Source organism: Mus caroli, unplaced genomic scaffold (genome assembly GCF_978045245.1).
Source record: "Mus caroli unplaced genomic scaffold, Mus_caroli_1 scaffold_18, whole genome shotgun sequence".
NCBI classification, from domain to species: Eukaryota; Metazoa; Chordata; class Mammalia; order Rodentia; family Muridae; genus Mus; species Mus caroli.
This window is the reverse complement of record NW_028227273.1, coordinates 53899702-53953927: the sequence shown is the minus strand read 5'-3', so window position 1 is coordinate 53953927 and position 54226 is coordinate 53899702. Positions and strand designations below refer to the sequence as shown.

Here is a 54226-nt window from a genome sequence, read left to right as displayed (position 1 = left end):
GTGATTGATAAACTCACTGACAAACCATTGGGGGAAAAATCTGATTTTTCTCTTTCCCAGAAGGTGTCAATTGGAGTTATCTTCATGGTTAGGTGTGAACTTTGTGCTCACTTCTCCCCAATGCTAGGATTTTGGGGTATTTTGGACCCATGCAGCTCTTACACATGCTGTGCATTCCTATTTCTGTCAGTCCTGTTGTAGATGGATGCTGCTGTCTCTTGAAGTCATTCACCACCTCCAGTTCTTACAAACTTTCTGTCTTCTCTTCTCCATAGATCCCTGAGCTTTGAAGGAAGATATTTGATGAAGACATCCCATTTAAGACTGAATGAAAGTTTGTGAAGCAAAGCAAGTGCTCCAGTGAACCATCTCCTGGCATCCCAAACTATGCTTTGTAAAAAACAAAAGAAAAAGCAAAAAGAGTTGGCAGTTTTAGACTCTAAGTGATCTATCAGACATTTGCATTTTTCTCCATATTTTGCATAGAAATTTTTGAAACTGGATTAAGAGACTAAATTTATCTAACTGTTATCTTTATGCTCTCAAAACATGAATATATTCTGCTAGGAGAAAAATCCCAGGTCAGAGGAAAAGTCGCCCATCCACATGGTAATTCGGGACTACATATCAATTGATTGATAACATTTGTCAAGATAGTAGAACAGCTATTTCTCTGATTAAATTCATTCTCTTCTATAATAAGGTGAAAATATGCATTCTAATACATTTTTTTGCATCTTATGTATTGACATTTGTGTAAATTAGTGTGTAGTGGTTTGAATAAGAATGGCCCACAATGGGCCCATATCTAAATGTTTGGTCCCCAGTTAGTGAAACCGTTTGGGAAGGGTTAGGAGGGGTTGCCTTGTTGATATATGCCTTATTGAAGGAGTTATGTCACTGGGGTGGGCTTTGAGATTGGAAAAGACTCAATGCTTCTCTCTCTACCTACAGTTTAGGATGTAAAACTGTCGGCTACTATTCCATTGGCATACCTATCTGCTTCCTAAAGCTCCCAATTAAATGCTTTATTTCATAAGGTTTACCTCGGTCATGATGTCCCTTCACAGCACAAGAACAGTGGCTAAGACACGTGTAAGTGTTGAAAAGTATCACCTGGCAAAGCTGGTTCTTAGTATGCTATATATTCTTGTAGCCAACGAGATAACCACCAGTATCTTCAGTGTTGTATGCATGACCCCTACTGACACGATCAATAATACATATTTATTCCCGGCCACCCCATTCTTCCCTTCCAATATCACTATTTTCCAAGTTTGCATAACAAACTGCCATACCCTTAATATACTGTGTTTTTCTAAGATGTAGCCTGTCCCATCTATGTTTTAGAGAAAAAGCCCATTGAGTTTCCATACCAATTCCGCTTTACAAGCTAGTGATCTTAGCTTAAGATAAAGTATATTAAAAGTTAAGTTATGCTTTGGTAGAATGTATTTTCTCTAATTACTTTAATAAACCATAGACAAAATACCATTAAATACAACAGTAGCATTTATAGTCTTCAATTTTTTATTTTATGTTTTATAAGACACATTATGTTAAATCAACACCTATACAGTTGTTAAATATTATATGTATTAGTCCAATAGAATCCCTTAGTATTTCCAATTCTGTTCATCACTCACTTACTATGATGAGAATTTTGAACTCTTCTGATCATCTTAAATATATAATATAAATATTCTTTCATCCCTTATTTGTTTTCATACAACCGCTTGCTTATATTTCTACTTTCTCAAATAAATTCTCAATTTTTTCAAGGAAACTGGTAAACACATTATATATTTTGTTCAAATCTGCATCTTTTATAGAGCCTAGTAGAATATTCAGTGCTTAATAAGCACTGACGAAGTGTCTATTGAATCTAAACACATATACCACATTCTACATTGTATGGGACATTAGCTTCTGCCAATCTACATAGTATATTCCTCAACATTCAAAATAATTATATTACAGAATCTAGTATTTCCATTGGGTGGAGCATTTTAACTCCCCGGGATGCTCTGAACTCTGTGTGTGCAACCTAATTCCACACAGAGAGAAGTCCTCTGCTCTTATCAACACTACACAGCTTGTGAAGCTCTCATTGCACCTCTGTCCTTTGCTGCAGTCATGAGGTTCAAATTCCCTCTCATGGCCATAAGCCTGGAAGTTGCTATGATTGTTTTATTTGGATTATTTGTTGAATATGAGACACCGCAGAATGCTTCCCAGAAGAATGCTTCCCACCAGAATGCTACCCAGCAGGGTAATACCTCAAGTTCAGCAAAAAAGGGCCAATTTTTTCAGTTGTATCCCTGTAAGTAAGCAATTTACTTCTTATACTCCTTTGGCTTCTTCGAAGTCTTTCTGTAAATATGTAAATATGATAATATGTATTATTACATTTTTGATGTACTGATAGAATTGCTGGTATTTAATAGTGTCATGGGTATTATATGTTCCCATTAGGACATTCTTGTTTTCTGTCTATTGTGAAAGTGTTTAAATAGAATCTGTGTTTGTTCAAATAACAGAATAATGAGCTCAAAATTCACATAATTTGTGTTGTTTTTACTTCATTGAATTCTTAACACTAAATAACTATCTTTGATTTTGGGGGTTTGTTTACACATTCTGTAAGAAATAAAGGTGTTGGTCACCATCCTCAAATAAAGGAACCAAAGGCAAATGCTGTATACTAAAGATAAAGGTAGAATGGAGTGAAGAAAGGGGAACCAGAATGTCACCTTGGATCCTGAATGAAAAAATACTTTAAGTAGCAAAAATGCAGTATAAAATTTATTCAAAGATAAAACAATTGCAATCTCATTTTAATGAGACACCACTATCTACTGCATATGGGATCAAGAGGATGCAAGACAGTATAAAGAACAAGCTGTCAAAAATATGCTCTAAGATTAATGTCATTAAAATAAAATTATATGAAAACCTTAAAAAGCTAATAACTTTCACATTTCAACTGGACACCTGAAAAGATATTTAGGCTGAAGAAGGAAGTTACTGGAGTTTTAATTTATGTATTCTGTGTTTTGTAATACTATGAAAGAAAGACAGTTTATTTAATTGGAAATGGTAACATTTAATTTAAAAAAAATAGAACACTTCATTGAGAATAGAAACTGAAGGAAAAGAACAATGGAGCTTCCAGTTTGGAAAATCAGATTATGGTAGGGTTAATATATACTAAGGACCACTTACTGAGGTATTATCGTGAGCCTGACACCATCATTAGCTCATCTTCCAAGAGAGATAATAATAGACCATTATTTCTATATTTTTAAATGAAGTTTAAACAACTTTAAAATTTTAAGGCATTTAAAATGTCAGTTGTTATTATTGTTTATGACACCTGTTTAAACATATTAAAACAATGCTCTCATGCCTATGTTTTTCAGGAGTGCATGTAGTGTAAGCTTTCTCATTTATGAATTATGACCAAGGATGACTTAGCAAAATTAAGGGCAGAGTTAGGATCATGGGCCACATTCTCAACCCAGATACCTTTATATTCTTAGATATTCAATAGTACATCTGATTAAATTTTATACTTTTCAATTTAGAGACAAATAAAAGAAATAGAATTATTTTAAGTTTTTTGGCAATATATTATATTTTTAGTCATTCACTCATTGAATAAATACTTTAAATAGCAAGAATGCATTATAAAAATCTATTCAAAGATAAAATAATTTCAACCTCATTATAGTGAAACACCACTGTCTATTGCACATGAAGAAAGTGGATGCAAGGCAGTATAAAGAACAAGCTGCCAAAATACTCTCCAAGATTAATGATATTATAATAAAATTATATAAAGATGTTGAGAACCTAATAACTTCCGCAACTGAAGCTGAAACATTAAACCTGGTGTCAAAGATTCTAAGCAAGCTTAAAATGAGGCAGAAGACAAGGTGGAGAAAGTAACAAATATGTTAATTATTCTCTAGCTTAATAATAGATGATTGATTTCTGGCTTTTAGTGTACAGACTGCCAATGGGAACTAATACTGTAATACTGTATCTTTGGGGGGGGGGTTGTTTTGTTTTGTTTTGTTTTGTTTTTTGAGACAGGGTTTCTCTGTATAGCCCTGGCTGTCCTGGAACTCACTTTGTAAACCAGGCTGGCCTCGAACTCAGCAATCTGCCTGCCTCTGCCTCCCAAGTGCTGGGATTAAAGGTGTACGCCACCACTGTCTGGCTAATACTGTATCTTATACTTACAGTTTTCTAAGCCCATGCATGTTAAATCTCACTACACACATATACATAACTAACTATGTAAAGGTAGTGGGTATGTTAATTTGACTTGATTTTCATGAACATGGAACCTAATACCCTAATACATATGTATTATTTTATATATAGTAATTATATCACAGAATGGTATTTTTAAAAGATATACTAACAATTACAACATTCATGTCATTTGCTAAGATCAGGGAATTTGTTAGTATTATAATATAGTAAGAAAATATTCATTATTCTTCTGATTTTGTAAAGAATTTTCTAGGCTGTAGGAAATAGGCAGTAAATAGTACAGATAAAATGGGCATAGTCTATGCCTTCACAAAGTATCTGTCTCAGTGGGAGAGTGTGTGTGTGTGTGTGTGTGTGTGTGTGTGTGTGTGTGTGTGTGTGTGTGTGTGTGTGTTTGTGTTAGATGCTAATAAAATGCCTAACTAAAATTATCTAAATTATCTTAGGGGTCAATCTTTGTACATTCCCTGTTCAACATGCAACATGGAATCTGCATTCTCTATGGATGATTCACATCCTAACAAATTCTAAGAGTTACATGACCCTTGTTGAAAAAAAAATCGTAGAGTAGTCTGAGACACTGCATGATTTGGGATATATAGTTTCTCTAGATTTCAAACAATTAACCCATAGAAAACTTATGCATAAGTACCACTCATTAGAAAAGAAATCATCAATGTTCCTTATGGCAAACAATATTCACATCAAATCAACAAACCTTTGGATGCCCACTTGGTATGATACACTATGCCATATGCTAGGATTTTAAGGCAGAGAAACCTGAATTTCTTTAGACCTATTAAGTACCTGTATAATTCTCAGTCAGAGTGCTGAAAACTTCTGAATTTCTCACAGACATGTGAAGTAAGGTGCCAACTTGCATTTGTTAGTAAAGTAAAGTGCGCAGATAGGGGTGGTATTTTCTTCTCCCCTGACTTGCACATTCTAGGACTTTTTAGTAATAGGATGTGATGTCACATAAACCTTGAATTTACACATATTCCTAGACATACCATAGAAGTGTTTTACACAGATGAAGTATCATGTTTTTGAGATGTTAGTTTGCAATACTGTATATTCTGTAGGTTTGGCTTCTAAGACACCTGAGCATCACTCTGCAAAGGGACATAAACTGATAAGTCAAACTTGGGAACAGAACAGTGAAAGCTTGATTTGAAAGACAAAGTCCTTTGTGGCTTGGTTAATTTATGTACCAACTCTAAAAATGTCAGGGCATTATTGCCTAATTGACACTGAAACCACACCAATGATCTTTTTGTAATTTTCTAAACTAATTTTTTTTTTTTACTTTCACTTTGACTGGATCAAGGACCCATGAGTAATTTTAAACATTCTGTATTTTTATACATTGTTCTCTTGAAATATGTAGTGACTCAATATATTACATAAATGTTGACATGCCTCACTGTAAAATATGTACTTATTTACTTCTTATTTATATCACCAACAATATTACTAAGAAGTTCTTGAGAAGTCACAGGTAATCAATAAGTTTAAAGTAATAGATACAAATTTCCAAATTTGTTTTTAGGATTCTAGTTTTCAAGAAACTTGGAAGATTTCCCAATAAAACAAAAAAGAAACTCAACTTTATTCATTGAAATGATAGTCATCATTTATTCATTTATAGAAAATTCATGCTAAGTACTGAAGGAAGAATTATAAGTCACAGGGCAGTCTCTTTTAATATAACACTTAGCTCCTACTTCAGTAAATGCTAGTTCAGCTCAGAGCTCAACAGTCACAGAAAGAACTATGTTTCTTCTGTCATTACACGTCAGGAGTGTGTTACACATATTTGCATCATACGGATTATCATACTTACAGAAAACATTAAAATGACATATAGGGAAAGTCATTAGTTTATGAAGTTAGTAACATTTACTGCTTCATTACAGAATTCTTCATGAATAATCTGACAACTTGGTAACTTTGCTTTCTTTCTGCTAAAGACACAGAAACTTGCATGCTAACACCTTTACCATATGTAGAAACATTGATGCAATGAAAGAAATAATCTTCAATTGTCATGAGAATAGTTTTACCTTCTCAGATTGTCTGAGCATGTATTGCAGGCACTCAAATGTCTATCTATCACCTATTTATCTATCTATCATCAATCAATTACAACCCCTCCTTTTGGTAAACACTGAAGGTATAAAGCTCCAAAGGATTTACACAACACTCATAATTATTTTGACTTTTCAGACAAGCAAACTATTTAAAACTGTGATTTATGTTTCAAATTGCCATGTCAGAATTTATTCCTATGTTTATTCAGAGACTATTCACTTTCCTGCAAGATCAGGACATAAGCAATGAACAAGGAGTAAGACAATACAGGAAACTGAAAGAGGACCAAATGAATAACTTGGAATTTTCAGTAAGAGGAAGACAGTGAATATTAACCTTACAGGAGAATTCTAACTAAATATGAAAAAGTGACATGGGGCAAGAGAGATAGCTCCATTTGATACACTACCTACCATAAGTTCTGACAACCGATTTCCATGGCCACATGGAAGAGAAATCTGACACTACACATTGTCTTCTGACATCTACTTGCATGCTTTGGCATGTACACACACACATACACAGAGGGGGGATAATTGATTGATGATAGATAGATAGATAGATAGATAGATAGATAGATAGATAGATAGATAGATAGATAAACAGGACTAGACAGACAGGGACAAAGAGAAAGAGAATATAAGATAAATTAAGACTTTAATTTTAAAAGGCATTAAGGATAGATATATAGAAAAATTATATTTTGGCATTACCTATGTGGTAGTATATGCAACCAAAGACATCAATCAATTGTGAAGCTACTGGATGAGGTTTGATGAAAAATATTCCATTCAAATAATCTGAAGGAATCATTACCAAGGCATACTCCTAGTCACAAGACAAAGGAACATTTATAGTGGAAAAATCTGGCAGTCTATGCTTAACCATGTGACCTAATTAATCATCACAAATGCTGCATCTCATGGATTCAATAGGCAGTGTATACAATACCTCATTATTATACCTCTGATAAAATGCTTATTATGATTTAATTATGGTCAACAACCAACTGCCTCCAAGTAGTAAAGTATGCTACATTAACAGCAAAATAAAACCACCAATAAAAGGTATGTGGGATGATGACTGGTCAAACTTCAAGTTAAAGAGATACAAATAACAAAAAAGCATGTGAACCTTGACTAGAACCAGATATAGAAACTCGTATGTAATTTCATGGGCTTTCTTAGACCAAGTTTTCAGCTCTTGGAGGCAAATATTTTGATATTGTGGTCATTTACCATGACTTAATCTCAGTATATTCATGCTGAAATTATTAATTACATAGCATAATATATTACATTACCTGCTTGTAACTAATTTTAAAGATTTTGAATATGGGTACATATACCCCTACTTGTAGGATGAGGAAAAAGCAAATCTAGAAAATGTTAATAACTGATCAATGTAGGTAAATGATGTATATAATCATCTTACCATTTGGAGGTGGTTGGAAAATAGTTGCCTAAGAATTCTATTCACTCAGAAAATATGAGTTCACAGAATGGCACAGATTCTTGTGCCTTCCTTGGGCTCTTTTCCTTCTGTTGATTTGCCTTGTCCAACTTTGAAGTGATAGTTTTTGTTTTATCTTATCATATTTTATTTTGTTATATTTTTATTAGATATTTTCTTTATTTACATTTCAAATGTTATCCCTTTTCCCCCTATCCCCTCTTGCCTCCCCCTGCCCACCAACCCACCCACTCCTGCTTCCTGGCCCTGCCATTTCAGTACACTGAGGCACAAAGCCTTCACAGGACCAAGGGCCTCTCATCCCTTTGATGACTGACAAGGCCATCCTCTGCTACATATGCAGTTGAAGACATGGGTCCCTCCATGTGTACTCCTTGATTGTTAGTTTAATCCCTGGGAGCTCTGGGGGTATTGGTTAATTCATATTGTTGTTCCTCCTATGGGGCTGCAAACCCCTTCAGCTCCTTGGGACCTTTCTCTAGTTCCTCCATGGGTACCCTGTACTCAGTCCAGTGGTTGGCTGAGAGCATCCACCTCTGTATTTGTCAGGCACTGGTATATCCCCTCAGGAGACAACTATATCAGGCTCCTGTCAGCAAGCACTTATTGGCATGCACACTAGTGTCTGCGTTTGGTGGTTGCTTATGGGATGGATCCCCAGGTGGGACAGGCCTCTGTACCTCATTCCATGGGTGTTTTGTTCCCCCTTCTAGGAAGAACTGAAGTAACCACACTTTGGTCAGTCTTCTTTGTGAGCTTCATGAGGTTTGTGAATTCTATCTTGAGTATTCGAGCTTCTCGGCTAATATCCACTTATCAGTGAGTGCATACCCTGTGTGTTCTTTTGTGATTGGATTACCTCGCTCAGGACGACTTTTTTTTATTAGATATTTTCATCATTTACATTTCAAATGCTATCTGGAAAGTCCCCTATACTCTCCTCCCACCCTACTCCCAAGCCCACCCACTCCCACTTCCTGGCCCTGGCATTCCCCTGTATGGTGCAAATAATCTTCTCAAGATCAAGGGCCTCTCCTGCCAATGATGGCCAACTAGGCCATCTTCTGCTACATATGCAGCTAGAGACACGAGCTCTGGGAGGTACTGGTTAGTTCATATTATTGTTCCTCCTATAGGGTTGCAGACCCCTTCAGCTCCTTGGGTACTTTCTCTAGCTCCTGTATTGGGGATCCTGTGTTCCATCCAATAAATGACTGTGAGCATCCACTTCTGTGTTTTCCAGGCACTGGCATAGCCTCACAAGTGACAGCTATATCAAGGTCCTGTCAGCAAAATCTTGCTGGCATATGCAATAGTGTCTGGATTTGGTGGCCGTTTATGGGATGGGTCCCCAGGTGGAGCAGTCTTTGGATGGTCTTTCCTTCCATCTCAGCTCTGAACTTTGTCTCTGTAACTCCCTCCATGTATATTTTGCTGCCCATTCTAAGGAGGAACAAAGTATCCACATGTTGGTCTTCCTCTTGAGTTTCATGTGTTTTGCAAATTGTATCTTGGGTATTCTAAGATTCTGGGTTAATATCCACTTATCAGTGAGTGCATATCATGTGAGTTCTTTTGTGATTGGCTTACCTCACTCAGGATGATATCCTCCAGATCCATCCATTTGCCTAAGAATTTCATAAATTTATTGTTTTTAATAGCTGAGTAGGACTTCATTGTGTGACTCTACCACATTTTCTGTATCCATTCTTCTGTTGAGGGACATCTGGGTTCTTTCCAGCTTCTGGCTATTATAAATAAGGGTGCTTTGAACATAGTGGAGCATATGTCCTTATTACAAGTAGGAACATCTTCTGGGCATATGCCCAGGAGAGGAATTGCTGGATCCTCTGGTAATACTATGTCCACTTTTCTGAGGAACGGCCAGACTGATTTCCAGAGTGGTTGTACCAACTTGCAATCCCACCAGCAATGGAGGAGTGTTCCTCTTTCACCACATCCTCACCAGCATCTGCTGTCACCTAAATTTTTGATCTTAGCCATTCTGACTGGTGTGAGGTGGAATCTCAGGGTTGATTTGATTTGCATTTCCCTGATGATTAAGGATGCTATTTTCTAGTTCCATCCATTTGCCTGAGAATCACATAAATTTATTTTTTTAATAGTTGAGTAGTACTCCATTGTGTAAATGTACCACATATTCTGTATTCATTTGTCTGGTGAAAGACATCTGGGTTCTTTCCAGCTTCTGGCTATTATAAATAAGGTTGCTATGAACATAGTGGAGCATGTGTCCTCATTACATGTTGGAGCATCTTCTGGGTTTATGCCCAGGAGTGGTATTGCTGGGTCCTCAGGTAGGACTATGCCCAATTATCTGAGGAACCACCAAACTGATTTCCAGAGTGGTTGTACCAACTTGCAATCCCACCAGCAATGGAGGAGTGTTCTTCTTTCTCTGAATCTTTGCCAGCATTTGCTGTCACCTGAGTTTTTGCTCTTAGCCATTCTTACTGGTGTGAGGTGGAATCTCAGGGTTGTTTTGATTTGCATTTCCCTGATGACTAAGGATGTTCAACATTTCTTTAGGTGCTTCTCAGCTATTCAGTATTTTTCAGTTGAGAATTCTTTCTTTAGCTCTGTACCCACATTTTTAAAGATAGGATTATTTGGCTCCCTGGAGTCTAATTTCTTGAGTTCTTTGTATATATTGGATATTAGCCATCTGTCAGATGTAGGGTGGGTAAAGGTCTTTTCCCAATCTGTTGGTTGCCGTTTTTCTTATTGACAGTGTCCTCTGCCTTACAGAAGCTTTACCATTTTTTTGTGATCCCATTTGGCAATACTTGATCTTAGAGCATAAGCTATTGGTGTTCTGTTCAGAAAATTTTCCCTTATGCCCATGTCCTCGAGGCTCTTCCCCCACTTTCTCTTCTATTAGTTTCAGTGTATCCAGTTTTATGTGGAGTTCTTTGATCCACTTGGACTTGAGCTTTGTACCAGGAGATAAAAATGGGTCAATTTGCATTCTTCTACATACTAACTGCCAATTGTGCCTGTACCATTTGTTGAAAATGCTGTCTTTTTTCCACTGGATGGTTTTAGCTCCTTTGTCAAAGATCACGTGACCATGGATGTGTGGGTTCATTTATGGGTCTTCAATACTATTCCACTGATCTACCTGTCTGTCACTGTACCAATACCACGCAGTTTTTATCACAATTGTTCTGTAGTACAGCCTGAGGTCAGGGATGGTGATTCCTTGAGATGGTCTTTTATTGTTGAGAATAGTTTTTGCTGTCCTAGGGTTTTTTGTTATTCCAGATGAACTTGCAAATTGCTCTATGAAAAATTGAGTTGGAATTTTGATTGTTATATTTTTTAAATAGTTGGATGAATGAAACTCTAGACACTAGAGTAAAAAGGTTAACAATTAAACTGTCATTTATACCTGCTGAAAAAGAAAAAAATCAGTTTGCTCCAATGGAGAGACACTGGGCATATCAACGACTCCAGGACACACATAACTCATGTTCAGGAGTAGTTGGCCAACAGGTAATGGCTGCCACAGGTGTGTGTGTGTGTGTGTGTGTGCGTGTGTGTGTGTGTGTGTGTGTGTGTGATTGATGTAGAAGGTTCTATTTATTTATTTATCCATGTTTATATACATACCTGTATGTGTGAGTCATTTGTGTATAATAAAAATTATCAAAGACAAAGAGACTCTCAATATGGTAGGGCATAGGATGGGCTAGATGGAAAACAGGGGAAAGGCAAGTGATATAACTATGTTTTACTTTATATGTAAAAAGAAAAAATAACAGAAAATAGTAAACATAAGACATAAACATAAAAATAGTAAAAATTAAAATTTCCTCTTAGAAAACTTTGGATTAAGAACAAGCCCAAATTTGAATTCTCTACTTCTTTCATTGTGACCTTTCTTGCACAGCCCATAACCTGTTTAGTGTGTGTGTGTGTGTGTGTGTGTGTGTGTGTGTGTGTGTGTGTGTGAAGTCTACCTGACCTTAAAAGAAGCTTTGCTATGTATTTATCAACCAGCATAGAAAGCATGGTATGAGAAAGGGGTGAGACATTGATTTTTACAGAAATCTTTAACAGGTTTTTACAAGCATCATCATTAGTGTTCTATTCCTATGAAGAAACACCATAAAAGAAAACACTTTGTTGGGGCCTTGATTACAGTTTCAGAGGTTTAGTCTATTATGATCGTAGTGGGGAGCATGGCAGGAGGCAGGTAAGCATGGCACTGGAGAAATGGCTCAGAGCTACATTCTGATCCAAAGGCTACAGAGGAGAGAGAGAGAGAGAGAGAGAGAGAGAGAGAGAGAGAGAGAGAGAGAGAGAGAGAGTGACTGGACTTTTAAAAAAGATTTATTTGTTTGTTTGTTTGTTTGTTTGTTTTTAATTATTTATTTTATATATATGAGTACACTTGTAGCTGTCTACAGACACACCAGAAGAGGGCATCGGATTCCATGACAGATGACTATGAGCCACCATGTTGTTGCCGAGAATGAACTCAGGACCTCTAGAAGAACAATCAATGCTCTTAACCACTGAGCCATCTCTCAAACCCCAAAACAGGACTTTGTAACTTCAGAGGTCCTGCCCAGCAACACTCCAACAAGGCCGTAACTCCTAATCTTTCCCAACAGTTCACCTACTGGGAACCAAGCATTCAAGTATATGAGACTGTAGGGACCATTTTCATTCAAACCATCACAACAACGGAAGAAGTAACCTTAAGGGCCCCACAATTCACCCAGAATATTACTAAAAACTCAGACAGATTTATCAACTTATATCCATGTGTTGCTTCTAACATTTATGGGATATCTGTTTTCTTTTAGGTTGCTCTCAAATTGTTGGCACTTTCAGCAAATTACCATAAGACATATACACGCAAACACACACACAAACACACACACACATATAGAGTACATCTGGTCAGTGGTATGGAACGGTATATATTTTTAAATTAAATCTATGCATTTAGGTTGTAAAAGCTGATTACATGAAAAATCCAGGATATAGTAAGATTAAGTATAACATTGCCCTAAAGGCAAATTAAACTTAAATAGGCTGAGTATATACTAGGACAACTGACTATGTATGTTAAATAGCCCTAAGTCACATTATTAACTCGGTTGCTGGGTTAGGCAACATTTCAGATTATGATGGCAAGAAGTATTTTCAGAAAAAAAAAGATATTCTCACAACAGATGAACATTTTCATACAAGTGTATAATATAGTTTGAGAGTCACGTTTGTGTGGATGTGTGAATATGTACACACAAGTGGAGTGCATATTCGCAAGTGTTTGTGTGTAGGTTTGGAGGCCACAAGCAGATACTGGCTTGTCTTCGTTCTCCTTCTTCCTATTGGTCCACTGTGTCCCCTGGAAGCTTTTGCTTGTTCTTTTATGCCATGCACATATCCTGGCTATGTATCTATGTGAGATCTCATGCCACCGTTTTTATCTTCAGACTTGCTCTTTCTGAAGGAATATTTCCTGAATAAGTGTGTAGTTGGATATGCTCCATCTATTTGAAAAGTGAATGAGCATGCATACCAACAAGAGAGATAACGATAAAAACAAAACAAATATAGTAAGAGACGTATGTCCATTGTGGTAGCTGGGCACCCTTGCATTGAGAAGAGAATTAATTCTTGAATGGGTCTAGATTTCTAGAGAAAGAAGTGTTTAGTATGGGGGTGGGGGAGGCTGTCCTGTACATGTAGCATGGTTATTAACAGTGCCAGTCTGCCCTTACTGTACCCCACTGTACCCCATCAGATCGTAACAACCAAATATGTCCCCAGATCCTGTCAAATGCACTTTCAGTTCAAAACCAGACCTCTGCGGAGAGCCATTAATTGAGAAACACCTCAAACACTCTGTAAACTTTTGAAAAGTAATCTCTGCAGCTGGCAAATCCCTAAATAAGGCCTGCTTGTCCTCACAACGAGTCGAGTTCACTTTATTATTTTAAAGGCAGAGCCTTAATGCACAAAACCCAGTGGGCATTTGCCAGGATTCCATTCACAAGCTCTTAATGCAATCCTAATTTTTCTAGGCTGTTTGATTTGTAACTATCAAGCAGGTAGGGTCAAATACCTTCAGATCACATAAGCTTTTTAGCAACCTGACTCTCAGACGAAGCGCTTATGCCCTCTTGTGGCAGAAATCAGTAACTCAAATTGGAGGCAAAACCAAATTAAAAAAATATAAGTTGGTTTCTCAGATGATACAAGAAGTCTTCTGCCACATATGAAACATCTAGCTTTCCATGAAAAGGAATAAAAATAGAACCTGCAGGACAATTCTCACCAATGAGAGACATTACAAAAGATGGATAAAATAGTTTCATGGTTTGGGTACTTAATACTTTAAGGCTAGTAGATTACTGAAGGAAACAAAAGAACTCTAAGGAAAAACATAAAAGATATTGGTGGCAAAAAAACTTTGAATACTGCATTAAAACAATTGTAATGGGGAAGAGGGATATCATTTGAAATGTAAACGAATAAAAAATTAATTAAAAAGTAAAATAAAATAAACAATGGTAAAGTGTCCAAATGGAACTTCTGAATCACGTGCCCTCCTTCCAGAGGCTGAGGCAACATTACATAGGAGGGGATGGAAACATTGTAAGAACCAGAAGTAAGAGAAGCTTGCTGCAAAATAACATGACATTTTCAGTTTTGAACTCACGGTAACTGTGGCTTCCTGCACAGGCCACATATGATCAAGCCAGTCAACACACTACAGCACGGAGAGGAAGGAACCCTAGGTCTCTCACATCCAGCTGAATAGCTATCAACCAACCCTCTAGGGTCCATTGAGGAGGAAGAGTCAGTTTTCTTCAGGTTTGTGATCCACAGTAAGTTGCCCGGGCTCCAGTAGATGGCGCCCTATACTCATGGGACACAATGAACTATTTTAAAAGTAGGAGGAAATAAAAATGCAGGAAGAAGGGAGGGGTTCTGGTATGACATAAATACATTTTATTCATATACGCAGCTACGGAGAGAAAAACATTAACTAATAAAACAGCTAAGTAAATAAAATTGGATCTATTCTACCATTATAATTACAAACAAGAACAAGATACCTAACTGGACTTTGGGGCCTTAATCACACATCAAAATAAAATGAATAAAACAATGTGCAGAGCTCGATGACCATTTGAACAATATCTAATCCAAGCCATCCTTAAAAGTAGAGGTAATGTAATTCCATAAAGATTTGTCAAAGTCATGGTTAGGAAGAATCACGCAAGTTTCTTCCTGTTTTCTTCTTTGTTTCTTCGTTTGTTTTAATTGTGCTCCAGTAAAATCTACCATCAAATATAAACACAGAAAGGTTAAATGGTGGTAAGACAACTTTAAAATAATACACACACTTGGTCAACTATATTTCAAACATTTAACAAATTGATACTAGTTGGCAGCTATTTAGTGTTAAATATCTTCCAGGTTCTGGAATTTCTAAGAGAAATACAAGATGAGGTGAGTACCATGAAAAATGGGAGACAAATTTGGGAAGAAAAGGGTCTTGGCTAATGCCGTGGCAAGCTCTAAAACATGGCTCATCCAGCATCAGGGCGTCCTTTCCCTTCCAAGAAGAAAAAAAAAATGCTCTCCTGTATGAGGCTTTGGTGAACTCTGTTCTGAGACAGAGCTGACTTCAAACAAGAAAAGAGTATTTTCCAGAGTGACTGCAGAATGTGGGGTTGCCCTGAGTGGAGCCAGTGGAAATGGGAAATAAAGGCCTTTCAAAAAGGTGAATCTGAACAGTACTAAGCAACTTCAACCAAAATAAGCATTCTTGGATGGAAACCCACTCTCAGTGTCTGAGCTTGATTGTAGAATGGAGGGAAAGAGGAACTACAGGCTAGTGAGGAGTCTCTGTGTGCCTAAAAAAAGTGTTCTGCTTTGGGCATCTTGGCATTCCCACTGTATTCAAATAATAAAGGATTTGAACAATTCAAACTTGATTCAAATAAATGTTGGCTCTCTCATTTGTGTAGAGTAGCTGGCCTCAAAGGTCGACCTCTCAAAGACATGGTTTCTAGGCACATCTTCTCTGTGCCCATTTCTGTCTAAATCTTGACTGAAATGTTTAATGTCCTTCGACCACTTACATATTTCATTCTCTGCTTTTGCATGTTTCCAATTTTATCTCAGATGAATCTATTTTCCTACATATAAAATTGAACCATAAGAAACTGCCAATATTCTAACATAATCAGTAGCATTTCTTTTTTATAAAGAAGATTTATTTATTTAATGTATATGAGTACACTGTCTTCAGACGCACCGGAAGAGGTCATTGAATCCCGTTACAAATGGTTGTGAGCTACCAAGTGGTTGCTAGGAATTGAACACATGACCTCTGGAAGAGCAGACAGTGCTCTTAATCTCTGAGCCATCTCTCCAGCCTAGCAATTTTCTTCTTTTAACTGAAACAAAACAGTAATATAATATATTGTGATCACACCTTCCTTTTCCTCAACCCCTCACAGAAACTCTGCACTTCTCCTCCCATGCAACCCCCACAACCTTTCTCTCTCTCTCTCTCTCTCTCTCTGAAACAGACTAACAGACATACAATTAATTAATTAATATATAGATAGATAGACAAATAAAATATCCCCACAAGAAACACACACAAAGCCAACAAAAAGACAAAATTGGAAACCATAACACAAAAGCAGAATCAGATCAGGAATAAAAATAATCTCAAACAAAGCAATATATACAAAATACTATGTAAATGTTAATTTCATTGCTAAAATTATATATAGTTCATTCAAACATTATGCTTTCCAGCTACAAGCTTCTTAAGGGCAAAGTGTTGGGTATTGGCTATCTTATGTTTGATCATGACTTATTTGAACTGTATGAGTCTACCGACAAGTACATTTCACTGGAAATTAACCTGTAAAGTAGGTTCTGTTAGTCTTGCAGATGAAACACTAAAGTTCCCAGACGTTAAATGACCTGCCCAACATTGCACAGTCACAAAATAGAATTGGGACAGCTAAGCTGAGGACTCCAGACAAGTCTTAGTTTGTTCTTCAAGGGAAAACCCCCTATATGTTGATTTAGGGCTTCAGGATGACTTAGAAATTGCTACAAAGTTATTTTCTTTTTTGGCTACAATTTCAGAATTAATACTACGTATACATTTGAAAAATGGGACTAGCTCATTCCAATATTTGTTTGTCCATCAGACTTTTATTATTTTGTCTCTTAGATGTGGAGCCATCAATCAAGTTCAGGGGAGCAAATAATGAAAATACCCTACCTAACCCCTTTAATCAATCCATAGTAGGAAAGGGTTAATTTCATTTCTAAGGTCACCACTGAGAAAAGTCACTTGAGGCAGAAAACTGAAGGCCACTGGAGGATCCTCACTAACTGGCTTATGCCCTGTAGTTGGTCAACTTGATTTTTTATACCACCCAGGACTGCCTACCTAGAAATGGCATCACCCAGAGTGAACTAGCCCTCCCACATCAACAACTAATCAAGAACATGCCCTGCAGAGTTGCCTACAGGCAATCTGATGGAGACATTTTCTCAATCCAGGTTACTCTTCTCAGAAGACTCAAGCTTGTATCAAGTTGTCATGACAGATAATGATCTCCTCTTGACGTTTTATGCAAAGGTGAAAGCATGTACTAAATATTATAACACAACTCTTGGTGTTCTTGTTATACAAAATGGTTCTTCCTCTTCTCTTTTACAGTATTCCAAGATGTGCATGTCATGATATTTGTTGGGTTTGGCTTCCTCATGACCTTTCTGAAGAAATATGGTTTCAGTGGTGTGGGTTTCAACCTCTTTCTTGCTGCTCTGGGCCTCCAATGGGGTACAATTATGCAAGGCCTTCTTCACAGCCACGGAGAGGAATTTCACTTCGGAATCTACAAGTGAGTGTCCTTGACTGTGGATACATGTGCCCTCGCCTTCAAGTTCATATGTTAAAATCTTAACTCCTAAATCAGGGCATAGTTAAATCATGAAGGCAAAATCTCATGAGTGGGATTAGTGCCCAGTTCAAAGCTAAAACGTACTGTTCTTTTTTGGTATGCTATTTACTCTTTATTCAATCCATTCTTTCTTTCATCCACAGTATGATAAATGCAGACTTCAGCACAGCCACAGTTCTAATTTCCTTTGGCGCTGTCCTGGGGAAAACAAGCCCCATTCAAATGTTGATCATGACCATTCTGGAAATTGCTGTATTTGCTGGCAATGAATATCTTGTTAATGAATTATTTCAGGTAAGGGTGAGAAAAATATGCTTATTGTGCTCTAATTATGGGTTCTGGATACTACAAGGGGTGCTGCTCACTCTTCATAAAGGCAAGAGTGTCACCAAACCAAATAGTAAGAAATAACCACATTCTAGCGAGTGTTTATTGCAAAATAGGGCAAAGGGAGATGCATATTATTTCATCTTGTCTTTACAAAACCATTGTTACTACTGTTTGTCCACAGTAAAATTATCACAGATGCTAAATGACTCACCTGAGTCTCAGTCTGGATATAAGCCACACTTTTCTAACTCTATCACACATTTGATTACAACATGTTGGCTATTAATAATCCATTCCCACTTAATATTTAAACAACTGTTTAAATAGTCCCAGATAAAGACTTATATGGGCACAATTCTTTTCTTCTCTATGAAATGTCACTGATTCCATCGAAAATAATTTTTAGGATATTTCTCACCACTCTGATGTAAATTTTTCACTTATTTATACTTATATTGAACAGTTGGTTCAAGAGCTAATATTTTAACTTTCAAGTATTGGTGATTTGCCAACAAACAAAATTAGTTAAGGTTTCTATCTTTACAAAGCTTAAAGTATTGTGGGTCATTGAAAATCAAAAAAATATATCCTATCTATGTTAAATTTCTACTTATGGCAAATTATCTGAGAGGATAAAAGAGGAAAGATGCATTTTGTTTCATGTCTTCAGAGCTTTTATTTAGCCTGTAGGCCCTTGGGTCTATTGTTTCTGGACCTTAGAGTGGTAGACCCTCACATTGGTGGCATGCATCAGAGTGAAGCAGCTTTCCTCCTGGCAGACAGGAAGCAAAGGGGCTGGGGACCAAAATTATTCTTCTAATGACATACTTCCTACAGTTCTCATCAGTTCTAGATGTTCGCTCAATTATGGAAGCTCCAGTCAATATATCCATTGAAGGTATCAAATCCCTCATGATGCATCCATGTTCCCAAAGCCACATCTCTGAAAACTGCTGCACTGAAGACCAAGCTTCCAACACATGAGCCTTTGATATCCCCATCACATATCTAAACTGTAGCATGCACACCCACCCAAAGACATGGAAACAAAGTGGAAAGTGGGCTTCTCAGAAAGACTGTTGGGTGTAGATTAAGAAACAAGGATAGAGTTCTCTGGGAATGTGATAAGGAAGCTAGTACGTTGGAGGCTCACTAGTCATTAAGGAGGAGACAAGTACTTAATGCCAAAGGAATCTCTAGTCCAGAGGTTCATTGGTAACGGTGGACTAAAGGAGGAACTTGAGTTGCAGTGCATAAAAGTAGCTGTCTAGAAACTGGTGGCACTGCCTTTGTAAGAAGATAAGTTCAACCAAAGGCCTTATAGGCTCAATGTCCTGTGTAAGTGAAGACTAATTTGATGAATTCTGAGGAGGAAATGGGAAGGGCTCTTTTGCTACAAATCGGTGAGCATTTTTAGAGTGACACAGACTCATATGGCATTTGTAAAGTCCAAGTATGAATAATGGTCACCTATCTCTCTCCTGAAACAGTATGCTAAAGAGAAGCAAGGTTCCTATATGGAAGTGTTCAGAAAAGCTTAAAGTTGAGAATATATGTGTGCTAGAGTGGTAACTGAACTCAATTCAATTATGATTCTCTTCAAGGGTACTGAATCCTTGTTCAGTCAAAGATGGAACAAACTAAGAGTTTCTTCTACTACAACACTCTGAAGATCTTGAATAAATTTGTGATGTTTTCATTTACCTACCTTAGTTTGCATACAGAATTGCCATGGCTCAACATTCTAGATTTTCTCTCTGGAAACCAAAAATGGAGAATGTTTGATTAAATCCATACCAGAACCTAACACGGGAACAAAATTCTCTTCAAATCAGTATTTGAACTCAGCAGATGTTCATGTGTTGCGTAAAATAATGGGGAACAAATTGGGGAAACTGGCCTTTGAAGGTTCAAGTCTTTGAGTTATAGTTATTTAAGATTCAAGTACTTGAGGTATAGCTAAATTAACTTTAACTACAAAGCCAAATAAACATAAATCATTTTTGTTTTACATCAAGTATAATACCTCATAGTTCCCTTAGCATTTCTCCAACCTGAAATAGTCTAGTGAGTTTTGGATGCTCTGTAAGAGTCTGGCTCTTAAGAAACATGGTCTCACCTAAAAACCAACACAACTCTATTAGGTTGATAATATATTCCAGATTTATACATTCTGAATTTCAGGGGTATTTAGTAATTTTTGATAGTCACATCACAAGAAGTACCTCACCGTTGCATGTCTCAAGAATTTGTAGTACTTTTTCTCATTTTACTGCCTTGTTTTATCTTTTCATTAACATCTCCCCAAACAATGCTTTCATTGTCCTTTTGCTTATATTGAGAGCCAGTTTCACCTCCATTTCTGCAAATGCATTTTGTCCCGGTAGGCATCTGACACTGGAGCATCAATGACAATCCATGCCTTTGGAGCTTACTTTGGCTTAGCAGTAGCAGGTGTGTTATATCGGCCTGGACTCAGATGTGAACACCCAAATGAAGAATCTGTGTACCACTCTGACTTGTTTGCCATGATCGGTGAGTAAAATGAACCTGATACTTGCCTATTTGGTAATACCTACACTTGAACATGTGTGTGAAGATTCTCAAAAGGCATCATTTGGAGATCACTTTGTTCTATGGTGGGTCAGTAGTCCCTGTTCTGCCTCACTTTTTTTTATTGGGTATTTATTTCATTTACATTTCCAATGCTATCCCAAAAGTCCCCCACACGCTCCCCCACCCACCCACTCACACTTCTTGGCCCTGTCGTTCCCCTGTACTGCTGCCTCACTTTTTGATGATCAAGATTTCGAAAAGGACAGACATCAATTCCCAGAACAAACTACCCTTTAAAATGGTCTTCCCTATAATAACTAACACCATTTATGATTTACAGGAACACTTTTCCTGTGGATATTTTGGCCCAGCTTTAATTCAGCCATTGCTGATCTTGGAAATCATCAGTATAGGGCCATTGTCAACACATACATGTCCCTTGCAGCCTGTGTGATCACAGCCTATGCCTTGTCCAGCCTTGTGGAGCGCCGAGGCAGGCTGGATATGGTAAGTGTCAATATTCAACCAATAGAAACTCCCTTAATGTCAACAGTTATATTTTGGAGAATGTTTTGAAAATAATATTTATTCATTCACAGTTTTGTAATTTATGTTGGTCAGTTAAAGTCAGACAGAATTTTTTTTTTTTTTTTACATAGTAAAACTAAGTGCTCTTAACTCCATAGAAATTTCCCATTAATTCTTGACTTGTCAAAGACTAGGACTAGGAAGTAAGACGGTGGATCTTGGCTCTATTTTCCTACCTACAAGTATTCTCAAAGTAACAACAATCCTGTGCAGTCACTGGTAAAGTTTCCTTCCTCCAGTGGATGGCGCCACACCCTTGCATGTCTGAGCAGCACCAACTGGGCTTAGTGGGATCTCAAATTGTGACATTAGGAGCTAGAATAGTATAATACATATAATACAGGAGAATTTGGAAGAAGAAAATAGGAGTTAGTTGTGATTATATTTTATTGTATATGTGCATGGTTTTAAAAAAAAATCAACCAGAAACAATAACCCCAAATATGGCTCTATGAAACTAAAATGACAAGTTGGGTGCTATTTAAATTCAAATAAGAGTTTTGTTTGTTTGTTTGTTTGTTTGGGGGCTTGGGGAGGGTGGGGGGTCGACACAGGGTTTCTCTGTGTAGCTCTGGCTGTCCTGGAACTTACTTTGTAGGCCAAGCTGGCCTCAAACTCAGAAATCCGCCTGCCTCTGCCTCCCAAGTGTTGGGATTAAAGACGTGTGCCACCACCACCTGGCTCCAAATAAGAGTTTTAATGAGATTGAAGTAATGATAATCTTATTTTTCTATGTTTATGCAAGATTTCAATGCTGGAGGAATGTAGACATGTAGGAATTCTCTGAAGTAATTTTTACAACTTCTGTGTGCCCAAAAAGTAACGTGACATCTTTTCCTTAAAGTTCAACTCCTTGCCTCAAGCTCCTTGCCTGTGAGTTAGAGAAATTGTCATTCAGGACCAAACCTCAGATCAAGAACTCTTCTTTTCCAACCTAGGGTCGGAAATGACTGCTGCGTTGGATATGTATTTTAAGATTTTTTTATGTTTATGGATTTTTGTCTGCAAGCATATCAGTGGACCACATGCATACAATGCCCATGGGGGCCAGAAAAGGACATGGATCCCCTGTCATTGGAATCACAAAGCAGTTGTTAGCCATTGTGTGGACTCTGGGAACTGAACCAGGATCCTCTGGTAAAGCAGAAAATGTCCATAAATACTGACCATCTCTGAAACTCTTATATGGCATACATAAAGCAAGGTTAAGAACATATATTTCAACTGCTTACAATTTGTGTCATAAGAGACAACTTTCAGTACATTTTTTAAAATCATACTGAACAGGTACTCTTTTTAAAATGATAAATGCCAAACTCTTTGGGTATACCAGCCAGCTGAGAATTCTCATGAGCTGAAATTGGTTCTCTCTCCAATCTTAGATATTCCAGGCCATAATGTGTTTCAAGGAAAGAAAAGTATGTGTGTGTGTGTGTGTGTGTGTGTTTTCATGTATATGTAAACTAACCTGGGATTCATTGGACTCTGCCTTCCTCCTGTCTTTCTGACATTGCCGCAGCCCTCTCCCCTCATTCATGGTTTTCCCTCCATTCAGGTACACATTCAGAATGCTACTCTAGCAGGAGGTGTTGCTGTGGGCACATGTGCAGACATGGAAATCCCCCTATATGCTGCTATGACCATTGGAAGCATTGCAGGGATCATCTCTGTGCTTGGATACAAGTTCTTTAGTGTATGTATGATAAGTATATTGAACCAAACATTAAATCTGAATCATTATCTTCTCATGTCCAACCAGTGGGAGGAAGCAGTGGGAAGAGTGGGAAAGAGAAATGGTGTTCCCTTCCCTACATGCCTTTCCCTGGAGGCCAGTTATCTTTCTTTCAGAAATACCATGCATATTGGAGCCATGCAGTGACTCTTTCCTGACTTCTGTGAGGGAGAAGATAATTTAGTATTAGTTATCAGTAACTTAACATGAAGTCAATGTTAAGGACTTATGTTTATTTCTTTAAAGAAGTTCCAGAGAATCTTTTATTCTGGTTTATTTGTGAACTTTGTGTTCTAATGAGACAAATGAGATGTTCTTAGAAGATAAGAAGGTGAAGTCAATCCTTTCCAATCTAGATACTAAGGACTGTATTATCTCCAACTATATTTAAAGTGTTTGGAGGGGCTGGAGAAATCGCTCAGCGGTTAAGAGTACTGCCTGCTCTTCCAGATCTGTAATCTGTAATTGGATCCAATGCCTTCTTCTGGTGTGTCTGAAGATGGTTACCATGTACTTATAAACAGAAATAAATCTTAAAAATTAAATAAATAAATCTCAAAGTGTTTGGCATGGGTGCAATTCAATTTCAAAAGAAAATCAAGCCTTGGATAAGATTTCCTCTTCTGAGAAGAGAAAAAAAAAAATGGAGAGATGAGGCCAAAGAATACAAAGTAGCAGAGAGCATAGACATACAATAAACAAACTTTGAAGTACATGAGAACTACAGATATTTTTTAATGTACCATGTATGGAAGTTATGCTAATGAGTAGCTTCTAGCTGTTTATATCAGAAATTCAAATTTTTAAAAAAGGAGTAAATGTGGACATGATGGGACACTAATTTGGTTTGCTATTATAACATTGTAACCATTCATTTGCATTGAGTAATAGCACAGTGTATATTTTATATATGTGTGTGTGATATGAATTTATAGGTATATTCTTCTAGACAGTGGTTTGCTCCAGTATGGAGCTCTTTATGCCTCACAAAATAATGATCTTCCTCTCTTTTACAACCATAGCCATTGTTAGCTAATAAACTGATGATCCATGATACGTGTGGGGTTCATAACTTGCATGGCTTACCTGGAGTTTTTGGAGGCCTTGCCAGCATTGTGGCCATAAGCTGGGGGATGTCTACTGGGTGAGTAAAAAAACCAATGGGTGTCTCTTGTCCTGTGCTTTGTAATTGTGTTTGTTGAAATACATAGTGATGAAGGTGGGTCCCTGTTGTTCCTATTGTTGTCGTTGTTATCATTCTATGCTCAAGGAGACATAAAGGAAAGAATACCCTGAATGAAACTTTTCCAGTTGCCTCCTTTCACAGAATTCACTTGTTTAATCTTTCATCAACTCTGTTATCGGCCCGCTTTGAGAGAAGCACTATGCTAGTGATGGCACCACGTTCAAAGTTCACCTTCCATTAATTTAGTAGTCATACACATTCCACAACTGCTTATACATTCTTCTGCCCCCAACTTATAATGGCTTTTAAAAGTTTTACACTTATTTTCTTTGGGGTGTGTGTGTGTGTGAAAATAGAAGGCATGTCCATGTCATATGTGGACGTGGAAGTCAGGAAGGCAGCTTGCAGGAGTTGATTCTTTCCTTGCGTGTGATCCAGGTATCCACCTCAGATAGTAGGACTGGATAGCAATCTTCCTTATACACTGAGCCATCTCTAGGCCCAATATTTTATTATCTTTATCTTAAGGTGATGGTTCTCAAACTGTAGGTCAAGACCACTTTGCATGTTAAATGACCCTTTCTCAGGGCTTGCATACCAGATATCCTGCAGATTAATCATAGCAGCAAAATTGCAGTTATGAAGTAGCAACAAAAATAATTTTTGGTTGGGGGTCACCACAACATGAGGAACTACATTAAAGGGCTGCCACATTATAAAAATTGAGAACCACTATTTTAAGATAATTGTCTTTGGCATTACCAACATGTTCTTCAGTGTCTTCATTGCCTTCTCCCTAACATGTGTGCTGCACTTTAGCTTTTCTAATGTTATTAATGGGCCTTCTATTTCACTAAAGTTGTTTATGTGGAGTGGTAAGGAAATGACAGCTATATTGTTTTAGATATTATCCCTCTTACTGCCTAGAAGATGGGTTTAGGAACTGATATTCAGTAGATATTTATTGTATGAGTTAAATCAAGTATCAATCTTTTGAAAGTCTGTAACTTCATCTGATGAATGCTTTCTTAACCATGGCTAGTGAATGACAAAGGAAAAAAAAATAGAAAATAGACAAGCACAAGTGACCACACATTTGCTTGTAGGTAAAACAATACATTGTCCACAAGATGGCAAACACGTTTACCTTCAGTAGACAAGGTTTGTTTGTTTTCATTCATTCTTAGAAAAACATCTAATTCTTTGACTTTGGTTACCTAGGTCTATGGCTATGCAGGCAGCAGCACTGGGATCTTCCATTGGCTCAGCGATTGTTGGAGGTTTACTTACAGGTCTGCATCAAAAGGGAACATTAGCTGGGTTCCATGGTAAATGCTTGCAACCATGGCTACTTCAAAGGTTAATATGAAAGGACTGGGACTTCTCAACCACTTTAAAATTAACTCAAAACAATAATAATAATAACATTGAGAACTCCTGCCAGTACCCAATTACTACATTACTTAGCGGAAGATACAAGTTCACTGGTAAATCCAAAATGTGCTAAGCTTCTGCTAACTAATTATGTCAGCAAAAAGAGGTGTTTTCATAACAGTATTATAACTACTTTGCAAAGAAGAAGCCTTCCCTATTCATGTGCTTTGATCTCCATTTGCCAACACAGGTCTAATTCTGAAGTTGCCTGTCTGGAACCAGCCACCTGATGAATACTGCTTTGATGACTGTGTTTCTTGGAAGGTAATGTACAGGCTTCAAAAACAATGTAGATGACAGTTCTGTCACCATTCAGGTAGCCAAGGACCCTTTTGCTCTTCCATATCAATACAATGGCTAGGCAAGGAGGACATTCCAAATGCTGGACTTTAGCAGCGTCTGCTCTTTCTTGTTTGGGGGTGTCTGCAGGGACAGCAGCTAGGTAGAAACAATGGCAACTGGTTTTCCATAGGGTTATAGTCCTTATGTAGGAGTAGAGTATGAGGACCTTTATTGAAATTAATCATCCACCCTTGCCAGTAGCCAGTGTTATTGCTCCCATCCTTGGCTTAGACACTTGGCCTAGGAGACTTCATTGTGCTTTTGAATTTTATGGTGACCAGACCTTTACATCACCCTTTCTGGCTCCTCTTATGGTGACAAGGCCTTTTCTCCTTCTGTAGTCTTATCTCTGTTTTCTGGTCTTTCTTTCTCCCTCTCTCCTTCCCTTCTCTCTCCTTCCCTTCTCTTCTCTTCTCTTCTCTTCTCTTCTCTTCTCTTCTCTTCTCTTCTCTTCTCTTCTCTTCTCTTCTCTTCTCTCTCTCTCTCTCTCTCTCTCTCTCTCTCTCTCTCTCTCTCTCTCTCTCTCTCTCCCCCTCTCTCTGTTTCTCTCTCTCCTGCTAGCTACCTTCTACCACCTTGGCTGCTTTTGGATTATCCACTTGATTCTTCACCTAAGACATTCAACAGCTCAGCTGCCACTAGGAAGAATAGCCAGAGTGCCACACTCTGTCATTTTGTTTCTGGTGAATGTGAGAACCTTTTGCGAATTAAAGCCACTTTGGGAAGCAGATCCTCAGGCACAAATTAGGGCTCTTGGAAGAGAGTGCTGAAAACCAGTCACTGAATGGACACCAGGCTTATCTGAGGGTCAGAGCAGCCTGGAGCCAGGCACTGCCCACACATGCTTCTACCAGGTCTGCTTCTGGATCCTCTGCTGTGTCTGCTGCTTGGTCTAATACTGCATCTCCAGCCTTCCAGCAGCTGCTTATCCACATGGCCTGTCAGCTGTTAATTACTTGATACCACGGTAGGCTGTAGTGGTGTACATCTTTAATCCCAACACTCAGTATATTGTGAGATTGAGGCAAGCTTACTCTACAAAGTAAGTTCCAGGACAGCCAGACCATGGCAAGAGAGAGAGGGGGGGGGGGGGGGCGGGCTGTCACAAAAAAAAAGAAAAGAGAAAGAAAAGAAAACAGAAATGAAAAACATAAGAAAGAAGGAAGAGAGAGAGAGGAAGGAACGAAGGAAGGAAGGAACGAACGAACGAAGGAACGAAGGAAGGAACGAAGGAAGGAACGAAGGAAGGAAGGAGAAAAAAATAAGCTCCTAGTCAACTTGCCATTGCCACTATACCATCCCTGCTGTTTTGCTGTTGCATTCCCTCGGTCTCTGCTGCTGCTTTCTTATTACCAGCTCAGCTTGCAACTACTCAAAGAAAGAAAGATCACTCAGGAGAAGTCCTGTCTGATATACAACATCAGGAGAGGCAATGCTGCAGTGCCTCTTAGCTCACCGGATAAAGCTGAGCAGCATGCACTTATAGCATGAGAAGGGATAATTGGAACATGTACAGCCACCTTGTTGTTGATGTTCAAGACACAGCCTTGTCTCCTAACTATAGTCACACTCATTAAGGCTTGAGTTTGGGACAACACGTGTCGTTGCCTCTCAACACCCGTCATACAAGTCCTTCTGCCAGCACCAGAGGAAACGCTTTCCCTCTGACCAGCATGGAGACAGGCACAAAGTCATCTAGAAGTGATTGTGCCTTCTGATAGCATATATCTGGTACAAACAGGCCACAATAGCCCTGACTGGGGTCACTCAACACTCTTTCTGTAGTTTTCTCAAGACATCTGTGGAATCCCTGAGACAGCTGGTGCTAGCTTTAAGAGTAGAGCAGTTGCCTGTTAGATTGGTAGCATTTTTGATCAAGATATATCTACCTAGTAAGTCTGAGGCTAACAGCTGCTAATTAAGACCCAACATGTGTGCTCACTTATAGAAAAGCAAACACCAGGGATTCTTATAAAATAACTTGAAAGAACTTAGAATGAACAGAAATTTTAAGAGCATTTTGTATCATGCACTACAGTGCTTAGTTGCCTGGGAAGAAGTGAGTTCTGCTTACCTGTCTCAACTCCACTGAGGAAAACTTTACTTAAGTCCCATACTTGTGTAGCATGCATGTGATGCATGAACTTCCTAGTCACAGAGCGAAAAATAAGGCAATTCTTCTATCCAGAGAAAAATCAAAAGTTAAGGGCTGGAGAGATGACTCAGCAGTGAAGGGAGCATAGTTCTCTTGTAGAGGACCTGGGTTCGTTTCCTGCATCCAAATCAGCTGACTCACAACCACCTCCATTTCCCAGGCATCTAAAACCCTCTTCTGACCTTCATGGGTTCCTCTATGCAATGCAGGCACACACACACACACAAATAAAGTAAAATAAATAAATGAAAAATAAAAATTATAAAAAGTTCCTCTCCAAAGCAGAAACTAAGTAAACACGGAATTTAACTAACAATTGTCATGTCTGTTCTTTTATACCAATTCTTAGAAGGTGTTCATAGAAACTACTATCCAATAGTTTGGTGTATTGTGTTCAAGGTAAAAGTAGGAAGAAAAAGCAGATGTACTGTGCAAGACTGAAGGCTTCTAGAAAGCACACATCAAAAATTCCTGTATCTAACAAACTTAAACTTCACACATCAAAAGTTCCTGTATCTAACAAACTTAAATTTCATTCCAGCTCCCACATTCGGCCTGTTGACCACAGGGTCACCCTCTCCCAAAGCATTTTCTTCACACCTTGACTGGCATAGAAGCTTCAACAGATTAGTAGGAAAACTGGGTGTGGGAAGTAGAGAATGCAGTCAAAGTCGGCGAGATAAATGACTTGTTTTTATATTTTCCTTTAACATGAATAATTTGAATTCACCGTTTTTCTAAGCTTAGATAATAATTCCAGAAAACACCTTTGCTTCAGAACCAATTGATAACAGGCCAGGCAACAGAAGCATTAAGTGTCACAGTATTTCTTTTGTTTTTCAAGGTTCCCAAATTCAGAGAACTTGATAATCGCTTCTTTCAACATGCGAATCACAACCACGTGGAACATGAAGTCTAAAAACCGCTCCTAAACTCTGCATCTTTGGAATTGCCAAGAAGAGTCAAATTTAAAGAAACAAAAACTTGGTATCCAAAGAGATAGGCATGACAATAGATACATTCCAGCCCCAAATGGCCAGTGTAAAAATGTGTTTAGATTTAGTATTATTCCATACTGTCCAAATGATTTCTCAGTTGACAGGAAAATGCTCAGAAAGCCATCTATCCCAGGCTCTAAGAATGAAGTTGCAAATGGATAGGTTCATCGAGAATGTTTGATTGTATTATTGATATCTTGCAAAAGAGATGAATTATAGAAATCAATACTTCTTGATCACATCAGACTTTATCCACTTTTTAGGTTAGTTTACATCTTTGTGCATGTGTGTCATATCCCTTCCCCTACCCTCTGCACATCCCTATCCACTGCAGTTCCTCATGATTCCCCACTCCCTCCAGCTGGGTCCCTTCCTCCCCTCAGTTAGGTATTGCTTGTTTTATTACATGCATTCTATCCGCAACCCTTTAGCTTCCTAATGTACATACCATGACTTCAGTTCCAAAGAGTTTAAAGCTGAAGTCAAAGGATATATTAAAGAGTCTATACTAGAAAAATGAGCTGGGTGGTGGTGGCGCACACCTTTAATCCCAGCTCTTGGGAGGCAGAGGCAGGCAGATTTCTGAGTGCAAGGCCAGCCTGGTCTACAAAGTGAGTTCCAGGACAGCCAGGGATATACAGAGAAACCCTGTCTCAAAAATACCAAAAAAGAAAGAAAAAAGAAAAGAAAAAGAAATCTATGTAAATAAAAAGCAATAGTAATGTTCTAGTTAGCATCTTTTTAAATCTTAAAAACAGTCATAGTAATGTTATACTGTTGTTTGTTTGCATATTCTTATCCTTAATTTCTTTTTATGGTTCTTATTTGTAATAGGAGTTTAAAAGCCATCTGTTATAAAGTTTTAAATGATTAAATGTTATATAAAATGGGGTGTTTGTCTTTATCTCTTCTTTATATGATTAAATCCATTTACCAAGCACATACACTCACACCTCATACTAATGTGATTTAAAAACATATTACTTATGTATTCCCTATAAAAATCAAGTGACCTGTGCATAGTATAACTTTTAAAAGACTGCATTTTGAAAAAATGACTAGCACAGTTATATTAAACCATTTTTATAAAAATTAAGAAATATTTGTCATATTTAGAGCTTTTGATATTTTTTCCATCCCCCAGTCCTGAAATCTTAACAGGAAACAACTAGACACCAAAAAAGATATGCGCCCTGCTATGATCATAGGGAAAATTGTGGACAATAGGAGGACACAAAGTTATAAGAGAGTTGATGGTGTCAATGTCTCCCTTATGAACACTCTCCCTTACCTTTCTTCAATACAGGACTTAGAGCTCCAAAAATTTGCTTTTTACACTCGGGGTTAACATTATTTTATTCATGGTAGTACATTGCCATTCTTTAATGGACAGGATATTTTTATTGGGAAGAAATAACAAATCATAATCTTGAGCAAATTTGTCCAGAGTTACTGTAGTGAACCCATTTAATAATTACCAATGTAATAATATATGTTTAGTTTTTATCATTATGATAAAAACTAAACATAGGAATCTATCAAAACTAATCACAGGAAATAAAAAACATTGAAATTTAAAAAGGCACAGCATAAGGTAATTACAATCACTTCCTGTCTTTAATAGGGTTGCCCAAGGTAATACATAGAAACCAATGATTATTTTCTCATGGGGAAAAAAACCTTTACTATATCAATAAGTGTAATCAAAGGCATAGTACACATCTATTTAATCTATTTTCTCTGAAAGTTGGTAAATTATTTTCATATGAGGATTTATGTTTTCTACTCAAATAAATTCACTTTTCCTGTTTGGTAAATCTGCTCTGAGTTTATCATGATATTCACATGGAAAGTGTATTACTCCAGTCTTCTCCCTTCCCCATTTCCATTATATTTATTCACTTTATCTACCTCTATTATATTGCTTGTTCAAATCAAGTTCGTTTTTGTAGATCCAACAAAATTGTATGTGCCTGTATTCTGGCTGTGCACAGGTGTGTCTATGAGGAACTGAAGACTTAATTACTTTAACCATATTTATTTGCAGCAGTGTTTTTTTTTACTCAAGTTTAAAGCCTAAACTCTGTTTTTTTTTTAAACACTTAATTAACCTAATCACTTTCATGTCACACCACAAAAACAAAATTCAGTGTGTATAATCTATTGCATCAGTTCATATGATAGAACAAAATTTCAAGATCTATTTATGTGATTTGTTTCAGGAAGTTTTGTCAGTCTTTGTTCTTGACTAAAGCTGAAGGAGTGACCAAGAATCATTAGATGCAATTTCAGACAGGTTTGTGAAACTTACAATTTCACAAATTTGGAGTTCTCTAGCTCTAGTTTCTACAGCCTTCGAGCTGGCTTTTGCACAAGATGAGAAAAGTCTGCTGTTTGGGGTAGGGATATTTCCCAATTGTTCTCCTTTATTCCAAACCAGTTTTATTCAGAATAAACATTAGCCTATTTTAATTCTCTTCTCTGGGTGTGTGGCCTTTATACAGGTTGTTTTCTTACTTTACTACTTATAGAAGGTTAACCTCACACTACTCATGTACCTTGAGTGACACAGTTCAGGAGGCAGTCAGGAATACTGATACATGCTCACAGTCTCAAGTATCAGGAAACAAGGTGGGAAGATGGCAATAAATTCAAGCCAACCTGAGCTGCATAGCAAAGGCTAAATGACTAAAACCACAAAAATGTAAGTGACAAAAAAATCTTTTCTGAATAAACCAAGCATCTGGCCAGTCCCAGGAAACAATTCTCCTAGATTATTACTATCAACAAAACCAAAATGAAAACCAACCAGCAATCTTCAGTGGGAAAAGGCTATAAATCTCCTACAATCAGGAACATCTGAATCAGTGTTCCTGACTAGTCTTTCTGAAGCTCACAACTGATCAGATTTTTCACTACTATCCCAGGGACTCAATTGAGCTGCATCTCACTGCCATGATAGATCCCAAGGAATCTTATCATGTGTGTATCATACAATATGGGTGTGAACGTGTACCGCATCACACTTCTGGAGGCCGAACAGGGTCTTATAAAGTCGGTTCCTTCCCTCCACCTTTATCAGAAAACAGGGATTGGACTCAGGTTGTCAGGCTTGTACAACAAATGACTGTATTCACTAAGCCATTCCACCTCTCCCAGTAGTCAAATCTTTCAATCTGGAAACCTCTAACTGTTTCTTCTATACCTTTCTGATGTTCATGATCTTGGATCTTTTGAAAACTACAGGCCACTTGCATTGTCTCCAGTTGATCTGGATTTATCTGGTGTTTCCTTACAAATTAGATTCAGGCAATACAACATTAACAGCAATTTAACTTTTTTTTTTTTAATTGCAAAGGTGAGGTTCTGCATTACGTTGCTTCCTTCTGCATGGAACAAGCTTTGAGCTTGTTTTGTCATTAATGATAGTTCTTTGATCGCTGATGAATTTGATTTTTTCCCTCTTCCTTAAAGTTTCTTGTTCAGGGAAGACAGAACAGACAATACAGTCAGTCAAGCGCATGCCATGCAAGTATAAGGACATGAGTTCTATCCCAGAAGTCACTTGGTGACATACTTTTGTAATCTCAGTGCTGGGTAACACAGGCAGTAGATCTCCAGATCTCATGGGCTAACCAGACTAACTTACTTGCTGAGCTCAAGGCTAATGAGCAACCATGTCTCAAAAAAAAAAAAAAACAAAACAGATGGTACTTGAGGAATGTCACCCAAGCTTAGACTCTGGCCTCCACATGCATGCTCACACTTGTGCATCTGTATCCACTCCCACACTAGCGCCTACACAAACATGTATGCATACACACAGGATAAGTAAATCACTTGTTGCTTTGACTTTGTAATTATTCTTTTGTGGGCAAGTAATGTGAAATGCTCATGGTCCCTGTGTCAGCACCTTTCTCCTAAGGCTTTCAGTGTGTTTATTTACTAATTGATACCCCTATAGACTTATAATTTCTTATTCAATTCCTTACAAAAGATTTTATTAAACTGTTGTGAACATGACATTATTCCAGATTTGGCCAGTGTAAACCTCTTTGTGATGCTCTCTAGATCTTTCTCTTATGTGTTTGTTTCTTGTTTGCCTGTGTTAGCTCTGGAATCAGCCATTTCTTTAAGTCCTAGTTTCTTCAAATGGCATTTATCCTCCGGGACGTAAAGGTAATTGTATCATTGTTACTGTGGTTTTTGTTCTCCATGACCCTCTCTGTTGTCAGAAACAGAGAAAATAAGTGATATGAATCTGTATGTATATGCTTTTATGAACTATTAGTCCGATTCATCTAAGTGTTTAGACAAAATAGGCACTATTACAAGACTTTATTTAAGAATGAGCAACTGAGAAATAATGATCCAAGAGTTGCTGGTCAGTATGACATTGACAGTCAGTGCGTTCTGCATTAGAGAAATCCCTGTATACTGGGTTTCGGGAAGAAAGTGATTTTTAGCCCAAAGTTCATTTTCCATTTTCATGTTGATGATATACAAAAACTGTTGTGCCTCCTACAGATAAAATGTTGCAAAGGAGGGAATTCTATATCCCGTAATGGGGTCCTTCATGATGGTGAACCTTCTGGACTCCAACAAACTGCCTACAGTCAGCTAATAATAAAGAAAACATGTGTAAGCCAACTGCTCAAACACATCCATAATCTTTGAATAAGCACATAAGCAAAGTTAAAAATATCAGGGCCACTTATTTAAAATAAAGGATGTATATGTATGAGATTATTATGAACCATAATAATATCTTTAGCATCTGACCGAAGAAGTGTCTATGTCAGTCCAAAACTATTCTGATAGAATCATTTTCATCACCATGTCAGAGACTTCATCGGAAGATCATACAGTACATTTCTTTGAGTTTATTGATTGTGAATGTATATTTGAGGTATATATCTTACAATATTAATTTGTAGATCTTGACATTCTGAATAGTCTCTTCAACATCTTCAAATATCCCACTTACAAAAAGAAAAAAAAGGGAGGAAGGAAGGAAGGAAGGAAGGAAGGAAGGAAGGAAGGAAGGAAGGAAGGAAGGAAGGAGGGAGGAAGGGAGAAAGGGAAGGAAGGAAGGAAGGAAGGAAGGAAGGAAGGAAGGAAGGAAGGAAGGAAGGAAGGAAGGAAGGAAGGAAAAAGGGAAGGAGGGAGGGAGGGAAGGAGGGAGGGAGGGAGGAAGGAAGGAAGCAAGAAAGGAAGGAATCTAGTTAGTAAGTTAGTTTTAGGGATCATTATTCAGAAGCATCTGAGTTCAAGGCCAGCCTGGTCTACAGAGTGATATCACAGCCAAGGCTACACAGAGAAACCCTGTCTCAAAAAAACAAAATAAAACATACAAAAATCTGTCTCAAAGTTGTGTGGGAATGGAAGTGAGGAATGGATCTCAGAAGCATTGGGGGGGGTACATATAATCAAAACACACTGTATACTACTGAAAATGTAATGCAATGCTTATATTTTAGTAGTATTGTTAAGACAAGTAAGAACTCTTACAATGCATGAACCAAAAGTACGAAGTTTCAGGGTTTTCAAGGCCATTTTAGCATTCAATTAAGTCATTAGAAAGACACAAATTTTGGAAAAATAATGTATTGGCAGCCATAATTTGTTGTTGCAAAATAACAAGAATTAAATAATATTTGGATAGAGATACATGTGTTCAGGAAAAGGTCAAGGGAACCCAGGCAACGTTTGTGGATGTTTGGACCTCAAGGGGTCAATCAGAGGAGACTTACTCTTAAAAACTATTTCTGGCAATATACAAACCTAGACATCTCTTAAAAGAGGGCATTTTAATTGAGAAAGTATCCCTAAAAACTTTGCCTGTAGACAAGTTTGTGGGCTCTTGTCTTCATTAATGATTGATATTGAAAAGCCCAGGTAGGTGATGCTCTAACCTAAGACCTAGATTGTGTAAGAGTTTTGACAAACACTCAGGATGTACATATTAAGCCAGACAGATTGAGTACTTTGCCACAAGTGGCCTAAGAAAAAACAGAATCTGAATACAAATTCAAGTCTTTCAAAAGTCACACTTTTGGTCACTCTGATATATCAGACTCTTTCTGTCATTAGCATAGTATGATACTTAGTGTTCACAAAAGAAAAATTTTGGACATACCTCATGAATACTGACAACAAATTGTGTTTGAGAGGTGACCACGAGAAGATATTATACCCATTTTAAACACTCAACACAACCTCCATAGCAGTAGGACATCATTTTAAAGCATAAAAAACAACTGTAGAAAGAACTTTGGGATCACTTGCATCCAAACTTTAATGAAAGAAGAAAAATATCAATTGGACAACTTTACCTAAGTCCCCACATTTAGTATAAAACTTTTCAGTTCAATAGTCTATATCAAGGAAGCTTTGTGACCTCTTATTACTCGATTCTTGACCATGACTTTTGAACACAGCTTATGGATTTCACTATGGCTGGAGTTATAAGAAGTTAAGACATAGACACACATGGATCAGAGAATCCATGAAGGCACAGACAAGAGATTCATATCTGATCATATCCAGTAATTACCCTACACATTTAGAAGAACAATTAAGGAACAATTATGGCAATATTTAGTGTTATTTGTCACAATCAGTCTCCAGATGATACATTAATCATGGCCAGATGTGAGCCAGATGTGCTCGTTGTCACCTCTGAGAACCAGCAACATGTTATAGAGATCAAAAGCATTCAAATCAGGTGAACTTGAATCCTCCCATTAACCTTGATTAGATAACTCAACTCCTTAAAGCCTCCATTTGCTCATTTGTAACACTGAATAATAATGGTGTGGTCATAATAAATAATAGTACTAGAAATTTTTATATAACAATCAGAAAGAATTGGCTACACATCATTTTCATCTTGACATATCCCCATTTTGACATGGAATCTTTTATTTGTCTTACTTTTATCCGTTGTATTTCAAAACAACTCTAATAATTGCTGATGATACTGGAAATGTGTCTTTGAGATTACAGTTAGAGTACAGATAGATTCCATACAAATAAGTGCTACTCTTTGTTTTGTGCCAGTAGCTGCCTTAAACTGTTCAAATATCCAAGACATGGATTGAGAAGACTTTCATCACTACTGACAAATGAGATTTCCTGACACTGTATTCTTCCAGTTCAATGTCTTTCCAAGCAGAGAGTTTTAGCTAGTGTGAGGAATATTTGGTATTGTATCACTAAAATATGTGATGATTAGAGCATCACAGAAGGAACAGGCTTAAGTTGTGATTGCAATCCTGCTAAGATACGTAGCTAACCATCTTTACCAAGTTTCCTGATCTCTTTGTGCTTACTATTTTCACCCACCAAATGTTCCTAAGATTGATTTTTCAAAAAGTGTGAAATCCATCAATCATTCATTTAATTTTTAATTTAACTACTAATTTGACAAAATTCATTATGGTCTGGGTCCTGTCCTAAGCACTGGGTGGAGAGGTGGGTCAGCATTAAAATGGACAGTTTGTGTACATGGTGGTGCATGTCTTTAATCACAGGTGTGAAATCCATCAATCGTTCATTTAGTTTTTAATTTAACTACTAATTTGACAAAATTCATTATGGTCTGAGGCCTGTCCTAAGCACTGGGTGGGGAGGTGGTCAACAATAAAATGGACAATAGGTGTGCATGGTGGTGCATGACTTTAATCACAGCACTTAGTACTTAAGAGGCAGAGACAGGAAGATCTCTGTGAGTTCAAGGACAGCCTGCTCTTCATAGAGAGTTCCAGGCCAGCTAAGGACACATAGTGAGATCCTTTCTCAAAAGTACATATTAAATAAAACGAAAAGTAAAAAGGAAACATCCTCACTTTCAAGAATGTTGACTTATTACAGAAAGCAAATGATAACCTCTCTATGAATTATGGTGATAACAAGTGAACATCTGGGCAAAAGTGTTATCAAGAAAGTATTGTGGAAAAGATCAGTCACCAGAGTTTGTTAAACAATGCATTAAGTCACAGTTCTGACACAGAAAGGAAAAAGCCAATTTTCTTTCTTAAGCAATTGAACTAAAAAGATATTCCTTCTGGTTAAAAGTGCACAGAAAGCTGGAAAATAAGATGACAGCAAAGAGAAACTCCTCTCAAGAAAAAAAGGCAGACACAAACAAGAAAACTTGTTCATACAAGGAAAAGGATGGACGCTGGATGCTGGTCCTTATGTGTACACCAGGGATGCATCCTCACTATCCATCACAGTGATTCAATGACTTATGTTCTATCCCATTATTATTTTTTCAGGATTGCCTGAGAAGTAAAGGCTCAATGAAAGTTATATAAATTAACAAGGCAGTGAACACCTGAAATCTAAGCATTCCAGGAGATGAGCCAGGTAGGATGCCAGTTTAAGTCTAGTGTGAGCTATATAGCAATATCATATGATACATCTGCACTCCTGGGTGAACATGTGAAGGAGCCAATGTTACAATATAGTAGGTAGCACTTATTGTGTCATTCATAATAATTGAGTTATGAAATCACCCTATATACCATGAATAGGTAAACAGATAAAGAAAACATGGTATGCAGGTCAGCAAAGTAGAACAGTAGGTCAAAGGATATGGTGCCAAGTCTGATGACCCAGGATCCATATGGTAGAAGAGAACTGCATACCACTAGCTATCATCTGTTCTTCATAAAGTGCATACACACACACACACACACACACACACACACACACGATAAATAAAATATATAAACAAAAAGACAGAAAGAAGAATGGAGGGAGGAAGAGAGAGAGCAAGAGAAAGAGGGGAGGGAGAGAAAGGAAGAAAGGAGGCAAGGAAGAAAGAAAGGGAAGGAAGGAATGAAATATGTATACATTGGCGAGGATGTGGAGAAAGAGGAACACTCCTCCATTGTTGGTGGGATTGCAAGCTTGTACAAACCACTCTGGAAATCAGTCTGGTGGTTCCTCAGAAAATTGGACATAGTACTACCGGAGGATTCCGCAATACCTCTCCTGGGCATATATCCAGAAGATGTCCCAAGCTGGAAAGAACTCAGATGCCTGCCCCTCAACAGAGGAATGGATACAAAAAATGTAGATATTTACACAATGGAGTACTACTCAGCTATTAAAAGGAATGAATTTATGAAATTCCTAGGCAAATGGTTGGACCTGGAGGGCATCATCCTGAGTGAGGTAACACAATCACAAAAGAACTCAAATGATATGTACTCACTGATAAGTGGATATTAGCCCAGAAACTTAGTATACCCGAGATATAAGATACAATTTGCAAAACACATGAAACTGAAGAAGAACGAAGGCCAAAGTGTGGACACTTTGCCCCTTCTTAGAATTGGAAACAATCACCCATGGAAGGAGTTACAGAGACAAAGTTTGGAGCTGAGACAAAAGGATGGACCATCTAGAGACTGCCATATCCAGGGATCCATCCCATAATTAGCCTCCAAACGATGACACCATTGCATACACTAGCAAGCGTTTGCTGAAAGGACCCTGATATAGCTGTCTCTTGTGAGACTATGCTGGGGCCTAGCAAACACATAAGTGGATGCTCACAGTCAGCTATTGGATAGATCACAGGGCCCCCAATGGAGGAACTAGAGAAAGTATCCAAGGAGCTAAAGAGATCTGCAACCCTATAGGTGGAACAACATTATGAACTAACCAGTATCCCGGAGCTCTTGACTCTAGCTGCATATGTATCTAAAGATGGCCTAGTCGGCCATCACTGGAAAGAGAGGCCCATTGGACTTGCAAACTTTATATGCCCCAGTACAGGGGAACGCCAGGGCCAAAAAGTGGGAATGGGTGGGTAGGGGAGTGGGGGGGAGGGTATGGGGGACTTTTGGGATAGCATTGGAAATGTAATTGAGGAAAATATGTAATAAAAAAATATTTAAAATAAAATAAAATAAAATGTAACCATTCTTTTAATACAATAAAAATTGGGAAATAAAAAAAGAAATATGTATACATAATAAAACATTATTCAGGCATAAAAATAAAATTATGATGTTAATAAAAATAAAATATCCTTATGATGTTAATCATAATAAATAAGACTTGGAATGAACTATTACATGCTTTCTCTCATGCACAGAAGCTGAAATTTTTTTTAAGGCATGAAGTAGAAAGAGAACTATTTAGAAAGAGGAGGGACCAGTAAAAGGTGGGAGAAAAATGAGAGGGGAATTGGAAAGAGAATGTGATCAAACTGTAGTCTATGTGTGTAATACAAAATTGATGCCAATTATTAGAATTAGCATACAGTAATGAAAATATTCAAAAATATTCTTTTAAAATCATATATAATTGTGCAATATAAGTCAAGTATATCCACACACTATCATGTCCCTCCATTTCCTTCTAGTCACCCTAGTCTCTCTGGTACTTTTAGAAAACATTAATTTACTGAAGACCAGAACAAGAGTCTGTTCTCAGTACTAAATTTGAAATAAGATCACATAACAGTGTAAGAAACTTGAACCTCTCGATGTGGTTTTCATACCTAACCACCCATGCAGAGATCATGCCACACTCTACTTGCCAAACAATGCAATTAATCTCATTGTGCAAGTGTGGAGACCGTGTTCAGGATTAAACAGGAAACATAAGATTAATGCCAGTTTTAGATGTAAAGAAAATCCTCCCAGGTTTTATTGGACAGAATATGGTGAACTGGAAGGAGAAAGGGGAAAGGTAAAAGATGAAAACAGGGCAAGGATACAAAACAGGGTTTATCTTGGCTTATTTATAAAACAGGTGAAAGATAATGGTTACAGCAAACTTAGCAATACCTCAAAGTCTTCAATCTGCATCAGAAGTGTTGATTCTATCTGGTTTTAGCTGGAAAGATCTCTTAATAATTATATCAGCTTAAAGATAATGAGTGGCTTTGACTTTTCTGCTATGCTTGCACTTCTGGGGCTCATTCTCATTCTTATTTTACATATTAACGTCTTTATGGCCAAAGGATCTAAACATCAATCTCCTCCAGGACCCAAACCTTGGCCAGTTATTGGAAATCTACACATTCTCAACCTGAAGAGGCCTTATCAACCATGTTAGAGGTAAGACATAACACATAAATGATCACTCACTGTGTGTGTGTGTGTGTGTGTGTGTGTGTGTGTGCGCGTGTTTCTAAATCATTCTTAACCTAGGATGTTTATTGGCTTCATGTGCTAACTATAGCTCATATATATGTTTTGAATTCATATATACATATGTTTGTGTGTGTGTGTGTGTGTGTGTTTTCCAACCCCAAAAGTCCTTGTTGTTTGACAAGGAAAGGAAAATATCGGGCTGGAGAGATGGCTCAGTGGTTAAGAACACTTACTGCTCTTCTGAAGGTTCTAAGTTCAAATCCCAGCAACCACATGGTAGCTTACAACCATCCATAATGAGACCTGACTCCCTCTTCTGGAGTGTCTGAAGACAGCTACAGTGTACTTAGATATAATAATAAATAAATCTTTTTTTAAAATCTTCTTACTGAAGAAGAAGAAGAAAGAAACAAGAAAAAAGGCCTTTTACATTCTGGAATCAATATGTTCACATTGCATGCATATTCTCAGGAATAAAATATTAGCTATTACTCAAGATATTGTCTTTGCTAATTAGCCCCATATAAAGGAAAACAAAGTCATCACACACTTATGACAAAAGCTACTTTTGAGAGTTAGAGTAAAGCTTGCCCTCAAAGTTTGGCTCCTACCTACACATAAAAGCTGAGAAGCACGGATTTTACATCCCTGGTCATTTCTGACCTGTCTCCAGACCTTTGGAAAGATTCTAATTAAATGGACATCTAGACAAAATGATGACTTGGTTTTCAGAAATATTTGTATGCATTTCAAAAAAGAAAGGAAAGTATTTACCATGGTTTCTACAATAAATCCTTTAAGAAATGAAAGCAAGAGACTTCCTACACTTGGTGCTGGTTTGGCTTTGTTTGTTTTCTTTTTTGGCTTCCTGAGAAACAAGACTAGGACTTCAAATATGCAAGATAAATCCTCCATCATTTTTTATTCTACCATAATCCCATTCTTTCCTTATTTGGAGGAGGGAACACCAAAGCTTTTGTTTATAATTTTTATTTGTCGCTGAGCACTAAATTTAAAACTGTTGGAGGTAACTTAAACACTCTTTTTCTCTCTAAGGAATTGCCTATGCTCATGGTGAATCCTGGAAAACAATGAGGAGATTCAGCTTGACCACCTTAAGGAACTTCTTAATGGGCAAGCGAATTACAGAAGACAGGATTGTAACAGAATGCCAGCATCTCATTCAGTGCTTTGAATCTCACAAAGGTATGTGCAACAAAAATGCCATGTCACTTTTTGTTGCGGTAAATCTCCTCCCAAATATGCCCCGGCAATGAAAACACAACACAGTTAATAAGATTACATGCTGTGCACCTAGATTGGGCAGTTCTACCCCTACACTACCATCTTCCACAGCTTACGAGACCTCTTAGAACTTGCAGTTTTTCCAGGCCATGTGCTTCTGCTCTGCTTTTCTTCTTCTTCCTCCTCCTCCTCTGTGTCCTCTCCCTCTTCCATTTTCTCCTTCTCCCCCTCCTTCTGCTCCACTTTCCCTATTATCTGCCCAATCTTCAGATCTCCTTTATTTTACAAATTAAGCTGGGAAGCAGGTTTACAGGAAATCACCTGAGTGCTGACTCATTCCTTGTTCACAGCCACTCACAGGAGAACAGAATTAACATCAAATATAATTAGTCCCAGGGCTATCCACACCAACTTTTCATGAAAAATAAATAAATAAATAAATAAAGGATATATTCATTTAATTAGTTTGACATAATTTAACCTTTAGAAAAATTCCAAAGATATATACATACCTAGTGCAGTCTACTTTAATACTGTCCACACCTACTGTAAACATTTGTTTATATTTTCTCCTCCTCCTCTCCCCCTTCTTCCTCCCTCTCCTTCTCCCTCTCCATCCCTTCCACCCTCCTCTCTCTCTTTCTCTTTCCTTTCCTTCCCCTCCCTCCTTTTCTGTCCTTCTTCCACTCCCTCCCTCCCTTCCCTTATTTTCCCTACATACATGAATCTATTAAAAATAATTTTTATATAAAATACATTTTGAACTCTTTGAAAATGCTTTGAAAATGTCCTGTCCTTTTATTCTCAAAGTACAATAATATTCTCATAACAGTAACCCAGTCTTCCCATATTGAGAAATTAACACTGACATCATACATAGCTTCTGGGGAGCAGAGTGGCATTTTCAACCACATAAAAGAATTTAAAAACTGACACCTCATAGTAACTTGGAGAACAGATAAAAGATGCTTTGGGCTACAGAACAGAGAAGCCTTCCATCTGGACAGCTGCCAGGAGGAGGGTGATACAGGTAGAGGAGGCAACAGAGTGTTGCTTAGGAAGGGAGAACTCAGCAAAAAGGCTGGCTCAGTAGTTAAAGCCTGTGAGCCACTACTTCCTACCCAAGGCTTGGATTCTCAGGTCTTCCTCAAGTGTATCTTTTTTTTTTTTTTTTAATCTTTGGGATTTACCTGATCTTCTTTAGGCTATAATGTTTTCATCTTAATGCCAGAGGGTGCTTTATTGCAAAGGAGATGCTTAACTTTTGTCCAGACAAGGGAAGTAAGTACTCATTTCTAAAGGATAGCACCAATTGCAGACTAGGGCACTCTAAAAAATGATTACCAACTACCAGCCATTGGAGATGTGTGAGCAGATGCCAAGCCTTACATCAAATGATGCTTGGCAATGAGACAGCTCCTCCAGGTCCCTTTTCATGCCTTTCCTTTTTTTTTTTTTTTCCCTGATGTCCCCTCTCAAACAGAAGCTATGAAAATTGAAACTTCAGGAAACCCTTTTGCTCAAAGCAAGCCAGGAAACATCATTCTAACCTTCACTGACATTTCTGAGTTGGCTACAAAGAAATTACATATCTGATCCCAAGACTCACATTTTAGAAGGAGCTCTGCTCTGTCCCTTAGAGGAAGCAATACACAGATGGATGACAGTAGGAATCTGAGGACCCTCCCTGGGTTTCCTAAGTATCTATTGTGACTAGATCACACCCCTTGTGTCCATTCATGTTTTCACTTAACTCTCCATGATTCATGGAAACAAAGTGTAAAATGGATAGTTTACTCTTTGTCTTTATGTTTTCAATCTAAGGGTGTCTATATCACACATAGTGATCAAACAAATTTGTTAGTGCCTCATTAACTTAATTTTTGATCATAGTGATATCAGCGTAGGGTTTTGAATGGGCATTGCCCCCATAGGATATTTGAATACTTGGTTGTCAGTTGGTGGAACTGTCTTGGAAGGATTAGGAAATGTGGCCTTATTGGAGAAGGTGTGTAGGCTTTGAGATTGTTAGCTATCTTTGCCTCCTACTTGTGGATAAGAATATAAGCTCAGCTCATACCAGGAACAGTGACACATACATACCTTTAATACAGCACTTGAGAGGTAGAGGCAGGTGACGAAGAAGGAAGAGGAAGAAAAGAACGTAAACTCTAAGCTACTGCCCTACTAGCATGACTGCCTCCTTGCTGTCATTCCTGTCCCATAATGGTAATAGTCTCTAACCCTCTGAAGCTGTAAATTCAGTGCTTTCTTTTATAAATTACTTTGGTCGTGGAGTTTTCACAACAGTAGAAAAGTAACTAAGACTGTTGGTCATGAATTTTTAATTCTAGCATTTAAGAGGCAGAGGCAGATGAATCTCTATGAGTCTGAGGCCAGTCAGGCTATATAACAAGCTCTGGGCTAGCCAGGGCTACATAGTGAGAGTATGCTCAAAAATAAATAGATAAATAAATAAATAAATAAATATGCCTGTTTGCGGGTGGTATTCTAGTTAATACCCAACATTATAAAGCCTTCTTGCAATGCACTCAATCTGATAATTTTTACAAATAAATAAATGAATGAATAAACAATATTTGCCTACTGATATGTACTTACTATTCCTATAATCCAGGTGACTTGTGTATGTATATTAGGGATATGAACATAGGGCCCGTGCACACTGAGGAAGCTCTTGATCACTAAGCTACTCCTACAGTCTTCCCTTTACTTTTTATTTTGGAACTGGGTCCCACTGGGACGTAATGACTAGGTTATTAAGCTGGGCTTGAACTCATTCTACATCCCTGGGAAGCCTAGAATAGTAGTGCTTCCTACCACAGCCCCCGCAGTAACATGGATACAGATCTGCAAAACCAGGTCTGATTTCACACTCTTGTGCAGATTTCAATGATGCAGAAAACATCCAAATATAGTAGAATGCTATACTCCAAACTTCAATGCAGTCTATGACTGTAAATGGTATTTTCCCATATACTGTACCTTAACAACAACCCCCTATATGCACATTGCGCACCCAGGTACACCCATAAATGTTAAATGCCTCTACCACATTATTATTTCTTTAGCGAAGCTGAATGTCCATTTTTTCTTTCACATGTCCACTGAAGATTTTTTTTGTGGCCATCTGAGCATTTGAGCCAAAATCTGAGTCAAAGTCAAAGCTATAAATGTCACAAGTCCATGAAAGGCACAATCACAAATAATCCTTCTTTGAAACTCTTTACTGAAGGAGCTAGAGAAAGTACCCAAGGAGCTAAAGGGGTCTGCAGCCCTATAGGAGGAACAATAACATGCACTAACCAGTACCCCCCCCCAGAGCTGTGTCTCTAGTTGCATATGTAGCAGAGGATGGCCTAGTCAGCCATCAATGGGAGGAGAGGCCCTTGGTCTTGTGAAAATCATATGCCCCAGTATAGGGGCATGCCAGGGCCAAGAAGCGGGAGTGGGTGGGTAGGGGAGCAGGGCAAGGAAGGGTATAGGGGACTTTGGGGATAGCATTTAAAATGTAAATGGAGAAAATATCTAATAAAAAAAAAGAAGAAGAAAGAAAGAAACTCTTTACTGGGTAGACTGTCCCAATCCGTCTGGAACTGGGTTAGTTCTGGGTATGTAAAGATTACTGAAGGCTTCTATCACTAATGTCATTGTGTCCGTGCTGCTTGGGAAGTGGTTTGACTACCAAGATTCCCAGTTCCTGAGACTCTTAACCTTAGTTGGCAAAAACATGAAACTCATTGGAAACCCTAGTATTGTGGTAACTGTTTCATCTTTATTTGATTTGTTTTCCTTACTCAATTCTTCTATGGTTCAAGAGACTATGAAAAGAATGTCAGTGTGTTCTAAGTGTAATGCTATGATAAACATACTTGTTTAGTGTATCTGATGGACCTCTCACCATAAGGTACTGCAATAAATACCTTAATCCATGGATTGTGAGCCACACTAAAGTCAGATGGCTTTGGTGTATAGTATACATGTAGCCATGAGTTGTTTGCCTACATCAATTATCATTTATGAAGTATGAACTAAATATCAATTAAAGAACTCATGGTAGAATTCAATTAGGAGAAAGGGTTTTAACAAGGAGAACAAGGACATAAAGAGAAAGTGCTAAACTAAATACTATCTCTATGTTTATGATGATCTATACATGTTAATAATGGCTTGGCCATCTGATTCTTTTGTCATTGGAAGCTGCATCTTCTGGAGGCTGGAGAAATAAGTAAACAGAAAAGAGCACTGGCTGTTCTGCCAAAGAATCCAAGTTCCTTTCTTAGGATCCACATGGTGGATCACAGGCAGCTGTAACTCCAATTCCATGGGATCAGATGAACTTTTCTATCTTTTTTTTTTTTATTATTATATGTAAGTACACTGTAGCTGTCTTCAGACACACCAGAAGAGGGCGTCAGATCTCATTACGGATGGCCGTGAGCCACCATGTGGTTGCTGGGATTTGAACTCAGGACCTTCGGAAGAGCAGTCGGGTGCTCTTACCCACTGAGCCATCTCACCAGCCACCCAGATGAACTTTTCTGAGCTTTGTGGACATCAGATATACAAGTAGTACACAGATATACATGTAAACAACATTCACACTTTAAAAAAAAAAAACAGCTTTCATCTTCCAGATCCAGGAAAATATTAAATTTTGAGTAGTACCAATATAGCCAATTATATCATTTCACTTTTGGAACAATTTAAGCTTTTTCTATGAATGCAGGTAAACTGTTAGTATAGGTACTTAGAACAGGCGGAGGCAACTATCTCATACAACCTTAGATGAGATTTTTTTTTCATTAAGTTGTATGAAGCAAAAACTGAATTGTTAATTGTTAACTGAGTTGTTAATTTTGTGATTTTTTTTCCAATAATAATATGCCACTTACATTGTCCTACCTAGTTTGTTCCCATATTTAAAGTACTTTCTTTTTATATTCTTTTAGCTTTTAAATATGTTTCCTATTCTGGGATTTCTCCTAAGAAGCTAGAAGAAGGTACTGAAGAACAGAGTTGAATTATTTTCCTTCACAAGGATGACCTTCCTAGAACATCGCCATAATCTTAACAAAAGCGATCCCAGAAGTCTCATCAATGCATTTCTAGTCAGACAGCAAGGAGGGAATAGTGTTTTCCTGGGAGGATTCGTTAGCCAATATTTACTACTTAACTAATTGCTTGTAGAGGCCAAACATTCCTTCAAAGAAGAAAGTTGGCTGGACCCAGATTGATAGTGAGTACATTATAGACTCTGAAGATGCTGTTTATTATTGCTTGAATTCTACATTATCCTCTGGGAAAATAAAGAGAAATAGATAGTGTGGAGAATTTATTTACTTATTTATTTGGTCCTTTTTGTATTTTGAGACAGGGTTTCTCTGTGTAGCCCTGGCTGTCCTGAAACTCACTCTGTAGACCAGGCTGCCCTTGAACTCAGAAATCCACCTGCCTCTGCCTCTCAAGTGCTGGGATTAAAGGTGTGTGCCACCACTGCCTGGTGTGGGGAATATTTTAATAACTCAACTGAAAACTAACTTTGAAGTTTCCTAAACAGAAACAGTCTTTGTTATTTTCAGAATTATTTACCACCATTAGCATCTGGGATGTACATCAATCCTCAAGCTCTGAATGACAGCTGCATAATAAGGGGCAATTCCTCTAAATTGAAGAATGCAATACCTACTGTTTTTAAATTCATGGTAATTGTTTTATGACTTATCCATGATGAAATTATCCCATGGCTAATGACATGTTTTAACCTTTTAGGAAAACAATACATCTGCTGACCATTTCAATGAAGAAAATTTGTTAGCCCTTGTTAGTAACCTATTTACAGCAAGAACCAAGACCACAGCCTCCACACTGCACTGGGGAATTATACTCATGATGCGATACCCTGAGGTCCAGAGTAAGTCTCCAAGATTCAGAGCATTCCCCAAATGAAAGAAAAGAAGCATATCTTGGAATCAAAAATGCAGAATCCTACAGTCACACTGGATATCTATAAATTTCACCCTTGACAATAGCTTGTGTGATTAGCTTCCTTTTAGAATAAGAGAAGGAGCTTCAGTGTTGGAATGATGGCTAAGCGATTAAGTGTGGATACTGTTCTTGCAGAGGATCACACTTCAGGTCTCAGTTTTCACTTTAGACAGATTACAACTGCCTCTAAATCTAGCTCCCAGGGCACTTTCTTCTGGACTCCATGGACACCTGAACTCACATTCACATACCCACAAATAGACACATATGCACATGTGCGCACACACACACATACATGAACATGCAAATACATGCAGCTAAAAATCAAATAAATCTTTCAAAAATTATTTTTCAGAAGAAAATAGGATTTGTTCTTTAAGTATCCTGAAATGGTTTGAAATCTTCCCATGATCGTTCCCAGAGCAACCTTAAAACAGAAGGAAGGTAATGGGGTCTCATGCCTTTAATCCCAGCACTTGGGAGGCAGAGACAAGTAGACCTCTGTAAGTTTGAGACCAGCCTGGTCTATAGAGGGAGGTCCAGGACAGCCAGGGTTCACAGAGAAATATTGTCTTGAACCCGTCTTCTCAGCCTGCCCTCCCACCCACCCCCCCAAAAAAAAAACAAGTAGGAGAGATACAGATAAAAGCACCCAAATTAAGAGGGCATTTGGGTTTGGGTTTGAGTGTATGTGTAAAGAAACATGTGAAATCACTTGAATTCATGTCCAGGCTGGATATTAATCTCTTAATTGCTTTGTATCCAGAAAATGTCCATGGTGAGATCATCAAAGTTGTGGGCTCAGCTCAGCCTCGAATTGAGCACCGAATTCAAATGCCCTACACAAACACTGTAATTCACGAAATACAGAAAGTTGCTAACATCCTTCCCACAATCCTACTCCATGAGACAACCACAGACGTTGCATTTAAAAACTACTATATTCCAAAGGTAAGGACTTAATCAGAAGAAATGAGAGAGTATATTCCCAATGTTCACAATCATTTAAGTACTGAGACTGAAGTTCAATGACAGTCTAGGCCTATCTTTCTCCTTCTAACACTGGTCACTCTCCTCTCTGTTTATCATCTCTCTCCTTCCTCCCTCGCCATCAGTCAAAACAAGATAACTGTGTGTTTGTGTTTGTGTGGGTTCGTGCATGTGTGTATGCATGTGTGTGTATGTGCCACTGATGACTGTCCTCTAACACTTTATAAGATATTCTATTTTATGTTATAATTGAGAAAAAAATGAGATTCAGAGAATTTAAGCCATTTTAGAAATAAAAGGTTGCTCTCTGAAGGAACTAACCTTTCCAGTAAGCTGTGTCACACTAAGCCCTGAACCCTGAGTTTTTCCAAGGCAGGTTCTTTCCATCAGTACCTCCATGCTTTAATCCCATCATCCCATACAATCATGTATATACCTATACGGATGCACCTTCATGCCAAACTTTGCTGTCATGCATATTTTATTATGATGTCATGAAGATTACCAATGCCACGTTGCTTTTCGCCTCAGGACTGCATCCAACCTTTTGGGCCTGTCACGCAGTCATTACTGGAGTGGGTGTGGCAGGAAAGACCAACAGACTAGATTCCCACAATTCCCTTGAAGAGAACACACCCACTGGTATAAAAATGAAGCAACCCATAGTCCTCATCCCATAAATGTTCTAGCATGCCCTCTGAAACAAGCCATGAACATAGGACCGTTGGAAGGCTCTCCTCACCTTCAAACCATAGCAAAAGTGAAAAATAGAAAAACAGTATTAAATGTTATCTACAAGAAACAGTAAAGTGGTAGGGTTTTATATTTAGCCACTTACTGTGCTCAAATTCACATAAAACACTGTTGTTGAAAGGGGCTTTGCAGGTGCAGGGGGGAGGGTATAATTAATGTGCTATGCGACTAGGAGGAAGACTCAGTGTTGGCACATCTCAATCAGCACTTAGGTGAAGGTAAAGCAGAGAATATAATCCAGTTAAATATATATGCAGATGATCGATATGTAGATAGATAGATCATCCATGTTTTAAAACAAAATACTTTTACTCAACTGACTACTTGAGTAAATAATAATTCATGAAGACTTCATTTCATAAAATAGTTAAGCACAATATTATATTATATACCAAAGTCCTATTAAAGATATAGCTATCAAGAGAAAATAGAAATATTTTCTTTGATCAATTAATTTATTTCCTGATGACTAAGCTTCAATATTGTGTATATAAGGCAAGCATTCCTACGTCTAAGTTACAGCTGCTACTCAGAGTTCTGCTTTAATTATTATTTGACTTTGTTTTGTCTGCTTTCATCCTCAGAATGTCTTTTCCTATACAATTAAAGCCACTCCCTTCATTTATAGAAAGTTCTACAGTACATGGCCTGATATGAAAGCAGAGAAGTTTATTTCTTAAAATCTGCCTATATGATCTCTCTTGGCTTGACATCCACTGTCATAGAACTTGGGGATATAAGAGCAAACTTTCAGTAAGCTGTTGAACTTTCCAGAAATTTTGCCAGATTTTTTTCATTTGTATCCTTTCATCTACAACCTACACCCCAGTAAGGACCACTTAATTTCCCCCATACAGATTTAGAAGAGAATTTATTAAAACTTAACAAACTCACTGTGGTGGGCCATACTGTAAGTCCAGTACACACAAGGCTGAACATCCTAAGTCTGAAGCTGGCCTGGGCTACATAGTGAGCTCAAGACCATCCTAGGTCACGTAGGCGAATCTGTGAAATCTGCCATGATCACATGACCAATACACAGTAAAGGCTCATTCCCAGGCCCTGCTTTTAGTTAGGAACTACAGAAACTTTAGTGACTAAAATGAGCATTCATTACTAAACTTAAAGCTTTCCCTGACCACTTCATTTTCTTCCAGAACATCCCATAGCTGGAAAGTTACTAACAATGGTTATAATGCATCATTGGAGAGAGATCTTTTAGAAAAAAAAATTAATTTAGTTCTTTCCACTAAGCGCATTTTTTATTTTTAGGGCACAGAGATCATCACCCTGTTAAAGTCAGTACTTCAGGATCAAACACAGTGGGAAACACCAGATGCTTTTAACCCTGCTCCTTTCCTCAGCCCCAAGCGGACGTTTGTTAAGAAAGAATCTTTCCTGCCCTTTTCATGGGTAAGGTGCAATACTCTACATAGCATGTTTGCAGAGTAAGAGAGATGTCACCTCAAGCTTATGTCAGGTCTTGTGCTTTTCACTATGAACAACTACCTCCACATTTGCTCTTGCATTGTGACCAGTATTGTATCCAAGTCTGGCTGGTTTTGCACACACTGTGAAACCTCTTTGGACCTTTAAACAAGGGGCAGTCATTCAGAATGAGAATAGGAAACTTGTTCAGGAATTTTACCAAATTTCCTGTGGAAATCAAAATTTTCATGGTGAGGCTGAAGAGATAGATGAGCAGATATGAGTGATTTTTGCAAAAGACCCAAGTTTGGTTCTTAGCACCTACTTTTGGCTAATGACAACTGCTTGTAACTCCAGCTTCAAGAGTCCCTGGTGCTTCTGTATTCTGCCAGATCCTGCACTTATGTGTACACACCTACACACAGACATATAAATAATTAAAATAAATCTAAAAAAGAAATTTATTGTACTCCTCAAAGAAAGCTATGAGTACCAGTACTAGTTTGGTTTGTTGTTGTTGTTGTTGTTGTTATTTTCCTGAAACAGAGTTTTGCTACATGGCTTGGCCATCCTGGAACATACTAAGTAGACCAGACAAGGATCAAACTCAGAGAGATCAATCTGTCTCTGTCTCTGGAGAACTGGGATTAAAGGCTTGCTCCGCGACACCCAGCCCAATACTAATTTTTAGTCATAGACAAACAAGTAAAATTCAAAGTGTAAGGAAATATATTAAATATAGAGCACATTTATGTGTCCACTACAAGTGGTAGCTATAACTTCTCCACCTTTTGGAAAAATACCTCTATTTGTGTGGAAGGCATGCTTTCCTTCCATTTCCATTTCCACATGCAGACACTTTTGCAAGTCTTGTTCTTTGAACAACTTTCACAATCTAAATATATTTGATTGTCTCACAAGATCATTGTCAGATTTACACATACAATAATATCCTCTGGCTAAGATTGTAACCTATCCTAATACATGTTTTATCTTGTTGAGCTGTTCAGCATTTACTGTGAAACTCAATGAAGTTTAAACAGAAGGTCATAATTAACATCCCAAGTTACTTTATGATCCTATTAAACATCTTCTAATTATGTCCTTATTTCTTGGGAGATGGAAATATCTAACCCCAAACCTCTATTAGCTTTTCCTTCCGTAGACTCCTCTATGGCTTGTGACACTGTATTATAATTATCGGTTTACCTGTTGGTCACCTGTTAGATGACCTATTACATTGCAATTCCATGAGAACAATAGCTGTTTCAAAGTCAAGCATAATAATGCCTGTGCCTTGTTGACCTTAAACCTGTTGTGGACTGAGTGGTTAGCTATTTTATAAATGTTTCTAAGCAGAGAGGAAATATCTATGACCTTTCATCCCATAAAAAAACCTTGCCTCATTCCTGGGCCCAATAAAGAAATAAGTAGCTATATGTAGAATTATTCTATTCCATGTAAGTCTCCAATAAACCAAAAGGTTAACATGAGATCATTTCCTTCTATTGTAAGATAGAAATCTTCTGCATTTGAGTACACCTGTGTTTTATGTCCCAAGAAGTAAATCAGAGATCTACAACTGTATGAACTACAAAAATTACTGGCCATAACATAAACAGCATGTTAAAGCTCTTCTCCTGGGAGTAAGGTAAATAGATATATCTTCAGAAGGACTGAAAGCAGATTATACATTAAAACTGCTACATTTTATTCAAATATGTTGCCCTCAATCTATAAAACTAATAGAAAATCCATTATATTTAATCTAAAAATAAAATTATTCTTAACACAGGAAATACAGATAACTACCAAGGGCCTATAGTTTTAATAAACTTCTACCAAGAAAGTTTCCTTTCTCACTTTCATTGCATTTTTTCAGATATTTCCCCAAATAATTTACATTTCAGAATTGTGTCAGCTGAGTCTAACTTTGCAAGACGCTTTTGCAACTTAACCTCATTTTCAAGATCACTGTAACCTAGTTCCTGTTCCGTCCTCTGGAATCTGATCCAAGATCATCTACCTCATGCTCTATGTATAGTGGGAGTCAAATCTCATCCAGCCAATGGCACAAGGACCTCATCGCCACCTTCCCTCATTTTCACCTGACAAATTTCTCTTCCTTTCTATTAAAGCTTAGCTATAAAGCTCTCATTCAAGGACTGAACCTTCCCTGGCTTATCAAGTATCTTTCTACAGGTCAACTCATAGGTTATGACACTGTATTATAATTGCCTATTTATCTGTAGGTCATCTGTTACACAGTAAATCTCATCAGAACAATAGCAGACTCTGCAGCATGTTCAGTAGCTACTCTGTTGACATTAAACATGTTTTTGACCTGGATGGTTGTCTTTTACTTAGCAGACACATCATGTTCTTTTACCTCATGAACTTGTAATGCACATGACTTTGTCAAGAAAAAAAAAAATCAAGTTAAAATATTTTTCATGGGTTTGGATTTTTGGTTTTTTTGTTTGTTTGTTTTTATGTTTTGTTTTCCTGTTGCTGTAATAAAACCATGAGAAAAAAAAAAGCAATTTAGAGGTAAAAAAAAGCTTATACTTCCAGGTCACATTGTATTTCTGAGGGGAGTCAAGGCACAGACTTAGGGCAGGAGCCTGGAGCCAGAAGTCTTAGAGGAATCCTGCTTCCAGGCTCTATCTATGGCTCATGGTTAGCCAGACTGCTTAGACTGCTATAGCCACCTGCCTAGGGAAAATGTCACCCACATTGATCATCAAGACAATATTTCAGAAACATGACTACATGACAATCTGATCTGGGCAATACCTCAATGGAGGTTGCTTCTTCCCAAGTAACTTTAGGTTGTATCATTTAAAATAAAAGATGGGAACAATTTATTATGTTTAATTGCGTCTCTTCGTCATTAAAGCTGCCATTTGTACCTTTCTTTTTCATAGATATAGGTCAAGGTCTTACTTGGAAACAAAACCAATAAAGCTCAGAAGAGGTTGATGACTGATCCATTCTCCCAAAGTGTGCTCTGATCTTGTCCAGTGTTGCTGGAGTTCTTGTGCTGATGTCTTATAACCTCTGATTATTTCTGTGTCTCCAGGTCGTTGAATGTGTGCTGGTGAGCCACTGGCAAAAATAGAACTTTTCCTTTTCTTCACCAGTCTTATGCAGAAGTTTATCTTCCAATCACCTGCCCCCCCCCCTCGGAGTCTCCGATCTGGACCTGGATCTAACTCCAGACATTGGTTTTATCATGCAACCACAGCCTCATAAAATATGTACTCTGGTCAGAGCATCAGCTCTTTGAGTTTAGTGCAGTCCTGGTTCTTGGTATGATCTTGTGGTCCTTGGCACAAAAGTTTACCTTTCCTTTATCTCTATAGCTATGGTACTCAGCCAAATCACTCAGGATTATTATGGCTGTTAGCCTCTTTCTCACAGAGGGCTGTCTTTCTAGAATAAGTTGTCTGCTAGCTGCTGTAGAAGAAGCTCCCTACTGCTATTGCCGAAGACAACAAATGAGCAGATAATTTCACAAAAA

General features: G+C 37.8%; 1 protein-coding gene and 1 pseudogene across 1 annotated transcript; both read left to right on the top strand.

Moving 5' to 3' along the window:
- Nucleotides 1-2136: 2136 nt before the first annotated feature.
- Nucleotides 2137-29079, top strand: Rhag (Rh associated glycoprotein). The gene is made up of 10 exons (XM_021149507.2): nucleotides 2137-2323; nucleotides 17594-17777; nucleotides 17981-18131; nucleotides 20555-20702; nucleotides 21064-21230; nucleotides 22867-23004; nucleotides 24066-24187; nucleotides 25451-25521; nucleotides 25854-25927; nucleotides 29005-29079. The coding sequence occupies exons 1-10, from the start codon at nucleotides 2137-2139 to the stop codon at nucleotides 29077-29079; spliced, it is 1317 nt and encodes a 438-aa protein (XP_021005166.1).
- A 10978-nt stretch (nucleotides 29080-40057) lies between these two features.
- LOC147000412 (cytochrome P450 2K4-like) lies at nucleotides 40058-53992 on the top strand (annotated as a pseudogene).
- The last annotated feature ends 234 nt before the right edge of the window (nucleotides 53993-54226 follow it).

What these genes read in the sequence shown, in the direction of transcription:
- Rhag (XM_021149507.2), top strand. Translation starts at nt 2,137, where the DNA reads ATGAGGTTCAAATTCCCTCTCATGGCCATAAGCCTGGAAGTTGCTATG. An exon ending in AGCTGGGGGATGTCTACTGG is followed by an intron (nt 24,188 to 25,450) that starts GTGAGTAAAAAA and finishes TTGGTTACCTAG; the next exon opens with GTCTATGGCTATGCAGGCAG. An exon ending in TGTTGGAGGTTTACTTACAG is followed by an intron (nt 25,522 to 25,853) that starts GTCTGCATCAAA and finishes TTGCCAACACAG; the next exon opens with GTCTAATTCTGAAGTTGCCT.